At 38.7% G+C, this 70,563-nt stretch overlaps 2 protein-coding genes across 5 annotated transcripts; both read right to left on the reverse strand.

Moving 5' to 3' along the window:
* Window positions 1-7,311: 7,311 nt before the first annotated feature.
* kiaa0408 (KIAA0408 ortholog) lies at window positions 7,312-16,036 on the reverse strand. Its single transcript, XM_002940389.2, has 5 exons — window positions 15,818-16,036; window positions 14,620-14,937; window positions 14,455-14,534; window positions 9,337-10,519; window positions 7,312-7,449 (listed from the first exon to the last, which is right to left on the reverse strand). The coding sequence occupies exons 1-5, from the start codon at window positions 16,034-16,036 to the stop codon at window positions 7,312-7,314; spliced, it is 1,938 nt and encodes a 645-aa protein (XP_002940435.2).
* soga3 (SOGA family member 3) lies at window positions 14,911-60,196 on the reverse strand. Of its 4 annotated transcripts, XM_031902058.1 has the most exons (11): window positions 59,901-60,196; window positions 49,152-49,884; window positions 48,164-48,388; window positions 40,124-40,282; window positions 38,687-38,758; window positions 32,490-33,665; window positions 29,575-29,720; window positions 24,134-24,256; window positions 19,170-19,330; window positions 15,818-16,105; window positions 14,911-14,937 (listed from the first exon to the last, which is right to left on the reverse strand). In XM_031902058.1, exons 2-7 carry the CDS (start codon window positions 49,863-49,865, stop codon window positions 29,655-29,657), a joined length of 2,412 nt encoding a protein of 803 aa, XP_031757918.1. In that variant the 5' UTR covers window positions 49,866-49,884; window positions 59,901-60,196; the 3' UTR covers window positions 14,911-14,937; window positions 15,818-16,105; window positions 19,170-19,330; window positions 24,134-24,256; window positions 29,575-29,654. The 4 variants fall into 4 exon arrangements, with proteins under 4 accessions (XP_031757918.1, XP_012819055.1, XP_002940436.1 ...); XM_012963601.3 differs by lacking the exon at window positions 14,911-14,937 and having other exon boundaries at window positions 15,975-16,105; window positions 29,575-29,859; window positions 32,490-33,662; XM_002940390.5 differs by lacking the exon at window positions 14,911-14,937 and having other exon boundaries at window positions 15,975-16,105; window positions 29,575-29,859.
* Window positions 60,197-70,563: the final 10,367 nt, after the last annotated feature.

Below are 70,563 nucleotides of genomic sequence, written 5' to 3' on the forward strand. Positions count from 1 at the left end.
TGTGAGCAAGGATACACAGCATTTCTTAAGTGCCTGGAAGCACCTGGATTGTTCCAAAGGCACATGGTGTATGGCCAGAGTCACACATAGCAGATCATCAGCTTTTCTAAGCCTACATTTCTTAATGAGAATGTATATTTAATAAAATACATTTTATTAAATAGAATACTTTGTGATAAAACATTTACATACACATTTATTGCATATTTGAGATCCCATGTAATACTTAGACAAGCAATAAAAGTCTTCATTTACTATATACTTTGTCCCAGTTTCCTAATAACATGTTTGTATTCATGTAATGTTCAAAATAAACACCATAGAGAGGAGTAAACAGACTAATATAGAGAAGTAAAAATAGCAGAAACTACCGCGTAAAGTTACCAAGTTATTCTTTCCTTCTTGTGGATCCCAGAATGTGTTTTTGCTAAGTATAGAATTTCATAAGACACATTCTCATGGGGTTGCTGGAGCATGTCTCGCCTGTACATTTGACAGTCTAGACAAAAGAGGCCCTAAAGTTGTACAGAATCTACTAAGAATGATTTCCTAATGGGCTTGGAATGGGTAGAGTACGAGTCCGGCAGGTCCTAATTTTAACGTTATGTGCTATTAAAGTAAATACCTTACCATATTACTATGACTGCTGCCATATGTGACAACATCCTGTCTGTAGAGCCACAAGTAATATGTCCCACTTACATTTAATTCACTCATATGAAATCTGTGTTGGGTTTGTTTAGCCCTCATTTACAAAAGTATGTATATATTTTATTTATAGAGCACTTCTTGTGCAGCACTCAATATTTCTGAGGTAACATGTAATAGCCTCATATTTTACCATTAGTATTAATATTTTATAATACAGTATAATATACACATTTAATCAACCATGTGATACTGCTGCCCATCAGAGCTTACAATTGCTCTGCTTGCGAGGTTTCCTTTTACAATTGGTCTTTTATTCCAACAAGATGTTATAGAGAGACATTTCCAAATACTCTGGTTAAAATGCCACATTTTAAGTAAAAAATGTAGTTCATTTGGGATGTTGGCTTTAATAATGAAAGATAACACTGCACCTGTTGCACTGGAAGAGAGGTGAGAATAAGTAATTAAGGGCATTTAACACTTGATGTAAGCCCTCTAATGCCAGTTAAAGGATACATCTCATTGTAGGATTTGGTTGAGAGTCACTCCTAATCAGGTTCTAGCTCATATGTGATTTTATGAATATCTACCTCTTTCATTCCTACCAAGGCGGAGAAACCACTATTATTTATGAGGACTAAAGATTAAAAACTCCCTCTGCCAAGGGTAAAAGGGTGCACCAAAAATGGGTCTTAGCAAATTCCCTACATCCCACCCCCCATCCCTGTTTCAGGAATTAAATCTGGTGACACTAAATATTTATGTAGGTCAGAAAAAATTATTTGGCTTTCATATTTATCACCCATGTACCCAGCACCAGTGTCGGACTGGGGAGACAAGGGCCCACCAGAGAATCCGATATTAAGGGCCCTCCATCCGGAGCCCTAATATGTCTTCCTCTTTCTAAGAAAAACACTGATATTTAAGGGATTCATAGTTAAAATGTAACTGATTACCAATTTGCCTTCTAGATTTAAGTTCACTGAAGTTTATGGACAACATTTTACACACATAGACATCACAGCAGTCACTGTGGCAGTCTCCAGAAGGACACATTTAGGACTAATTGTATACAGGGTCGGACTGGAGGGTGAAGGGCCCACCAGGTGCCCCCAGCCAGGCACTTCCTAACCCCCCCCGAAGGGGCCCCCTAACCCCCCTCGCAGGGCCCCCCACCCGACGTCTTCCTCCGAGCACGTAAATTTGATGCGTATGGGGAGGATCGGTCAGGAGGGGGAGCACCGGCAAGGGTCGGGTCTGGGCCACCTGATTATATGTGGACAGCTGTGTTCTCGTGCGTGTTCTGTTTGTTGCATTAATGCTAGTACAAACTGTGTAAGTGCAATACAGTGGCAACAGACAGATTGCAAAGAACAGCACAGACAAAGTGCAGGCAGAACATTTCTACAGCTCAGACTATAGTGTTGCTTGAGAAATGTATTAGCTCTTGCTCTCCCATTTACACTGTGCAGTCTTTCTGAGAAACCACTCCTCTTGTTTATGTGTGGCAATGGTCATTTCCCTGTGTCCCCATCACTCCTCAACTAACTCTTTCCTATCTCTCTCACTAATAGGAATAAATAAAACACCTGGAATGGGTAGCAAAGAGTTTATGCCCTGTGATCCAGAAAGGGTAAAGGTGGTCAAAGTTCAGGGCCCACCAGGAAAAGTCCCAGCACCCCAGAAGGTCGCTTTGATACTACCCAGCACTAATGGTCTCTACAGTGGTAAAAAAATGATGTTGAGCATATAAGTGTCACCTTTCAAGCACACTTTTTCCATGAAGTGAGCCATAGTTATGACAGCCTTTTTTTAATGTGTTGTCTTTCTTTCATTTTTTTAAATAACGGGTGGGCAAACTTTTAGGCTCAGGGGCCACATTGACTTTTAAAATTTGGCAGACGGCCGGGCCAGCGCTTACATGCAGGTTTTTTTTATGCCAAGTCTCGCGTGATGAGACTTGCAGAGTCGGGACAAAGCAAGACACACCATTCCTCAGCGGGCCGGATTAAAAAGGCCAATGGGCCATAGTTAACCCACCCCTGGTTTAAATACATCTGTTTCCTTTTTTCCAGCCCATAAATATCTTTCATGTGAACTGTTCTCCTTAAATTTAGTGATAGTAGTGACCTGGTGGTGGGGAAACAAAGTACTGTTTCTATTTTTGCTGATGACACTAAATTGTGCAAAAAAAAAAATAAGTTCCATGCAGGATGCTGCCACTTTGCAGAGTGATTTGATAAAATTGGAAAACTGGGCAGCAAACTGGAAAATGAGGTTCAATGTTGATAAGTGCAAATGTACTTTGGTAGAAATAATATAAATGCGATTTATACATTAAATGGTAGTTTGTTGGGGGCATCCTTAATTGAGAAGGATCTGGGATTTTTTGTAGATGACAAGCTGTCTAAATCCAGGCAGTGTCATTCTGTGGCTACTAAAGCAAATAAAGTGCTGTCTTGTATAAAAAAGGGCATTGACTCAAGGGATGAAAACATAATTTTGCATCTTTATAGGTCCCTGGTAAGGCCTCACCTTGAGTATGCAGTGCAGTTTTGGGCTCCAGTCCTTAAGAAGGATATTAATGAGCTGGAGAGAGTGCAGAGACGTGCAACTAAACTGGTTAAGGGGATGGAAGATTTAAACTATGAGGTTAGACTGTCGAGGTTGGGGTTGTTTTCTCTGGAAAAGAGGCGCTTGCGGGGGGACATGATCACTCTGTACAAGTACATTAGAGGGGATTATAGGCAGATAGGGGATGTTCTTTTTTCCCATAAAAACGATCAACGCACCAGAGGCCACCCCTTTAGATTAGAGGAACGGAGCTTCCATTTGAAGCAGCGTAGGTGGTTTTTCACGGTGAGGGCAGTGAGGTTGTGGAATGTCCTTCCTAGTGATGTTGTGATGGCAGATTCTGTTAAAGGAAATGTAACACTAAATTTTTTTAAGTAAGAAAGCTATTCTACCCTGCCCCAATAACTGCCCTATCCTGCAAACCACTTAGTATTTTAAATGCTTTAATAGAAAATACCTGCTAAAACTTGGCTTCCTGTCAATTGAACTACGGCGATACGGCAAAGGAAGAAGCTGCATCCACTATGCGACGATCGATTGATCGAGCCTAGCCTGACTCCTTCCTATATTTATAGTATGAATGTACTTTGCACACCAGCTAAATTTTCATGTAAATCAGAGTAATACAATCATAAAGCATTGATTATTTGTGTTGCTATACTTTTATTACCACATTTTAGCTAAAATATGATCAATATCCAAAGTTGAATTAGGAACGTTTCATTGTGCCTCTATTTAGGACCTGTGTTTGCAGCTAGGATGCCCACAGCAGACAACAAAGCTTTGCATTTAACATTCAGCAGAATGCTTTATTGGTACAACCATATAAAAAAGATCAGAATCACACATGGAATTAAAGGCACCAAAGCTTGGGGTATAGACAATTTTACCACACCTTATTTAAATTAATAAATATAGAACTTAAAATTACATATGGCATCATTGGACATAATTACTATAGCCCAAAGTTAAAAATATATGTACAAAGCTCAGAAAAGAGCTATTGGAACTTGGCTTGGCATCAAATGACAATGTAACGGCTTTACAAATGAGTTCCAATACTTATTTATTTGTAACTTTATGAGTCTTACTTTTTTATAAGAGTCCATGGAAAGACCTGCAGGACAGCTGTGGAAAGTTACTGGATTCCATTTTATTGGCCATGTATCTGGCATCATGCCACATTTCTTTCACTTGCTGCACAGAGAGACACCCCAATATATAAGTATAGGTAATCTTTTCATTGGCTCCCACAGACCCAAAGCTACTTCAGATACTCTCATCTCTAGTTCTAGGGTTGCAGATGGAGATAACGTCACACATGGTCACACTTTATTGCACAAAAGGTCCCTTGATTTGTTTTATAAGCAAAAATATCATATAAATATGTTTCTGCCTATATTGCTGTTTTTTTTTCCTTGTGTTTAAGCAAATTTCCAAGCATAAATGTTGCAAATCCAACACTTTATCCATACACCTCAATAGGGGCATTGCACAGGTGGAATTGAAAATGCTAAGATAGTTCTGGATGCAACAGAAGCAATGCCTTAAGGAACTATGGTATGAGAAAGCTCAAGAGCCCTAAATTGTTTGACAAATCAGTCGGAGGTGCAGGGGTCTTGGCATAAACCACAGTAGATATCTTATATTGTACACAAAACACCAATAGTTTTCATGTGACTATCACCAGAGCTACTGAACAGGGTATCAGTAAGGTTTAGAGGTTAGAATGTTGCAATATTAAGGGGCAGATTTATCAAAATGTGAGATTAGAGTTTATTACACAAAAATTCACCCAATTTTTATGGGATTTTTAGAAGTGTATTTTATCTATCAAAGTTCGAGTTTATCGTTTGATGTACACTTCCAAAAAAAAAAAAAGAGAGAATGGGTGCATTTTTCTGTGGTGAAAATTCTGCCCCTAAGCATCGCTGGTGGGATGGCATACGGGGCGGCATGATTTGCCGGAAACTTCCGCGACTTTGGCAAATCGCGGCGCCACATATGCCATCCTACCAGTGATTTACATTCGGGGAGATTAGTCGCCCGCAACAAGGAAGATTTGTTGCGCGGCGAGTAATCTCCCCGTGTTTCACAGAAGCCCCAGTCTGCAGAACTTAATAACCCAAACGAAGTTGAACAAACATTTACTATTGATTCTTATTTTGTAATTGTTTCAGCCCTTGTTTTAGAAGATTAATTCTCCTTATAGGCAACCTTAATTGTAGTTGTATTTAAAAATTCTTTAAATCATATGAGCATACTGCAGAGTGAGCCTTATTCATAAGCATTCATTAAAGCAAGTGGGAGTTTTTGCTACTTTTTCTGCAAAGGCAAAGATAAACTAAATTATACTCAAGTGGTCAGATTTAATAAAGAATAATAAACACTTCCTTGACAATATCTGCCAAAAGCATGTGAACAAACATCTCTCAGATATGGGAGTGCCTTTGTTTTATGTCAAACAGATTTGATATCATTTTTAAAATTCGTAATTGGTTAGTAAAACAATTCAAACAAGCAAGCAACAACTTTGGTGCCAGCCATTCACTTCAAGTGATTTTTTTAAAGGGAAACACAAATGTATACAAATGTAAACTGTATATTTGGCTACCTAACAAGGTGTTGTCTGTAGTTTAGTTAATAAAAGAAGGAATATCATTCACATTATGTAACAGATGATAAACATACTTGTAGATGCATAGTGTAGGATTTCTGGCACCACAGCTATCATATCCCTCCCTTGGGGCTACTGATGTCATATTTTTGTGTATACAAGCTAATGCCAAAATGCAGGCTAAGTTTATAACTGCACGCTTAATATATCAGTTAACATGGGGTATTTGTTGGCAGAGAAAGACTGTGAAACATGCTAACAGGGTAATGATTGTACTGACATTAGTCCCCTTTCCTGTGTCTATTTAGAACCATACAGATGTATTTCTGAAACTGTTTCTGCTTCACTGTACAACACAAAGCCACACAGTGGTCTCTAGACTATTGCCACACTTTTTGTCAATAGAATAAATGATCCTTTAAAATGACATAAAATATTGTTGTGGAATGGCTTTGTGCAAGCAAAAATCCATATTTTAAACTTACAGAACAGGAAGAGTTTAAAGAAGACCAATGACACATTTATTGCATGTGCACTATGCTCTGTATAATAATAACCTATATATTGCTAAGGCCTCTTTTACTAACAGAGCAATGCCTCCTTTTCCATAACAGAATAAAAGAGTGCAAGTGAGATGCATGCCTTTATATAGCTACAGTGTATGACAGAATTGATTACATTAGGTTTGTTCATTAAAAAGCATATTTGTCTAATATATAGAAAATGTACCAAGTATCGAAGATATTTTTTTTTACAAATAATGAAAGCCAAGAGTAAATTAGAAGTGTTAAGTCCTGTAATTTACATATAATAAACAATACTCTGGCTATGTTAAAATACAACACACATTCTAAGTTGAAGCATGCAGTGGGAACATGTTACATGCATACATTACCTGTACAACTGCACAGCAGGGATCTTTTACAACACAGGACTATACTGATCTAGTTTTTAGTATTATGAAAAACAAAACAAATATATATATATATATATAAAGAAAATACACAATAAATTATGTAACATAAAGGGGGAAAAAAAAAGCACAGAAATATGTTTCTGCTGGTCGCCAAACACTGAAGATTGGTTTGATTGTCCGAGAAATTCAGATTAATGAAATGTTAGAATTGCATAACATGGCTGCTGTGCTGCTACAGGTGTTAGAAAGTTTCATAACCTGGTAATTATTCTACATCCTCAAGCTTATAAACCTTTCTTTTAGCCACAATACTCAATCAATGGCCTTCAGTATCATCAGTCAGCTTTTCTGAAGCCTAATGGATATACCATAATAGATGGTTCTTTATACTGCATAGCATTGTCCACAATATCTTGACTTTAAGATATAGACCATGTCTTCTATTTCAAAAGGGTGGGTTTCATCTTCATGCACTTTTAGCTCATGAGTTTCCAAAATATTCCTCACACATCCCTAGTCCCTTTATTTTAGCACAAGAAGATATCAGAAATTATTAAATTGCTGTTCTTCTTATAGAAGGGGGCATTGAGGGGGATCTTCCAGATGCCCATCTGGAAGGTGGTCTTCTATTAGCTGGTCTTGCAGGGCGTGAAAATCCTTTTCCATTTGAAGAAGTCCCCAACAATGACAACTAGAACATAAATAAAAGTTTACAAGATTACAGCTGGGCAGTGACAAGTACTGTTATATACAAACAGTTATTACACTAAATTAAAGGGTTCATATACAACTATTATAAAAGAAAAATATATCACTAATCAATCAATTTTTGCCCATACTACCTCCTACTGTAATGGGAGGTACATTTGTATAGAGCTCATTATAAGGAGGTACCCTATAATAAGCTCTATACAAATGTATTCTCCCTAGCTGTTGCCTATACCATAGGCTTATTTGATTAACTACATACCTCCCAAAAATGTTTAGAGGAACAAATGGGATTATCAGTTATGAATGGTTTGAATTTTACTATTCTGCACTGTTTCCCAAATAAACGAAGCCAACAGATATGTCCACCACATTCAACATGTTTAACAAGGGTGTAAACATGTTGAATATGTCAAATATGAGAAAAGCCAAAGCAGATATAACTGCAGAATGCATTTATCAAAGTTTTTATACCCAAAACATGTGTGTGAATACAAGCACTTTGCAGTTATGTCTGCTTTGGCTTTGCTCCTTTCATATTTGACAATATTTCACTAAGATATCTGACCAGACCTAAAAAAAATTCCATCTGCTGCTGCTGATCTTGTGAATGAAGCATCATTGGATCTAAAAGTGGGAGTGGCCTAACATACTCTATCTTGTCCAGATCCACTTGCTTGGGCCTTCAGAAAATCCAAGCTATTTGGCCATCAGTGTGAATGACACAGTGTTTTTTTGACACTTTAGTCCGCAGGTCAATTAATCAGATAGTCTTAAATTTAGCTTCCTTTATGCCTATGGAATTCAAAAACCCTCTAATGAAGTTTAAAGGTCAAAGCTCTCTAGCTCCAAGAACTGTGACTTAGCAGCTTTTCGCTGCAGGGGTCACATTCCAATGACTGTATTTAAGATGCCAAGTGTACGCATATGTGTTATGTCTATTTTTACATAAACAGATCTGTGATGCATGGACAATAACAACAGTAAGATCATCTAACAGCAAGGACAACTAGATTAGGATTAATTTTGAAAATGTAAGCCCTCGGGTTCATCAGGATACTGCAACATCAAAAAATACTTGTTTCTGGAATTATAAAGTTGCTCCCTAAATGTGACAATAATATCCACTTCAAAACTGTTGACTATTTCCATTACTTCCATTACATATTTGTACAATTCCATACTGTACATTTAAATGCCTTAAGGAAGTATGACTTGTAGTAATTTGAACCACACCTGACCCTAACCCTTCCGCTTCCAACCTGACCTGGAAACCCACCTCTGTTTATAAACCTGCACCCAACCCACCCCATTTCACACATCACAAAGGGGGTGGTGCAGGGCAGGCACCCGAGGCAGAGGCCGGACAAAGTAAGGTTGAGGATAGGAAAGACGGAAGAAAAGAGCTCAGCCTGAACAGGCCCGCATCCCACAAATTTTTAAACCCTCCCGTGGGTTTCAGTTGGCCCAGGCATCACTAATAACTTGCCCTAAGACGTCAGAAGTTGACAATTAAACCATATTCTTATTATTTACAGTGTAAGTTCACAGTTCCTTAAGAGTTTTGTATTTTTAAGAAACTGGAATATGGGCAACTAATGAATAAAAATATTTAATAGGGATGCACCAAATCCAGGATCCAGTTCGAGATTCTGCAAAGATTTGGCCTTTGCATATGCAAATTAGGAATTGGATTTCGGTATTTGATCGAATCTTTCACGAAAGATTCAGGGTTCACCAAACCAAAAATAATGGATTAGGTGCATCCCTAAAATTTAACTATCTATATTAAAGAACTGAAGAAGTCTGTACCTAAAGAACAAATGGTGTTGATAAACCAAACACCATCCCTTTAAAAGGTTACATTTACCTCGGGTAGCTTAATGCTTTCAGCATTTTCCCGAAGTTGCCGGTGAATGGACACATCATTACTAAAGCTTGTGGTTACTTGGTCAATCTGGAGCATTTCTAAGCAACGAGTCAATTTTTCAGAGTTAGCATCTGTCAGAAGGAAATCTGAATTTGTCCGTTTCCTTAAAGCATGTTTAGAAATATGATATGGAGCCTTGTTTTCATAGCTCTTCAAAAGCTTTTCCACAACACCATAGTTGGACCTAGAGTCTGCAGATCGTGGTCTCCCTGACAAATTGCTTGGTGTCCAGTTGTGCTCTTGTAGCATGTTTTGGTAGCTACTTCGGCTGTGAGATCCATGTGCTTGCAACTTTTGGACTGTAGAAGTTTCACTCTGTATTGCACTGTTTTCATAGAATTGCACAGTTATTTCAGCCTCATTATCTGGTTTAATATTGGTCCGAGCAGTGCTCAAACTGTGATCCAGCGAGTGAATGCAAGACTCCTGCTTTGCAGGCTGGTACATGTCATGTAATGACTCATGGAAAACTTTGCTTCCCTTTTCTGTCTTAAAAACAATTCTATTAAATTCATCAATCTTTGCTGCTAGCTTTCCATTCGTCATTGCCATTTCAGGTCTGAGTTCAGATGCATTAGGATAGTGCTCTGACATTATTTCATCAGAACAGAAGTTGTTAGAGCATGGCAACCTAGAAACTGAAGTGGTGGAATTCCATGCATCATTTTTAAAAACTAAACTGTCATAATCTGCAATGTTGCCCAGGAAAGGTTTTACTGGGTTTGATTTTTCAAGTGTTCCAATGTCATATAAACAACTTACATGGCACAGTCCATTGTCATTGTTTCTCACAGCATCAGTGTGGTTAGTCGCCACATGATAATGATCATTGTTTACATTCGAGCACGTAGAAGGACCAACCTTATATGTATCAAACGACAAGAAACTTGCAATGTTGCTTGAGAAATATGAAGGTGGAAATGATGGCTCCTGCGAAATCAAGATTGTGCTACCTATTTCTGACTGCTGACTGAGAGAATTACACATCACAGGGCTGTTGACATAATTCTCATTGGACCTTTCATTACTTTTTGACATTTTTGAAGAAGACAGGTTCTTATCTGTTTTGGCCACTTTAGCTTCTGCATCATAGTTCCCACAAGCAGCTGAACTGGCACCCATCCTATTGAAAGGAAAATGAAACAGAAGAAAATACATTTGATAGTGAATCTATAGTAATAGGATAAAGTCACTGTTCTTTAATACTCTTTTTAGTCTTTGTGTTGCTCATAAGCTAGGACCATGTTCACCTATTATCTCACCTATCTTTAGCTCACCTATTATCTAGTCTTAAAACAAAGGGGCTGATTTACTAACCCACGAATCCAACCCGAATTGGAAAAGTTCCGACTTGAAAACGAACATTTTGCGACTTTTTCGTATGTTTTGCGATTTTTTTGGATTCTGTACGAATTTTTCGGATCCAATACGATTTTTGCGTAAAAACGCGAGTTTTTCGTATCCATTACGAAAGTTGCGTAAAAAGTTGCGCATTTTGCGTAGCGTTAAAACTTACGCGAAAAGTTGCGCATTTTTCGCGTAAGTTTTAACGCTACGCAAAATGCGCAACTTTTTACGCAACTTTCGTAATGGATAGGAAAACTCGCGTTTTTACGCAAAAATCGTATTGGATCCGAAAAATTCGTAAAGAATCCGAAAAAATCGCAAAACATACGAAAAAATCGCAAAGTACCGATCATTACGAAAAAAACGCAATCGGACTCCATTCGACCCGTTCGTGGGTAAGTAAATCAGCCCCAAAGTCTTCTGATAAATTTATATAAAGATACTTCACAGTCTGACTTCAGTTGTCTTTATGCTTATTTTCTAAAAACACTGCATGCATATCAGTGAGTGTAACCAGAAACTATTTAAGGGAGCAGCATGGTGGCTTAGTGAGTACCAGTTCTGCCTTGTAGCACTGGCGTCCTGAGTTTGATACCGGCTTGGGGACTATCTGCAAGAAATGTGTATGTTTGTCTATGTTAGCATGGTTTCCTACCACATTTAAAAAAAAATACAGGCAGCTTAAAAAAACTTGACCCTAGTGTGTGCAAATATGACTTTAGATTGTAAGCTCCACGGGGGCTTAAAATTATATATAAGGCTAAACCTGCCTGATGCAATGGCTCCGAGTGCAGGCACAAGGAAAGTCTGATGCTAATGTAGGGGCTGATTCTCAGCCTGCATTAATCTGTAGGCCAAGAATCAGCCTGTTTAGATTTTAGTAATTATATAAAGGGGACCTGCCACTCAGACATAAAGAAGCTGTATACTGAGAGCCCCTTCCAAATTAAAAATAAAACCCAATATCTATTTTTCATATCCATAAAATCCATACCTGTTATAAGCTATAAAAATCTCAACTGTCATATATTGCCTGCCCTGCCTTTAGGCATAGCATTCACTTTCACTTTTATTTCTACACTTGCCAGATGTCACTGCTCTCCTCACATTCCCTCTTTCTACTTGCTGTGCATAATTTTTAGCCTGTGAATGGGGATGTGCCTAAGGTACCTCATTCTAGTGCATACATTACATATTGGGATCATACAAAGTTTGCGTTGATAACAGTTTTCACAAAATGTTGCCTGCCTGTATGCTCAAACTGTGCATGTTCCAAAATAATGAAAGAGACCAGATTTAAATAATATATGTATAATAAGAAATGTTTATTTTGCTCAACTAACACTATAAAAAAGATTTGAAAATATTTCTTAGGGTGGTTGGTCCCCTTTTAGAATAGGCTGCATTGGACTTTAGCTTGTTCTGCTTCCTGTTCAAAATACTTCTATTATTAATGCCGATATTATATGCATTCAGTAGGACAGGAGCTGTGTACGGTGATGCTGTTTGTCATCAGCTGATGGTAGAAAGCTAATTAGTGTGGTTCCCCTGTATGTAACTGGCATTTAATCCAAATACAAAGCCAGCATTTATAAATCTAGCCTACAGCACAGCCATGCTTTGTCTATGCTTGTTTGCAGCTGAAAGAAGCAAGAAAGGAAAATAAGAGAACAAAGTTGACCTTATTTACTCTGCGAAACATATTTATGGGTAGATATTGATCATTTTTTTAAAAGATGTTTTCGCTTGAATTTAGCTATGAGAGAAACATAACCATTAACATGTTTTTCTAAATACAGTACAAAGGCTCCTTTTCTAAATGCTGACCGCAAATCAGGCCAAGCAATCTCTTTCTTAATGTAAAAATTAAGGATAAGAAAATATTTGGCAGCATGTTCAGCCTCTAGGGAAAACTGAGACTGATGATTTATGTCATGTGATCATCTCTTGAACATCTTGGAATCCTGTCATTTAGGTGATAATAATGTTCTGTTTTGTATTGGCAATATCTGTATAAAAATAAAAACAGGATAACATCTGGCCATGAAGTTCTGTTGCCTACTCAGTATTACTTTATGCTATATAGGAACTTATGGGTTTATTTCTCAATTTTCGAGTTTGTGAACTGAACTCGTGTTTAAAAAAAAAAATTGAATGCTTGCTTAGTTATAAATAAACCAAGATTTCAGACTTTTGGTTCCAAGCCCATAATGCAGTCCATCTTTTACTCATGCCCGCCCTTAATAATAACATAAATAACATTTACTATATTGCCATAATAAGTAATCTTAATGTAATTCCAGGAGTATCAATGCAATTCAGCCATTTACCCTAAGTCATATATAAATATATTTCCCTCATCATTCTGTGCCTTTCTATCAAACCCCTAGAAGTAGCAGCCCCACTTTTAGGAATATATAATATATAATTATGCTCCCTTTACTTCTGTTACTTAAGAAAGATAATAATAGTAGGTTCATAATTAGTGGTTGTCAAGACTTGAAGCAAAAATACCTCTATAAACAATTCACCATTTTGCCTCCAAATATATCGAGACACATGACTGGAGCATGGCACAGAATGTGTTTTAGTGGATATTTTTATTAAGTAATGGGATATTAAGTAACTTGTCCAAGGTCACCGGAGCAAATGTTACTGCCCAGTGTATTATCCTATTTGGTACTTCTCATAAACCAGCTATGGTAAAGGAAATGTCATAGACAGTATTTAACACACACCAGCAGAACCTAAAAAAACAACAGATCTCTTGTGTTTCTCGGTTCCTGTATGAAGATTACAGACATTATATACTTTATTTTACCTTCCTGTAGTAAGAGGTGAAAAATATTTCTTTGGATTGGAAAGTTGCAGTAAGTAATATTACTCTTGGTGACTTACTGATAAGTACACACTAAAAGAGTCCATCAACAAGCTATATGGCAAGTTATTCTAGACACATAAAACCCATTATAGTATACAACCATTAGTAGCTCACTAAACCTTTGAGTATTTCATCTAAGGGCTGGTCTACCAGTTTGGACCTACTCTGGTCTCCTAAAGTCACCTTATATAGGATTCACATTTATTAGGACACTAAATTAAATGCAGCAACTGGTAGCTATCAGTCAGGAATCAAAAGTAAGTACAGTTATGGGATCCCTTATACAGAAACCCATTATCCAGAAAGCTCAGAATCATAGTAAGGCCATCTCCTATAGACTCAATTTGATTGAATTAATTCAATTTCCCTTTTCTCTGTAATAATACAACAGTACATTGTGCTTGATCCTACAATATAATTAATAGTTATAAGCGAAATTCACATTTTGGCATTGGCGGATTTTTTTGCGCTATGACTGCAGAAATTCGATGCACAAAAAATTGTTGTGGAAATAAAGTCATGGTCACGTCGCTGTTGTACCAAAAAAGTTGCGTTTGCGTAAAAAAAAATGTGCATGGTAGCCGAGTTTTGGAAATTTTTCGCCAACTATTTTTACTACACTTACGGTATGTAGATCCAAATTACAGAAAGATCCCTTATCCGGGAATCCACCAGGGCCTGAGCATTCTGGATAACAGGTTGGATACCTATACTTATTGGTTGATATGGTTTACTGAACTGAAGCAAACTGCCACTATGTTAGTAAATGCCTTCAGAAAAGGAACCCACTTAATGCATTTAGTACCAAAAAAATTGTACAGCTTGTTTACCTTTTACAGTTGGACTTCAGGCGAATTTCATCTTGAAATTTACACAGTTCCTCGCTGACTCTGGCAATCTCTCGCAGGGCCTGCAGTGAAAGAAGCATTTTCATTTAGCTTACTATGATGAAGTATGAAGATGTCTGTTATAGTGATGACCACTAAGTCACTTACATCATTTAGTGCATCATTCTCTGGTTTGGACATTTTTGTAGAAAGGTATTTTTCAGGTTCCAAAACATTTTGCTGTGGATGTGAGGATTCTGATGTGTGCAGTTTTTTCTCCTTTGGCTTTGGACTATTTTTAGGCACTACTATGTTACTTACATCCATCTTTTTATCTGTGCTTTGCAACATGTGTCTTGCCTTGTCACTGGAATTTCTAGGTTCAGAATTGTATACAGGCACTGAAAACTGCAGGGACTTAGCAGTAATACCATCATCATAACCATTCAGTTTATTTTCTCTCCTCAGTTTCACTTCTTGGTAAAGCTGCAAAGATAAAACATTCAGTGAATTTAATAGTTCATTTGTACTATGTGCAATATGCATAGAACAAAATCTTAATTTTAGATATGACCATTTGTCTTATACATACACAAGCATACATCTAAATTCCCTTCAATATCTGTGACTTGTGTAATGTAAAATTACATTGAATTCTCATTGTGGCAAGATTTTTGTTTATATTCAATTGTCTTAATGAGTCCACAATGCTGTTTTTATTCTTTCATTTCTTTAGCACTATATATTAAAATAATTGAACACCCGGCACTTCCTAGCTGGTACTGTAATTTGAATGCAACACTTATCGAAATGCTTTGTTGGCTTAGTTTCAGGGTCACAACAAAAATCTGGATAGTATGGAAAATGCCAGATGGGCTGCAATCAAGTGGTACTATTTACTGGGGCTGTTTGGCCTATATACTTGCCATGCCAGAGCCAAATGTGAATCTCAGTCAATGTGTGCTTTGATTGCTCTTTAAGTCTTTACACTTAAACATCAATAACATCTGAATAAAGCACAGACACAAATATTTTATGCAACAGTATATGAGCAAATCAGTATTGCCTGATGTGTCAATCAAATGCCCAAAATTGTTCTCCACTGCCCACAATACGGATTGATTCCAGTGTGCCTGCACTGGTTCTTGTCAGGTAGTTCTCTAATGAAAACGCAGTATATCAAAATTGTATGGGTAACTTTGCCTCTTTACTAAAGGCTTAGTCAAATACAATCAATAAACTGGATGACGATTTTAGAAATGTATCTTAAAACATAATCACTAGTTGGCTACTATCTTTAAAGGCCTTTTATAATTTATAAGGCACTTTGTTTATTGGCAATATACTCTACAGAAAGCAAAGGTACCTCCTCAATCTTCTTCTGCATAATTTTCCACTGACTTTCCCATTCTCTCCTTTCACTATCAAATCGTTCCAATAATTCCATCTTTTCTACTTTCCAGTGTCTTTCATTATTCTCTAATGGTCTCCTCAATTCCATAGCAGCAGTCTGAGTGTCTTTTAGCAAGTGCTTGAAGTCCTTTCTTTCCGAAGATAAGAGATTTATAAGTACATGTCCTTGCATTAGCCTGCAGCTTAAAACATCAGGGAACCACAAAAGCTCTGCAGTTCTTAAGCTTTAGAAAATGAAGTGCTGACAGGAAATAGAAATTACAGTTATATCATATATGCCAAGAAGTTAAGCTTGACTAAATAACTAACAATTTCAAAATCTACATAGCTTCTTATGAAGCTTCATTTCAACAATGTAATTGGATTTAGAATTATTTATATTATATAAAGATAAGACATATGCAACTCTAAAATGCCATTTACTGGAGAGTAAAGAAAAGTGTTAACTGACCATCGTATTTAATACAGTAGGCAAGATAATGACTGAATCACCACTGTATGAATAAACTCTAAATGGTTATGGAACTCCTTATTAACATCTAATATCCATCTAATGTTCCCTCATTTTAAACCTTTATTGTGGTCCCACCAATATATGATGCATAATGTATTTTGCAGATTTGACACCATTTTTTGTCTGGTCCCATGAAAAATGTAAAAAAGGGATTCTTCTGTACACCAAGAAAAATATCTGAAAATGCAGTTCTGGAAAAAAAAAAAAAAATATATATATATATATATATATTTTTTTTTTTTCTTCGTTGCTGTCTGCTAAAAATATTTTTTTGTCATCTGGCAGCATCACATGCATGAAAAATTATTTTGTGATTATTAATCCCTGTTACACTTTTTGCCTCTAATGTTTTGGCGTTAAGGAGTATTAATAAAGAAAGACCCAGTGTGTGGTTTCTAATTTGCACAGCCCACTTTACATGTGACAGGTCCTGGGAATAGAAGCAGACTTGCTACACTGCTCATTTTCTTCAATTCATCATGAGCTTTGTGCAGATGTCTCCTCTGACATTATTTCTCCAGATAACATTACACATAGCAAAGCCCAAATCATCCCAGCATGTCACATCCAGAAGCTGTCACCATATCTAGAGGCAAGGCTGGCTTCTTGCCTCCAAATATATCTTCCCACCAGATCGTGGGTGCCTGCCTTGATATCCTATTTAAGTACAAAGAGGAAGTAACCAGACGAAAGAACTAAATACCTGACACTTCTATGACAAAGCAGGACTTAATTATTATTTAAGCACAGTGCTAGGCTCTAAATCAGTGCAGAACTACATCAATTGTATGCTACTTGTATCAATGAATAGCACCACTGAACCTCTTGTTCCTTGTATTGTGAATAAGTCACAGAAGAAACTATGTATGCCCACATGACTTCTGCAAGCACCAGAACACTTCCAAATTCAGTCAGGCTAAATAAGTCAGCAGGAAAAATGACCATACTGTTAAGCAAATTGTAGTCCTTGTTTGTTAAGCAAGTCTCTTGTGCTTCAGGAGTCAAAAAGAAACCTCTTTTTTGTATGTCTATAAAGATTCTCATTCATTCAGGTCATGATTTACATGTTGGGGAATTCCCTACCAGTCATTTGAACTGAAGAAGCCACTCGGATGAGTGGTGAAACATTTTCAAGGAAGAAACTTAGAAAAGTCCAGTTGTTTTAGACTCAATTCTACTAGATACTATTTTTTGTATTTTCACTATTGCCCTGCAGTTTGCATTCTGAGGTGCAGCTCCTGGAATGGTGTATAGTTCATCCGTAGACATGACAGCACTTGAATGTCCTTTGGAATGACCCCCTAACTTGCATGTCATTCAGACAGGCAGGTTAGGGACTGACAGGGGCCTGTACTTACCAACGGTCTATTGCAAGCATTAGGACAGGGCTGCCTCGCACCCAACAGTGCTTTGTGCTGCACCTTGGGCTGGATTTATAATCCAGCCCAAAATGTATAGCACTGCCAGTGCCACTGTTGCAAGTGCTCTGTGGCCTTTAGTACCCTTGCACTTGTGTACAGGATCTGTTATCCAGAAAGTTCCAATTTGCAGGAAGTCCATCTCCCATAAATTCCTTTATTAGCAAATAATTCTAATTTTTAAAAATTATTTCCTTTTCTCTGTAATAAAACAGTACCTTGTACACAATCTTTACTAGAATATAATTATTATTGGAGGCAAAACAATCCTATTGGCTTTATTTAATGATTAAATTATATTTTAGTGGAATTAAGGTATGGAGATCCAGATTAAAGAAAGATCCTTTATCTGGAAAACCTCAGGTCCCAAGTATTCTGGAAAACAGGTCCCATGCCTGTATTAGGTCTACAAAGAGCTATATGATTCAGTGAATATTTCATGAGCACCAGTCAAAGGGAACCAGTCACTGGCCAGACAACATTCTCCTTTCCTTTGCCTTGATGCTCTCAGCAGCAAGAGCTATGTGCACAAAACATTATGTTACCACTCATGTAAACACTAAAATGCCTATGCGATAATATCTTGGAAGAAGAAAATCTCAAAAATAAACATATTAAAACATCTAATATAGCACAATATACTTGCAAAGAAGGGTTTTAATTACTGTTATCTAGAACAATCGAAATGGAGCCCAATCATGTTTGAAAGCATAAACTTAACCAATATACAGTACTGCTCTATTCATGGGAAATTATATAAACAGACCATTCATATAAGTCATACATGTAAATGATGTATGACTTACCCTTCATTTGACCACACACAAACCATTTTATATGCTATAAGTTTACTTAGCATACAGGCCAGCTAGATGATTTCTGAGCAAGTTGGCTACATGTGTTATCCTGATCAGACTGATTGTTCTGCAAAAGAGGTAAGTTCCCTGTGTAGAAATGCATTCCCATCTGTGCTGAGAGCCAATGATCAAATCTTTTTTTTTATTTAACAGTTCTTGCATCAGCGTTAGCTTGGCCAAGAACGTATTCAAGGGGCCCACACATTGAACTATGCTCATCCAGTTAAAGAGAAGACCAGAAAACGTGGTAAATACTGTAAATGCACATACATGGGTTATATTTTATATTTATACAGCAAACTTTTCCACTTGGTAGATATTGATGAATACATTTGTTGACCACTATGCTATAAAGACAGTTCTGCCCATCATGTGTCTATTAAGAATTGGATGGGGATGAGGTTCAGTTCATTGATTACCTTAAGTTTATTACATTACATGCATAAAATATGTATTCCAGAATATTGGCTTTAATGACCAGCACTGTTTTATACGTGAACAGATTATTTGCTATACCTGGGAGATTGCATCTATCCTCTTCTTTCAGCTTCTCACCCAGGTCTATGATGTACAAAATAAACCAGCAAGCCAGCCTGTTTTTCCTTCTTTTAGCTGCTTTTTTCAATCACTTCCCAAAGAACCAAAAGTTAAAGCAAAATTCCTCTGATTTCACCTGCCTGTAATAAGCAAGGCACTGCTGTTAAGAAATATCATCATACAGACAAAAAGAACAACATTCCTAAGGAAAAAAAATAATCTTTTAGTACATAAAGATTTGCCAAGTGCCTGGCATTTATATGGAAAATATACGCCAAAGCAGTATCAGAACAATGTGCCATTTGGAATTCTTTTTTTCCAAATAAAAGAAAAAATCATTTCATGTCCTCAAGTGTTTTAAATTAACAATGCACAGAGTGATAAATGCTTGTTGTCCTTCTCAAAAGTTTGCTGTGGCAACAAGGTCAGATTAGGACCTTGTGGGGTAAACCTAGTCTGCAGCTTCAAGGGGGAGAGTGTAATGGATCTAGTACTCCATGTTTAGATGGGGCCCCTTGGCCAGAAAATACACTTGATAAAAGTAAAAATGATTGCACTGTATAATAAATGTTTGTGCAGTAATGTCCATCTATTAGTCTTGCTAATCCCAGCACCCCAGCTAAAATACAGCTCCTACTATCCCATCAAGAGCCAAAAGGAGGCAGCTTGAGGTCCACATTAAAAAATCATGATTTAGAATATAATTTGTGCTTGTTAAAACTTAGCAACAAGAATATTTTACCCCTTCAGTGCTGGCCACTACTGATTATATGGCAGCAGCATAAAAGTATCATAATACTAACACAATGGAATGTATTTTCCGTGGTCTCTTTTTGATCTATTATTCCATCTGTTTAAGAATGAATACAAATAAACTGTAACACAATGATAAACGTCTTTTTAAAATTTGCCTTAGAATTAGCTTTCTTTTAAACTTTGAAAAAAGCTTTGCACTCTAACTTCTGGCAATAACAAATACAATTCTCTAGATCTCACAGGGGTAGATACTGTTCCAGAACTACAGGGTGGAGCTCAACACTCACATCTGCCAATGATTCATTTGGTCATTTTTGGGAAGTAGCTTCTACTTTCAATGCCAAATGGGAATAGCTGTTCTAGGACCATTTGTCCGCCTGCTGTAAAATGAAACAGCATTAATATTTCTTATTTTGTGCTTAGTTATTTAAAGGCCATAATAGATGATAATAAAGTGATGGTTTATGTTTATTTACTCGCATACCTATTTTATATGGACATAATAGGAAGATCTCTAGTAAGCTGTGCATGATGGCACACCAGAATTTTTAATGATGATCAGGTTCCTCTTCAAAAGCCCTTAACACTGTTGAAATGCTGCCCATTGTTACCTACAGCAGCAGTCACAGAAGTATTTTCCAACTGGGGAACTTGCATTAAATGCTGTAGTTACTGCTTATAGTTAGAAAAGCTGGTCACAAAAATTGCAGTTGCCTCCATGGGGCAGGCACCATCAAAGCAGTAGGTTGCAGGTGGAACATGTCACACTAAACTTTTATAAGACATCAGCAGTGATATCACAAAGTATTATCAGCCAATGCACTCAGGGGTTCTCCAAGAGCTGTCCCAGTGTAGCTTGTTTCTAAACAGCCAAGCTGCATTAGGGTGACAAAAGGCAACTTAGTTACCCAGAACAGAACTTTAACATGAGCAACCATTAAGCATCTTTAACCATTAAGAAAATGACCAGTCTTTTTAATTTCTATTTATTTTCCCTTGGATAATGATATATGAAGGAATTGCATATAATATGTGCAGAATGTTTCTGCTCAGTACATCATCAATACATGCTTAAGAGATGCAATACTATTTACTTTAGAATAATACAGGGTGCTTACAAAAATTAATGCTGCAGAGTACTCCTATGGGGGTTTTAAAGGTGAGGAGGAACAGACATCCTACTAGACGTTACAGTGCCAAGTAGTTAACAGCTACCAATGCTGTTACTCATGCTTTACAAGGAAAATCTTATTAAGCAAAACAGAGATATACTGTATGTTTTTTTAGCAGTCAAGTAAAGTGAAAACAATAGACGGTTGGATATAGTTTGTTAAAAGTAGTCATTTTCCTTACTTTTAACCAAATCTTTAATTCTGTACATTCCTATACAGATACAATGCCAGTGTTAATCCCAGACAAAAAGTATGTGTTTTGCTATTAAAGGCTCATTAGTATAGTCTATGCTCTATGGTACAGGAGCACAGAGTACAGGTACAGGAGCGTGACTATGTGCTAGACATCCATCCTTTTTTTTTGCATCTGATGCATGGAGGTGGCTGTCACTGGGGACATATTGTACATTAATACTGCATGCTAGCCAGATTCCCAATGCAAATGTTGTGGATAGTACTTTTAGACTGTAAGCTCTTTACCTCTTGTATTGGTTGGGGTTTTATGTATGTAATCTGTATGCTTAATGTATACATGGAATATGCAGGCATTTCATAAACATGTGTTAATAATAATAATAATGCTTGTGCCAGATTAAGCAATCAAATGTGAACCTATGCCAGATGAAGCAAGACAAAGGAGGTAGCTTTGCCAGATAAGCACAATTGAAACAAGAAACAGCACAGTATTTCTCCTAAACATAAATCTGCCTAATATAGGCTTTTAATGTAAAATACACCCCAATGCAACATCCATCCACCAAGTATTCATTAGTTGTGGAGAAAATAGGATGGGCTGCTAGTACATCTGACCAAGGCCCTTACAAATTGTGTTTCACAATGAAATATGTAACACTTTCAAGTCACATACTGAAATTACAGAAATATATATATATATATATATATATAGATAGATATAGATAAGCCATCAGTCTTGCAATAAACATGCTTCAAAGGTCACCCAGAAAGATCTGTCTTCTGATTGTTAATCTGGTCAGCTAATTAAAGATCTCTTCTGTAGATCTGCTTCAGCCAGTTGAGAAAATTGATGCATGCTAATTTGTTATCAATCAATACTTGGAAATTTCTGATAGCTAATGTTCTATATATATTGGATATATATATATATATATATATATATATATCAGTCCTGATGGTGTCTGCACTCCAAGGCTTTAGTATTCTATGGGGTGCACAGCCAAAATTCGAGTATTTAACATGAAATAATCTGTGGCCGGCACACCCGTAAAATTCAAAAAAATCTTTTTATTGAAGACTCATTGTTCAGAACCAACGTTTCGGTCCTCATTAGGACCTTTATCAATATATTTATATATATACCCTTTTCCTTTTTATCCAAAGTTTACCAACATACCAAGCATATATCTTGTAGGAACAAAGACATTTAGTACTTGATTACCTTCTAAGGTCATTTAGAGGGTGAATGCCTTTTCTTCAGAAGTAGAGATGCATGAATTGATTCTTTTTGCATCATTGCCAGCCAAAATAAAAATCTACAATATTTTTGTACTACCTTAGAGAATTACCTTCTTTGTGATAGCAACTGAATGAAGTCATGAAATAAATTGTGACTCCTATACCTATTAAGAAGGTCAACAAGAAGTCCTTAATTTGTGTATTTTTTTAAACAAGGAAAAAAAGTATGACTATTGCATCATTAATGCAATTTTACAAAGCCTATGTTGTATTAGGCATTGCTACCATATCCCTTACAATCTAAGCACATATAAAGCACAGCTGAAGGGCACTTCTAAAGCATTATACCAAAACATCTTGTAGAATATGCCTGCTTAAGAATAAAACCACTGCAGTATGTGAGAGAGATGAGGTGGCACCAACAAAAAAAAATAGAGTGCATATAAACATATAGATGATATACAAACATGCATATTTTTATAGCACTATGATTTTAAAAAAATAATTTCCATGGATTGATACATGCAAAATCCAGTGCATTTACTTCTCTTTCTTCTTTCTGGAAAGAAAGTCTTGCTATTTGGTGTCTCAGGTGTCCCCTTTAGGTACCATACATAAAGCTATTTCCTGTTTTCCCAGGTTGTCTATTCCAACTGCTTCAGAGGCTAATGGCTTTGGCTTCTTGCCCTGTTGTTTGCCTTACTGTTGCTGCCAGGGGCATTTCCAACTCTTGTACCTGCAGCTGTATCCATGGCAGTTATAGAGCCTTGGCCTCTGCCCAGCTGCATTCTGCATAGCTTGATCAGACACAGCAGATGGAAAATGCACATGCTCCCTCCCTCTTGTTGCTTTTAAACCAGCTCTAAATGTAAACATCACTGGTGCCAGGCATCATGTCCTTTTGAATCATGGATCACTGTCATCAATACTCTTCTAAGACATCTGCTTTTCCTTGCGTCCTTCATAAGGTCACCAGGACATTTCCTTTAGTTTTCACAACAGAACATTTTAGTTGCTTTGGTGACAAATGTTTTTGCAAGGTACAATATATGCCTTCGATCTTATGTTACTTCTGTTGGCTGTTATGCAACTGAGACTTATCAAGAAAACTTCAGGAGCCCTTATTTATTTTCTTATTTTACTTTTTATGTTGTATCTTGTGCTTTAACAGACGATGAGGTATGTTCCATATATTACAAAATTTGTAATTTACAACATAATATTACTGATACACTCTGTTTCTTTACTATATTGTAAAGAGGCAGAAAATTAAAGCATCGTAAGTAAGAGTAAGAGTAATCCATCCAATCTTTAAAGTAATTGTACATGTTGCACTGGTATAGTCACATAGTGGCATATTACTTGCAAAAACACTTGTCATTGTAGCCTTGTTAATAAATCACTGTCTTACACAGTCCAAGAACAGCTGAAGTTCTTACAGAGATCACAGCCTGTGTCTTGCAAGGCACAAGATTACATCTCAGCTACAAAGCCTTTCAAATATACAATGTTTAATTTCAGTATTGTTCTTGCATTCCAGGCAGTATATTTATAACATCTGTAAGATCTGTAAGTACATACCTTTTGGGAATTGGTGACATTGTCAGCGATACGTATTGCACTTCTAATTTTCTCTGTAGCACATCAGGCAGCAGGGGAGAAGAGAAGCGACCTAGCAATGCAGACTGTGTGAAGCTATTCCAGCTAGAGAGGAAAAAAAAAAAAACCAAGGCAGGAGCTTAAGCAGATATGTCCAGGGAAAGCCGTTTGAAAAATGTGCAACATTCAAATGTTTAAAACTAGTCCAGATTAACGTGACAGAGGCAGATGAGTCCCCAGTGACGTAAGCCTAGGAGTGGATGGTTTTAAAATGTTCAACTTCCAGCCCCCATTCCAGTAACTTTAGATGTGCTGGTATTCTGTGTAAACAATTTCAGGTCCAAGACAATTTTAGCCTTTATAGTGTAGCTTAGTATTTCATGAAACTAAAAGTGAACCAATGTGAATTCACATTGTGCTTGCATCACATGTTAATTTTAGTTCCAAGTTATGTAAGACAAACTTTGTTTATTCTTGGTATGAAATAAACCAGCAAAAACAACAGGTTGCTAACGTATCCCTTATATTGAGTAAGAGTAATCCATGCTAGATGACATTTAAACACATTGCCTGACCTAGATGATAAAGTGGCTTTGTTTAATGCAGTTGATTGTCCCACAATAAATATATAATTAGAAAGTGCCATAATATTAATCTGCCACTACTGCCAGCTGCCAGTAATACTGTACATTTTGGGAATTTTATGTAAGAGTTAAACAGCCTCTGTACTCTGGTTTCTGCAGGTCAGAAATTGCTCTGGGCCCACATTGCTTCTGCCCACATTGCTTTAATCAGATGATCAGCAAGCAAGGCTCCCTGCCAACATTTAGCATTTCTCTTCTTAAAGGGAGACAGTAGCTTAAACACTACTTATTGCTCTAGCATAGACCTGGACACTATTTTCATATCTCTCATTCTTCTGTGCCCCCACCCTATCATTCAGGGATACAATTGGTCATAAATGGTTGTTGGAAACCAGTCAAACTTGCAAACTCACAGGGGGAGAAATGATGATATACAACACAAATATTGTAATGAGTTTGACAATTTAACACTATTTTATTTCTGGTGTAGTGGGATTTTTACCTAGAATGACTAAATTAGTACAAGGTTACATGCAAGAGCTTACAGTGTGGCACCACATCAGGAATGATGCACATGTCAACAGTTAACAGATTTTTTTTTAATCTACCTTGAAAGGGTTGTTCACAAGTTCCCTTTTTCAAAACTTATCATTTCCAAATAGTATACCACAAAAAAGGTTTACATTTTTCTTTGTTATTTTGTAATACATAGGTTTTAAAACTTAAAGGAGAAGGAAAGGTAAAAACTAAATAAACTTTATCAGAAGGTCTATGTAAATAAAGCCATATGCTTCATACGCTTCACAGAAAAGCTGCATGGAGTCCTCTATCAAAAGAAACACAGGATTTCTTATCTCCTTTTTTGTAAACATGTTCTCCAGTATAAGTGTATATTTAGTATATTTTATCAGTCTAGGGGGCACTAATGTGGATAATCTATTGGCAGTAAAATGCCAAAATGACTTTCCGTCTCCTTTAATTAGTTTAATTTTCCTCCCTCTATATAAACTCTATAAGCTACAGTATATTGCTGACTTTTCAAACTGTTCAAATGATTGTAGTTGATACCTTTCTCAGCAGCATCAGAGAAATACCAGCAACTAATGTGTAATTTGTAACAGCCCTGTGGCAGACTTAAAGCTCAGAGAGCATACACAGTACCGACTGAGAAATGTATCAACTAATGTATCAAATAACAATTTAGAAAACAGGTTACCAGTCTACTGCAGAGAAGGGGAAACTGAAACAAATTATTTTTCAAAAAATATTTTCTAGAAAAAGCAAAAAGTCATTAGTAGCAGTTTACTATTTTGAAGTTTTGCAATGGTAAAGTTTCTCTTTAAAGTTTCAAAGCTATATCTGCCTCACCTACTACACAGGAAACCCTATAATTACCATAACAGAAAAAATAAAGGGTGCATGCAGCAGTGCTATACATGCTGAGCACCCTAAACAAATCAGCCACAGTGTGTTACACAAAGAAGCATTTTTTTCTTGGTATGCCAGACTTCATGCCTACAGGAGCAGCTGTATTGAAAGGATACTGTATTCTTGGCAGACACCTCTCTAAAGCTGATGGGAAAAAAATGAAGCAGCTGTTGTTATACACACTTCATGAGCCTCAAATACTCAAACACTGTTTGTGGGAGATATGGCTAGGCACAAAAATATGTACAATGGCATGCATAAAAACTGTACACAAAACATCTGCACCTAGTCCAAATTCTTACATTGCACTAATTCAGTAGAAAATCAGGTAACTGGGTTAAAGCACCTTAAGCTGTAAGTATTTAAAGTATAAAGGTACAGAACTCAATATTTATACAGAATACATTACAGTGTCAATGATAAAGTTTAAGCAGTTAAGCATTAATATTACAAAGAGAGGCAGATTTATACATTTTCTTGATCACATTAAAAATAAGCAGAATTGTGTAAAAAAGACAAAACTCAATTATAACATGGAAAAAATGCTGATTACAAACAAAATTTGTATTGTTCCATTTATTTTCTGTGTGACTGTAAAATCTTCAGTCTTAAAAAACGAAAAAACTCGAACACCTACTTGCTTGAATGCTGAAAATACACTGCTTGTTGCCTTTCTCAAGTCAATAGCAGAGTTTTTTGTTTAAATTATTGAAAAATATTGATAATACATCCTTATAAACAGTGTTTAGTTATACTATCAGCTATAATTCCTTATAATAATAAGTCCTTAATTATGTCATTTGGATCACTGAGCCTTGCTTATAATAAAAATAATATACCCACTGTTGGAAAAAATGTTATCAGATATATATTATTATGAGGCTTCATTCCTTTATTTGTTTTTATAACACTTTGGAAGCTGCTAAAATACTTACATTGTGCAATAAAGGATATATTATTCCACATAACTTAATGAAAACATATCCTAAAAATCTCTGAGATGACTGGGACCATCCTATAATTATTCTCATGCCCCTTTACACTTTAACTACGTTTGCCTTTACTAGGAGGATTACAGAAGCACACAATACTAGAGTTGGAAAACAGTCCAGAATCAGACATTTAGGAATAATGTTCTTTTCACCGATTGCATGTAGCAGAAGAGACAGACTTGACACATCTTCCTGGCACTGAGAACACCAGAGATGATTGTAGGATGGCATTTTGCCAACCTTAATTTCTACAACCTCAAGCATAATATTCTCCTTACATAACAGCATTGCCACCCACAGACTTCAATTCACAGCTACAGCAGACCATAAATGGTATAAAGAATCTCCAACAGACTATGGTTTTTGTGTTTTGTGTGTCGGGGGGGGGGGGGAATGAAACTTTCTGTACCCCCTATCTTGGCAAGGATTTCAGTGCTAACTCTGTTATTAAATGATTCTTCCTTTTGGGAGCCAGGATCTATTCAGATAAAGCTGACAGTCTCTGGATGGGTGCGGCTGCAAGCCAACTGTCCAGTCATGGGGAATCTAGGGACATGCCTTGGCATCATATGCAGTTCTTATAACCAATGCCTTTTCTTAGTTCAAATGTTTCTCCTTCTGTAAACCCTTGCATTTTAATCCCAGCAACTGACTTAACTACTGGCTTTCATGAAGGGTACAAATGGTTTGTATAATTCTTATCTTTCTTTGTTTATGCATATGAAGCTGGCTTTCATTTGAGTCTCATAGGTAGCAAGGTTCATCATTCACAAAGTAAATTAATATTTACCACATTTATGCATTATTTCTGAGCTAATAATCCACTTTACCTGACAGTGGGATGATTAGCTGTTATAACCACATGTTTACAGGCTAGGTCATGACCTAGAAATCCATAAAACAGAACTGGTGAAGTGGGTGTGCATTTGTCTCCAGGGCATTCAGTTTGAAAACCAAGACAAAAAAATGCTTATATGAAATGTATCTTCTAAAATAAATTGCACTTACTGTATGTAGAAGATTACATATGCTTTATAACATCTGGGATCCATACAACCTAATTATTTCCTGTGCAGGTGGAAATATTTAACTAGTTCTTTCAGTATGGATTCACTGGGGGCATGATAAATTAGTTTAAAAATGTATAGTACATTTGAACAAACCTCAGATTTATTAGGCTTTTTAAAATATATCACATGACTATGGATCTGTAAGTCGCAAGCAGATTTCTCCCTTTGTTTGTCATCAAACTAATTTGTACCTATTTTTTACCTATTAAAAAACCTCAGATTACATACAGGGGGTCATTTACTTTCCACAGTGCATTCGTGGGAGTAGTGGCAGGTGTCTTCAATCCAAAATGGAGCACAGACATCTTCAGCAATGTAGAAAGAGCAGAAGGCAGTGTGCAAGGTGCAAAAAAACTGCCCGCGATGAAGAAGAGGTTCATGAGTGGTGCTATTGTGGTTGGTTCCAGTACGACACTGTATTTTTGTGAGATTTCCTTCCTGCAAGCTATCAGTCAGTGGTGTTAGCTTTGACTTATGACTAATGCTATATTCTTGTCAAAGACCCTTATACTAATACACTAAGGGACTAGTATTGTGCTTATACGAACCTTAAGAACCTACAGATGTACATTTTTAAGAGCCTGTCATCAGAGACCAAACTTACCTATGGGGCAACGACAAATATGTTTACTCTGTGAAGTCAGCAACTTAAAATATTACACAAACTATGAGTGACCTCTAGCATTTAAGTGCCACAGTGTATCTTAGCATTAAGTGGCGCAAGGTGTTGTACTAGATGACACAGTGTATTCTACCAGCATTACACAACATTTCCCCCCCTGCTTTAAATATTGTTATAAATATTAATAACATAATATATTTTTTTTATTATTTTCTACAGCATTAAATGACACACCATTTTCATCATTATGGTGCTCCATCCTCCACCTTTGCAAACCTGAATTAGTTGCCCCACATTGATTTCGGGGGCTAAAATTACCTTGGTTTGGAAGAAAACATGGTAATTGGTAATAAAAACATTCCTGATACATAATAATTTAACAAAAGACACAACGTTTGTCAAGGCCTAGTAACCCATACCAACCAATCAGGTGTTTGTTTTCCATTTTATTAAGCTCAGTACAAATGTTATTTTAAGGATCCTGTTCATTCTCACTGAACAAAATGTTTAAATCAAGTATATTATGCATATTCAATTTACAGAACGCTGTCCACGTGTTTTGCTGTTTTTTTACCTTGCCAGAAAATTACTATTTTTATTCTAAGGACATTGGAGGGGGGTCATTTATAAATTGACATGGTTCAGGCTTTGTCAGCAAGTTTCTTTCTACTGAAATAAAGCATATTATTATGCTGTGATGAAGAAACATTAAAAACAACCAACTTACTTGTTAAAGCTGCAAGATGAATCTTTCAACTTGAATAAATTAGTCTTCAGTGTTTTTCTGTAGCAACCGTCAGGCAGAAACTATATTTCTCTTACTTCTTTTTTATAAGGTGAGTGGATAAAATAAACAAAACTGGAAAAAAATAACTACACAAAACATAAAATGGTGTAATGGTTACAGGACAAAAAATAGGGTGAAAAGGAAAACAAGCTTAAATATAGTGGTGTAGGAAAGGGAAGAAAATAATACAAGGATGAGGATAAGTAAAATGATAGGCTGGAACATCTGGGAAGGTAAATACAGAGACAGAAAGAAAAATTCACTCATAGTGCTGTCAAGTAAAGAACTGTGCACACTTATCAAGGAAGTAACATAGAACTGAAGCTGAACTGTTAAACACTGACTTTAGGGGAGATCACAAGCAGATGTACCATACATCCAAGTGACCTCTCAGTATGTGGCAGGGTTATGACTCCTTGAATAATAAATACATTGTTTGAAGTTTCTTTGCTGATTGCACCATGGACTAGACATTTCCAAATTGAAATTGCACACGCAGATACATTTGTTTTAAATTTCCCAGAATTAACTCATCATTTATTTAACATTGTTCAACTTTGGCTGGATTTTTCTAACTCATAGATTGTAAGCATAAATCCCTTTAAAAAGGGGAATACAGACATTTTTATGAAAAAAAGATTCTGTAGATTCCTGCTCGCGGATAAAAATATGGGGACTGTCCTTTCTGTTGGGAAAGGTGAATAATCAAAGCAATATTGCAGCTGCAATAACATTTAAATGAAACACCTGCCTAAAATCACAGACCCCCAAGGGCTGTGCAACTAGATGCTCATATCCAACTCTTATGCTGCCCCTTACATGGCAGGCACAACTTCTACCCACCCAAGCTATATACTACCTGGAGCAAATCTTTAAAGAACTGCAGCAGGCCTACATATACTTGAATGAATATCGCATTTTGGCTAAAAAGATAGTGATTTGCCCTTGTGAATTGTCATGAGCCAATACTTCTCCTTAAATACAAAATTATACTGAATACCTAAATTCATTATTCTACGCACAACAATCAAGTATGAACAGAAACACAGACTCTACCTGTTATGTGGCATGGTAATACAAAGGTTTGGGAGTTGATATTAATGATGTTCAGTTGCAGTTATATGTGTGCAATATGAAAAACTCACAAAGTAAAGACTTGGGAGGGACCTAATGAAATTTTGCTGTTAAGCCCCGTCTGTTCTACTTTGCTAATGTATGCCAGTCAGCTTTATATTGTGTAACTTTATGAAACACAGAGAAGGCCAAATTGCCTTCACATAAGGACCCCTTTAGTTGGATTACTTATATGTAGCTCATGTTCATCTGGTTTTGTGTTGAAACCCTACACGACAATATATTTCTCTTTTGACCAGTGCTGACCAGTGCTGATTTCTGAGTCTGACTATCCACTGCCTTTGGGGGGCACCCACTAACCAATGGCCACACAGTTTAGAAGGAAACTAGAGATAAAGGTCAGAAAAGGTCAGCTGTTTGCCATGTAAAATAATCACACACTGAGGTGCCAATCATGATTACAAACCTGAATTAACATACATGCTTAACAATAAGTATATTTGTATAAGAAGGTCTTCCTTGCCATATGTTGTGTTTTTGCTTAAGGCAGTAACATTTACCACATGCTATAAGGTTAGCATTATGGGGCTGCCTGTCTGGGGGGAGAAATATGCATATTTAGGGTGAGATTTTGGGGTAAAACCTTGTTTACAGTCCTTGATTATCACTGGAACCATATTTGTATACATCTTAAACCTAGTTATAAACTAATGGGTAGGGGTTGACAGAATGTTGAGCCACAATAGAGAGGTGATTTCCTAAATGTGTGGTCATTACAACACTTAGGGGCACATTTACTAACCCACGAACGGGCCGAATGCGTCCGATTGCGTTTTTTTCGTAATGATCGGTAATTTTGCGATTTTTTTTCGTATCTTTTGTGATTTTTTCGTATCTTTTGCGATTTTTTCGTATCTTTTGCGATTTTTTCAGGCGTCTTTACGATTTTTGCGTAAAAACGCGAGTTTTTCGTAGCCATTACGAAAGTTGCGCAATGTCGCGATTTTTTCGTAGCGTTAAAACTTGCGCCTTTTAAGTGTTAACGCTACGAAAAAATCGCGACTTTGCGCAACTTTCGTAATGGCTACGAAAAACTCGCGTTTTTACGCAAAAATCGTAAAGACGCCGAAAAAAATCGCAAAAAATACGAAAAAATCGCAAAATTACCGAAAAAGTCACAAAATGTTCGTTTCCAATCGGAATTTTTCCAATTCGGATTCGAAATCGTGTCTTAGTAAATCAGCCCCTTAGAATGTATTTGTACAGAACATTTAATCCCTTTTCTTCTGGTTAATAACTAGTCACCTTGTATTTGTCTAACATCCCATAGCTATAATTCATAAAGCATATTTTTATCTCTCAAAATGCCAAATCAAAGTGCAGCCCATGCAAATATTTTGTTTTCTTTTTTTAAATGTAAATGTAGCCAAAATTATAAAACCCAAATTCAATGGCAAATGATGTTACAACTCATCTCCAAAATTCTATGTAAAACAACATATTTTACAAAATATGCATATATATCATACCAGTTTTACATAATGGTGATGCGTGGGTTGACAAAGAGACAACCTGTGTGACCCTGACCAACCTGGACCTGACTTCACTTATACACCTGTCCATCATTGACATCACCATAAGGAATGGGGTGATGAGCCACCTGTCTGCAAACCACTATAAAATTGTTGCATCATCCTAAACCTGCCCAACACGTGGGTTCCGGGCCAGCCCATTCAACAGTGTCACATAAATAAATACAAACCTCTTTTGTATGCACATACCTGGCTTACTGAAAGAGGATCATCTGCACCTCTGTCTTCTGAGGACTTTGGAACCTCTAATCTGTCAATGAATGTCTGAAGTTCTTTTCTGAAAGCCTTCATCTGTGCATTGATTCTATAAAGAAGCTCATGTTCCCGGATTCTGCTTCCATCATCTTCCTCATCCATCAGTCCAAAGAGATCACCATTGGCAACATAAATTCTAGCTTCTGTGATAATGGTACTTGTGTCTGAAATAAGACGGTCAATTGTCTTCCCAAGTCGCTCAGCTTCAGCACGAATATCTTTCATTTGTTGTCTTTCAGCAAAGTTCTTCTGCCACACACTTGTTGAAGGATAAAAAGATCTGGTGGGAGTAAGGCAGCGAATATTGCGGACTTCTTCAGAATCACTTTCTCCCCCTATAGGTCCTTCCCGTTTTCTGTGAGGGGGACGGGAATCGTCATCACTTTCTTTCTTGCCTGCATCACTCTCAGCATCACTGTCTCTGGGACTACCTCTAATACCTAGGTGAGAGGCCAGGTCATAGCGCTGCATGTTAGACATGAGCACTCTGTTTTCATACTGGAGTTGCATGACTTTCCCACTTAATTCATTTATCTGCAATCGAGCGGTTTTCAGCTCCTCTTGCAAAGCTTCAGTCTTGACACTATCATTATGTCTAGAGCTTTCATGTGTTCCAGATTTAAATTTATATTTGTTCATTTCTGCAGTGATACGCTTGTTTTGTTCTTCCAGGTCAGCAAGGTTCCTCCTTAACAGCTCTGCTTCATCTTCAACCAACTGCAAATGTTGCCTTAGTTCTGACACTGATTCACTCTGCTCCCTCATAAGAGGGTTTGAAGCTCCTGAGTAGTCATCTCCCCTCAAGTCATCAAGTTCCGCCTTCAGACCTCTATTTTCTACCTCCAATTCTACTATCTTCCTACCAAGTATGTTAGCTTCTTCTTCGACCAAACGAAGTCGGAGCTTGAGCTCTGCCTCTCTTGTTGTTGGAGGTCCACTTGCTTCCCCTTTTGGTAAAGGACTATCAAGATCCCCATAAAATGAACGGTACTTTTGCAGTTCATGCTCAAGTCGGTCCTTATCTTTATCAATCTTTGCCATTTTCTTCCTCATCAACATTGCTTCTTCTTTCACAAACTGTAGTTGACACTTTAAATCTTCACTGTCCTCCTCGTTTAAAAAAGAAATAAATTAAGCAAAGGAATGTTAATATACATATAAATGCATTTAATTAAATATTCTACTGTCAAAACAAAGTAATAAATTAGCTTCAGTTCTCTACTTTAACATTATACTGCAAGAAATTTAACTTTTTTTATAATGTATTTGGGAACTAGACATGAGTTAATAATATGTAAATCACTGCATAGCATATTTTTGTAAACAGTGTACTATGAAACAGAAACTATGTCGTCAAAGAGATTTTGTGTCTATGTTAACTTATTTTTCTTTGAAAATGAATAAATAAATAAAGCCCCTATGCCTGTACTATGCAAAAGTCCCTTGGACCTGCTGCTCAGTCATCAATCAGTTTTGTTATCAGGTAGGATTGTTATTGAGGCAGGAGTAACCTGTGGTCCATACCATAATACCTGACAACTATTTACAATTACAGTAAAAAATAAAGGGAAAAAGAGAGATAGTGAACTTTGTCCTGGTCATAGGTTCTTATGCACACAGGCTAGTGCTGGGCGGTATACCGGTAAAAACCGATCACCGGTTTTTTTTTTGAAACCGATATGAATTTTCTACATACCGGTGTGCTGAATACTTCCGGGTGCGCACGTGACGTCAGCGCGCACGTGACGTCAGCGCGCACACTCTACAAAAGCGCCATCGCTAGGACGCATTCAGAGTCGGATAGCAATGTGAGCTGTCGGGGGGTGCCTGGCCAGTAATTATATTTTATGTGAAGGGGATGGGGTTGTGTTTGGGGGGGGTGGGGTGGGGGGTTATATTTATGTGAAGGGGATGGGGGGGTGTTTGGGGGGGGTGGGGTGGGGGGTTATATTTATGTGAAGGGGATGGGGGGGTGTTTGGGGTGGGGGTGGGTGGGTTATACTTATGTGAAGGGGATGGGGTTGTGTTTGGGGGGGGTGGGGTGGGGGGTTATATTTATGTGAAGGGGATGGGGGGTGTTTGGGGTGGGGGGGGTGTGCGGATGGGGGGGTGTTTGGGGTGGGGGGGGGGTGTGCGGATGGGGGGGTGTTTGGGGTGGGGGGGGGTGTGCGGATGGGGGGGTGCGTGCGGATGGGGGGGTGTTTGGGGTGGGGGGGTGCGTGCGGATGGGGGGTGTTTGGGGTGGGGGGGTGCGTGCGGATGGGGGGGTGCGTGCGGATGGGGGGGTGTTTGGGGTGGGGGGGTTGCGTGCGGATGGGGGGGTTGCGTGCGGATGGGGGGGTGCGTGCGGATGGGGGGGTGGGGGGGCTGCGTGCGGATGGGGGGGTGCGTGCGGATGGGGGGGTGGGGGGGCTGCGTGCGGATGGGGGGGTGTTTGGGGTGGCGGGGGGGGTGCGGGTGGCGGGTGTTTGGGGTGGTCACCTAATCATGCATGGGGAAAAAAAAATACCGTCAAATACCGTGATACCGATATAATTTTGAAAAATACCGTGATATAAATTTTTGGTCATACCGCCCAGCACTAACACAGGCTAACAGAGGGAGATAGCAAGAGAGTTGTCATGTGGTAGGATACATTAATGGCAAAGGTTTAGCTAGTATTGTAATTTGTCTCTACATGAATTACAAAGGCTTTTTATGATAATGTATACAACTAAGCGTTTAGCCAGGGATCCCACACTTTTTCAAATTTATCAGTGTAGCCCCTTTTTGCAGAAATGAGTTTAAAAAGCAGTAACACTTGATTAACCTGGTTTTTGAGTTTACAAGCTTTCCAGTGCATAACAATGCATCTCGTAACTATAGTGAGGAGTATGGCAAACAGGGTTCTTGCAGCCCTACTAAGATCCAGTTATAACCTAGTTTAGAAGCATCAGCAGTAAATTAGGTTTTATGTGACTATTGTAACGTTTGTGGGATATTCAGAAATGACTAACCAAAATATGTGTATTCTGGGGAAAGACCATATTATGCTTATGTAGTGGGCTGGTGTGTGAGTATTGCTCTGAGATTTTGCGTAAGTGATAGGGGGTGAGATATGTTTTGTGTAAAAATCTGAATTGAATAAAGTTGTCTCTGGCCTCGACCAGGTGTTAAAATTGTGAATCTAATATGTCAGTCTACAAATCTGCCGTAATGCCTGGGAGGTCCTGGGACCATTTTCGAATCAATAGGGCATACAATTTTGAGAGAGGTTTACTGAGCAGCGGGTTGCATGCTTCACCCTCTAGGTGCCTGGGTGCTGTATCTATTACATGTCCCTGCTCTTGCGAGGTTTCTGCATGTCTCAATTTAAAGAATCTAAATAACATATCATTAGGCAATTGGAACCTCTCTTTTAAAGTCAGATACTGACTGATACTGGGTGTCTGGGATGTTTTGCAGGTGGGGAATATGGAAGTTGTAGCTTAGCTGCACTGACCCTTGGAGAAGAGGAACCCCAATGCAGATGAATTATTAAGGCTTTCAGTTTAAGGATCTTTCAAGATCTGACATAGGGTTATTAGAAAAACTGACAGTTTCTCAGTTTGGGGGTCTAGATTGAGGCCTAGTTTATGTGGTGTTTCCCTGATTAAGTAGGCTAGGGACCTTCATTGCTATAGCAAACAGCATGGCGGATTATGGGCACCCCACTTAGTGCTGCAGGGTACAGAAAAAAATCTGGCGTAATTGTCACATAATCTGGGATCTTTTCTGGGTTTTAGTATGGAATTATTAACTATTTGTCTTTTTGTCTTTCCCAGGCATTACATCATCACAAGGAGCTAGAATTGAGTTGCATTTTTTGTACCATCCAATTAGAAGACCATCTAAACCTGGGGTCTTCCATGATGGGCAGGAGTTTATGACATCCACCACTTCTTGGATTGAAACAGGGGAGTCCTGACTTACTGAAGCTTCAAGTTGTGCATAAGGATTTTTTGGACATAGTCCTGAACAGCTTCTATATAAAAAAAACCTATAGAAAGCTTCATTAATTTGCCCTGGAAGTATTAGGATGTGTCCTATCCCATCCTGGATTGCACACTAGGTATTTAAACTACAAATTTTCTTTTAGGATGAGCAAAAAATTCAAAACTTGCTTGCCTTTTGCCAGTGATTTTCACTGCACTTTAGGCAAATACCTTTCATCACGGCTCCCACTTGCCAGAACCCCCCATGAGAGCCTGCCCGCTGCAACCCTTCTCCCAGTGGTGCCAACCTTCAAAACAGCCACGATAGGCCAGCCAGAGTGGTGGTAGAGTGACCAGAATAGTTATTTACTTGTACCCCTAGCAGCTGTGCCCTATGACACAGAGTAAGCCGGTATCCATATTAAATATGGATGTCAGAGTTCTTGCTAGATCCCACCTATGCCCCCTGGCCATTACCTGCATTTGACTGCTTTGCTTGCCCAATTCAAAACAGCCAAGACAGAGAAGCTGGAGCAGTGCAGTACTTGCCAGTAGCAGGTATCCATAATAAATACTGATGTCAGAGTTCTAAAGCCTGAAGGGCTAATGCCACAATCCGCTTGCTGAGAATACGCTTCATATGCTTAAAAATTATCCTACCTATGCCTGTACCTGAATGAATTGAATACTCAGGTGCAGACACATGTCGGTGATATCTGCCTAAAATGCAAAGTCTTGCGTTTTTTGGTGGATAACGGCTACATGTGCCTGCACCTGAAAGTATTAAATTCTTTCGGGTGCAGGCACAGGTAGGAGCATTTTTAAGCGTTTGGGCGTATACTGTGGACCATAACAGTTTTACTCTTATGGAGTATTTTTTAGGTTAAATTCAATAGAATATTTTTTTCCACAGCCAAAGGATTTAAGACAATGCCTTCATTGTCTTATTTATTACTTTTGCCTAAATTCCAGGGATTGTTTTCAAGATGCATACAGCAATAGTATTTTCAATTGTCACAGATAGTTATAATAACTATACTTTAAGGTAAATGGTAACATGCCAGAAAAAATTACATTTTGCATCACTGATAGAAAACATAAGTGCAAATGCTGAAGTTTAATGCTGCAAAGTTTTGACATTTAGGTAAAGATAACCATCCAACACCTTTTAAATGTCACCTCACAACAAAAAGGAACTTAATACAGGTATGGGATCTGTTATCCGGAAATCCGTTATCCAGAAAGCTCCGAATAATGGAAAGCCCATTCTCCCATAGACTCCATTTTAATCAAATGGTTCAGAATTTTAAAACTGATTTGCTTTTTCTTTGTAGTAATATAACAGTACCTTGTAATTCATCCCAACTAAGATATAATTAATCCTTTTTGAATGCAAAACCATCCTATTAAGTTTAATTCATGTTTTATTAATTTTTTAGAAGACTTGAGGTATGGAGATCCAAATTACGGAAAGACCCCTTATCCGGAATAGCCTTGGTCTCAAGCATTCTGGATAATGGGTCCTATACCTGTACTCTAGACACAACTCAAGAGACAGTTTTTTGTGTTTTTCCATTTTGAAATTTTAAGTACTTTTTTATTATCCCATTTTCATATTTTCAGTAATTCAGAATCCAGTTGCTAACAGTTTGGCAATCAGAACCCTGGTAAGTGCGGGTACAGGTGATTGTCACTGATTGCAATAAACAGCTAATGCCACACAAAGCGCATGGCGCATATTTTCGGCAAGCCAGAAAACGCTTGCCGAGAATACGCTCCATACGCTTGAAACTCCCCCAGTAAATATTTCTCTTTTACATCCTTTCCCTTGATCAATAGCATGTATGTGTGCCTTGGCTTGTTTGTGTGCACTGTGAATACTATGATCACAAGAGGTGGCCCTTAATTCTTAAAATGGCAATTTTCTATTTAGGAGTACCCAATAGCACATACTACTAAAAAACAATATTTTTATGAAAATTATTTATTTAGATGAAGCGGAGTTTTAAATATGAGCTTGTTTATGCAATACATTTTTACAGAGACCTACATTGTTTGGGGTTTAGTTTTCCTTTAACTGCAGTTACCAACCAATTTTATTATTAGTACAGACATTCAAGGAGAATACTAGATATAAAAAAGGATACATGTAAGGGAAGAAAAACATTTTTTACATACCTCTGTGGGAGTCTGTAGAGTTTTTTTTTCTGACTTTTGAGCATCTTTGCTTCCTCTTCTTTTTAGTGATAACTAGGAAAAAAAAAACCAAAAACCATAATAATAATAATCCACACCCTGTTGTTCTTTTAGATATGTTGTTCTTAGTCAACCCTTACTTGCAAGGAGCTGCTGTGTGCAGCAGTGTATTACTGACAGCTACACTCCAGAGAGAAAATACTTGAGCTCATGTATGAGCAGAATTGTTTCCACATTAGAATTAGGTTCAATAAGAAATAACTGACCAAGATCAAGGTCTCAGCAAAACACCTGACAGGGCCAGTAACAGCTTTTAAAGACCACAGACTACAGACCACAGACTACAGACTACTGTCTGCTCTAAAAGTGGTGAACCAGTGGCATCATAAAGGTAAAAAGTGGAACTCTAGAAACCTCAGTCCAAACAATGGCAAATAAGGGCAACACTACAAATGAAGGTCCAAAGGTAGCTGACCTTTGTATAAGCATAAGTAAAGGTCTTTGGACCTTTCTTTGCAGTGTGGACCTTACTTGCCTTTTTTTGGTCTGAGTTACTGTACTTAATAGTGAAGCTGGACCCATGACCACAATGAGCACCTGCACATTGTGCATTTTAATAAAACTCTCAGATGTCATTGGAATGAAAAGATCAGGTAAAACGTTTGATTCTCGGGCAGATTTATCAAACTTAAGGTGGCCATAAGCCTTCTGTCATTAAGCAAGGTTGCAGAATGAGCACATCTTTGCCCAATATTTCCAAATGCAGGTCACTGTGAGAATATTGCATCAATGCACCAATGAGATTCTCATTCTGATGAGATTTTTAAACCTGTTCAATAGATATTAGGATGTTTTTCAGCCATTTATCTACTGGATAGGCTCTGACAGTGTCCATACATGGGCAGATAAGCTGCCAACTTGTCTGAAGGGGGCTAAATCAGCTGCTACAATTGGCCTGTGTTTGACAAGCTTTAACCTGTCCATGATCAGGTTCCATTCAGTTTTCCCGCTCTTAAATACTCTGGCTTGCTGGAGAATGACTTCTGGGAAAAAACACAAATGTAAAAAGCTTGCAGGTTTTAGACGGTGAGCTTTTTATTCCTGTCTTAAACAAGTGGGGAAAAAAGCCTCACTCACTTTTTTCAGATGTCATTCTCCAGCAAGCTAAGCAGGTTTTTCTGCAATCTAAAGACCTGATCACAGAAGGGTTAGTTTGATAAATCTGAAAACACAGTGAATTCAGGAAAAATTAAATTGACACAACAGACACAACCAGTGAGCTACATTCCAAGACATTAGGAATGTCATAATCATAAAAGATGATCTTTATACCTAAGCATAAAATACAGAAGAGCTCACACAATGGAATAAAGTCTGCATGAGAGCAGATCTTGGAAAAAAATACTTCCTTCTACATACCTCTTTGAGCTTCTCCAGCTCATTCTGCAAAACTTGCTTGGCCATGTCAACCTCAATGAGCTGTTGCCGCAGCTTTTCATTTTCCTCCTCTGTTTTTGTACGTTTTTCTTCAACATTTTCCAGTTCATGATGTAGCCTTACTGATACATCTTTGGCTACCTGAAAAGAATCACAGGACAGTATTTGAAATGTTTGATATGCTCTAATTATAAACATTTAAAAATTATGTTGTTTGAATTTTAGTCTCTCCTCCACTGTCAGGATTCCGGTGATTCAGAAAGTGATGAACTGTTTTGCAGCTGGATTTCAGTATATAAAAATTATATTTATTTATACTTTTGAAGGAACAGATTACAGTGATAGGTATATTAGATGTTTCGGTGTTTGTTTCGGAAGCCAGAGTTCCCCTTTAAAAAGCACTTGTGGGAAAAACCACTTGGGTTTTAGCCTAAAGATTTCCTGTGACATGTTCCCCTCCAATGTGCAGCCTGAAACTTCTATCTAGTACAAAAGTTCCCAAAATATAAGGCTACCCACTATTTGGGTCCAAAGCAATAGAAATGGCAACAAAGCCTCATATTTGAATTGTTCTGTTTACATTTACAGCCCATTTTCTGCTACTGAATATTTGTGTTTTCTTTTGAATTTTTTTTAGTAAAAAAAGCAACCTTTTCTGGGAGCAGAAATCACGGTAACCACTACTGAATTGGTGGAGATAAGCCCTATGTCAGTATCAGCCCACTGACATTTTAAAATTATACTAAAATGATTGTCTGATTGGGAATGCACCAAGAAAGTTTACATTTCATTCCCCTGTAAATAGACAAAAAACATGGAGGCTACAACACAGAGAATGTATTCCATATGGGGGTGGCCTGTTTTGAACCCGACACACTAAGGGGCACATTTACTTACTCACGAACGGGCCGAATGCGTCCGATTGCGTTTTTTTCGTAATGATCGGTATTTGGCGATTTTTCGGAAAATTGTCGCGACTTTTTCGTAGCCATTCCGAATGTTGCGCAAAATGTTTCGGTTTTTTTGTAGTGTTACTACTTGCGCGAAAAGTCGCGACTTTTTCGCAGCTTTCGTGCCGAGTACGAAAGATTCGGATTCATTCAAGCTTCAGTATGGTGACTTTTCTTGGGCCAGGTTGGAGCTGCAGGGTGCCATTGAGTCCTATGGGAGGCTTCCAAAATCATGCTAAGTCTGAAAGTTTCGCCCGCCGCTTACGAGCGCTCAATACGGAAAAGTCGCGACAAGATACGAGCGAATCGTAATTCGCCCAAATCGAATTGGTAACGAAAAAGTTGCGACAATTTCCGAAAAGTCATAAAGGCGACGAAAAAATCGCAAAAAATGTTCGTTTTCCAATCGGAATTTTTCGGATTCGTGGGTTAGTAAATGTGCCCCTAAGGGTTTTGCCCTTACTTTTTTCCTATTGGTCCACTTCATTGGTTGCTTGTGCACTCTAACAAGTTGCATAAATTAAAATGTCATTGGTTAATTTCTTTCTCAACATATCACAATCCTAACTTGCTGTTATGTTAGATTTGCAGCACTCTGTCACAGACATAGGAAGCAATGTCAGACTGACAGGAGACACAGCCAATGGGAATTAAGTGTGCTGCCAGTACAGGTTCGGGATCCCTTATCCGGAAACCCGTTATCCAAAAAGTTCCGGAAAAGCCATCTCCCATAGACTTCATTATAAGCAAATCATTTTAATTTTATTAAATGATTTCCTTTTTCTCTGTAATTATAAAACAGAACCTTGTACTTGATCCCAACTAAGATATAATTAATCCTTATTGGAGACAAAACAAGCCTATTGGTTTTATTCAATATTGAAATGATTTTTAGCAGATTTAAGTTATGGAGATCCAAATTATGGAAAGATGCCTTATCCGGAAAACCCCAGGTCCTGAGCATTCTGGATAACAGGTACCATACCTGTACTATGTGTGACATCATATAAGGAAGTAAAAAAGCAACTATAGTGTTTATAGGGGGTCACTGAACCCCCCTCCACAGAACAGGGTCTGTGCAGAAGTGAAGGATCAGCAGAGGGATAATTCTAAGGTGAACATCTCTTCAGCTGCACATTTTTGTTAACTATGTATATGGCAAAGATTGTTCTATTAATGTGAACCTATTTGTGAATGTTGTACAAAGGTGAACAACCCTTTTAAGATTATTGGATTGTGTATAATTATTGACTTATGTAGAAGATAGAGAGTAGAAGATAAGTATTTACCTGACAGAAAATGGTTAAAGAAGAAATTCATGTATACAAAAGTGTTTATGGCTATTTTTGCTTTTGCCACTGAACTGTTGTACGTGAGGGGTGAAGCTCTGCTCCAAAGCTCCATAAAGCTTCTTTCTTTCTGACGATGAATCACAATTTTTGCATTACCGCTGTATACCTGCACTAGCACAGCACCTGCAAATCAGTGAAGATTCAACAGTGCTTGTCAGGGGCAGCCAAAGATAAGGTAATCAAAAATAAGTAAAAACTTTGTGGGTTTAAAACAGTGATCCCCAACCAGTGGCTCCTGAGCAACATTTTGCTCAAAATCCCTTGGATGTTACTCTCAGTGCCCCCAAAACAGGTAGTTATTTTTGAATTCCTCACTTGGTGGCAAGTTTTGGGTGAATAAAAATCAAATAAAGCCTCCTGTAAGCTGACAGTGTGCATAGAGGCTACCTAATATCCAATCTTTGCCCTTATTTGGCACCTCCATGAACTTTTATGATGCTTGTGTTGCTCTCCAAGTCTTTTTGCATTTGACTGTGGCTTACAGGTTGGGGATCCCTGGTTTAAAATATGACCTACAAACTCACCCAGAGGGTCCCAGAAATGTGTGTCTTGTGGGGTCAAATTTATGGAGAATTACACTGTATGTTTTTGGAGGCCCTAAGATGAATTTGCTGTGGTACCTTGTAACATGTAATTAGGCCAGTGGCCAGTGTGTTAAAAATAACATTCTTTAGCTTACCAAGGAAGCTTAAAGTGGACCTCTCACCCTAAGAAATAACTTTAAGTTATTTGCCATCAGGTTAGATAAGCATAATGAACTTCACTTACACTATATAAATGATTTATAGTTTGTTTCCTTCAGTCTTGGAATTACACAACTACAGCAAGCAGGCAGGCGCCATTTTGTTAGTAAGGAAAAGTTTGCATCATGCCAAAATCTTGTTTATGTGCCAGAATGGGGGGACCTGATGCACTGGCTGCACAATAAGACATTGAGGAGGGAGGGGTAAGTGAGGAGGTCAGTGACCTCAATGATATATTGCCTGCCCCGCCTCTATGCCTAAGGCAATATATGATCAAAAGCTGGGATTTTTTAAATGCTTTTATAATGGGTATGCATGTGTCAATAAGAAAAGGAATTTGGATTTCATGTTTAATTTGGACAGGACTAATTATACAGCTTTTTATGTCTAGGTGACAGGTCCACTTAAAACAGATTTATTTTTTCAAATGTACAGGTAGGTGAAGCTAAAAAGTGCACCCCAAAAGCAGAAAACAACACAATCAAAGTAAAATAATAAAGTAAAAGATTGAGAGGATAATATCATCGGCTTTTACAATAGAATATTGAATGTACTGTGTTAAAACAAGAAAAGGACTTGTGGCCATCACAGCCTATAATATTTGACTGTTCTGTGAAACAGATCAGTAGAGCAGGAGAGGCCCCTGATGGCTATATGGCATTTTACATGCAAAACATAATCCACACAGCATCATAGTAAGAATAGTAATTTTTAAAATTATGTAAGTTATGACTTTTAACCCTTTAGTGTAAATGATATGTCCTCAGTAAAGGTTCCAGATATAAACATTTAGTTTTTAGAAACTTTGAAGTGTGGTCAGCAGATCACTCTACACTAAACTGGTTTCATATTAATTCTAAAGTGTGAACATTTAAATAAACCTCTTTATAGGTTACACACAACTATTTACATCCTTTATATAAAGTAGATGGAGCTGTTCTTAAAATCATTTATTCTGAAGATATTCAGTAACTAGACGGTGTTTAAATTCATGCAATAATCTGACTAGAACACTGCATAATGATTTTAAAGCCATTAAAAAGCACTAGTAATGGATCAATGCAAAAGCCTTGTGTTTAATGCCTGCGCAATGCAAAGATGCAACACTTTGTACTGTGCCTCAGATAAGCACATTAGTAAAGCTCCTGTCAAAAGTTCATCTGTAATCTTTGCATGGACAAGATGGTGACTTACTGCATTTAATCTGCAGAGAGCTCTCCAGGCCCTACCCTAGAAGCTTTGCTAGAATAGAGGCACTATAAAAGGAACTATTTATGGTCCCACTACCTGAAACTAAACTGAAATTTATATAAATGGATATTTAGTCCCTAGAGAAGGGCATATTACTAAAAGGTGAAAATAGACTTTGCCAGATATTCACTAAGGGAAGATATCTATGAACTAAGGTTCATATTTATGAAAAGGAGATATTTTAACCTGTTGATAAATATGCCCCTAAAAATGTTATAGACTTTAATCAAGTTGTTCCCTATATGACCCAATATCAGAACTGGATTAGTCTCTCTAGAATAGTTATCCCCAACCAGTGGCTCATGAGCAACATGTTGCTCTCCAATGCAAGTTTTGGTTGCATAAAAACCAGACGTACTGCCAAACAGAGCCTCTTGTAGTCTGCCAGTCCACATAGGGGCTACCAAATAGCCAATAACAGTCCTTATTTGGCACCCTCAGTTTTTATGTTTGTGTTGCTCCCCAAGTCTTTTTACACTTGAATGTGGCTCATGGGTAAAAAAGGTTGGGGACCCCTGCTCTAGACAGATTCCCTTTACCTACAATATCAGAGAGAGAGATCAATATTCCAATAACCCAGAAGGAAGTATTGCTAGTCTCTGCAGTTTTAGAAACAAATGACTCTGTAATAAACCAAGAAAGGGAATAAATACAATTAGACATAAGCAGGTGCAACAGTGTGGGTCAAAGTTCCACTGCTTAGCATGCTACTTACTACGCATTTGATTCACAATGCAAAGTGTGCTCTTGTACAAGTTGTGTCTTTTCCATAAACAAGGCATTAATCACAGTGCACTGGATACATCTTGCATTCGCAGCAGATCAAAAGGAACACCTTGTGAAAGATGTGCAGGTCCTTTCCAAAAATATTCAAATGTTTGTTCCCAAAACCAAAAGCCATAGAGCAGCAGGCTCTAAAGTTCAAGGAGCAAGTTGCATTGTAAGCAAAAACATGGCATAATAAAATCTGTCCCTGTTCACTAAGCAGCCCTTTCTTTAGTCGCTGCTATTAATGGGGGGAATTCACAAAAATGGTTATACTGAGAGAAAATAAAAGTGGAGATAAATTTGTCTCATTTTCACCTTATTCACAAACAACTATCTGCACTTTTCCAGTGTAAAGATTTAAGGGTCTAAATACCAAAAAATGGAGAAATTACTATTTTGCATAATATATGGATATATATCACAAAAATGTTTTATTTATTATGTGGAAATATAACTGATTTAGAAATCTGCATGTTTCATGAATGTGCCAATACCAAATATGCATAGTTTTATGGAGATTTCTGACTATTATAATTTCAGAGCACCACCACAAAAATCAGCATAATGTACCTCAGATTCCAAAGCCAAAAATCCTCTAACAGTAGATTCACCCTTGGAAACCATATGATGTCAGGCATCTATGTAGTTCTGGGCATGCTATGGCAGCACAGATAAGTTACAGCAAATGTCAGTAAAATGATTAGAGAGGGGGCACTGCTACTAAAACTAAAAATTTGTTTGGGAGGCTTTACTTTTTCTTTAAATAAACATTTATACAATATATTCACTTAAAACATTATTATTGCCTCATACATTAAGGTAAAACTAGCATGTAAGTGTGAGGCAAGAACTTTTTATACACAAGATTGTATAAATTACACTTTTTTGTTTAATTAATGTTTTACTTGTTTATAAAAATGTTAAAGAGATACTGACGCCAGAAATTAAACCTTTTTCACATCTATCATAACACTGTCTGTGCATGCTGTTTATAATTTTGCTGTAAAAGTATTTGCCTGAAGCTTTTACATTCCCTATTAGATCCCCCATTTCCCTCTATGAGGGGGCGGCCATATTTGAGCAGCAGGAGTCCGTTAGCATTAGAAGCTCTAACTGTCAGGCTGAAAAGGGACAGTCAGGTTGGCAAAACAGTCAGGTTTAGGAACTTCAAGTAACAATTACTGACAAAAGCAAAACTGTCAGTGAAAAATGATCAACATGACCTATGGATAACTTTTAATGTACATTAATATTTTGAAGAGTAGTTTTTTAGTGTCAGTATCACTTTAACAAGGGTTTTTACACCTATTGTTCTAGGGTTAGCCAGAAAGTTGTCCCCTGACAAATGGCTGCTAATGCCCATGAATATGCTTAAGATCCCCCAGTGGTGCCCCTACACGAGGCGTTAATGAAGACTGGGTGAACCAAAGTAAAACAGAAAAGTTTAGAACAGATCTGAGTTACACTGAGCTTTACTCCATTGTTAAAATGCCAGGAAAAATATTGTTAAAATGTCATTTAAATGTCATTTAAAATACAAATTCACAAAAGTGTCTTTCTTGAGGGGTGCAGCCAGCAAGCAGACTGAACAGATTATGACTTCAGACTGGCTCTTCTTAGTACAGGTATAGGACCCGTTATCTAGAATGCTCGGGACCAAGGGTATTCCGGATAAGGGGTCTTTCTGTAATTTGGATCTCCATACCTTAAGTCTGCTAAAAAATCAATAAAACATTAATCCCAATATGATTGTTTTGCATCCAATAAGTTCCTGTTCAGGCATGTGTCTCAACTCATTACTTGCTATTGGTACCTGCACTGTTGCCATATAACACCAAGGATACAAATAAACCCATATTAACAATAAAACATGAAATGCAAGCATTCCATAATATGAGCCAGGAGATTACATCAAGTTAACAACAATCTGAGGATTTAATATTCTATGACTTCACAATACTATATAAGCAAGTGTACTTAAATGTTCCTATTTTCCCTTTAAAGGAGAAGGAAAGGCATTTTGGCATTTTACTGTCAATAGATTAGCCACAATAGTGCAAGCTAGAATGCTATATTTATTCTGCAGAAAGCTTTACCATACCTGAATAAAAAGCCCTAGAAAAGCCATTTGTATAAGATAGCAGCTGCCATTTTAGCTTGGTCTCTGTAGCTTCCTGCTGCAGCTCTAGAGCTGATGGAAGTGGGAGTAAATACTTATGCATTCTTATGGGAGGTTGAGGAGGAGGAGAAAGGAGAAAGAAAAGAACTGCACAGACTCTGGCCCCGGGAACGAAGGATTTTTCTGAGAGAGAAAGTCTGATACCAAAGTACATGTGTACACATAAAAACACAACATCCTGTGTTTCTTTTGATAGAGGTGCTGCTTTTTTGTGAGTGCTTATGGCTGTACTTACATAGAACTTTCTGATAAAGCTTACTTGGTTTTTACCTTTCCTTCTCCTTTAACACCAGTAGTTATGCTTTGTAGCTGATATTATAGCTGTCTAAAAGAAAATATAGAGCATTACAGTACTTACAGATACTATTCTAAACCCATTTATATCACAGCAGATGTTTAGGTCATTCATTAGCAGAGTTTTACATTTACATGACTTTAACGGTGACAATATGGTTGGCTAAACACTATTGATTTAGTTGAATCTGACTCAAAAAATGCTGTGATATTTTCTTCATCCCAAACAGAAAATGGGTTTTATAAGAATTAAAATAATACTGACACGTACCTTGTTCATGTAGTAACCTTCATTTACTATTAAAAGTTCCTCCAATTTGCCTTAAATACTTCATTATACATAAGTATATACACATGCATAAGAAATGATTGATATAGACAAGAACACTACATTAAATTAACTTTAAACGTTAATCCTAAAATGTTATGGTTTCTTATCCTCTTCCACAAAATGTTGCCTTCCTGCTTCCATCTTATAAGTTTACCTTTAGATCCTGCTCCAAGCTGCGTAAAAGCTCCCCATCAATCTCCCCAGTCTGTGCATAGCGGACTCTCTTGCGTTCTGCCTTCCGGAGGCGGTACTGCAGGATTCTGCAGTTTTTGTTGGCCCTTTCCAAGTCGTGGCGCATTTCCTGCAGCTGACAAGCATCTTCTTCAAAAAAGCTGTCTCTCATCTCATCCATCTCTGTCCTCATCTCTTCTATTTCATTCTTCACACACCACAATAGAGAAACAGAAGATAATAGTGAAAAAAACAAGAGGTTGTGCTGCGAGTGTCTGCACTCTTAACGCAGACATGTCCTTGTGTATGACTTCCTTTGGTACCTTGGAATCATCAACTGTTATTGCAACAATGCCTTAATGACATGCAAGAGCTTACCTCACCTCCAAAAAATAATTATTTTCTTCAAAATTAAGGTTTGCCTATATTTTACTATGTGCATTTCTAGGTTAACTGCTTCTTCTTGGGATTTCCAAATTCAGCCATTGTTTAACTACAAATCCCATTATCCCCCAACAGAGTTAATAAATAGATACTGTAAGTCATAATTCAGCAAAAGCTGGATGACTGCAATCTGGATCTCCCTGTGCTAAACATTCCTATTAAACTGCAACAACCTTCAAAAGATACTGGAATGCTGGACTGGTGCAGTGCAACAACAGCTGGAAAGCAACTAATCTGACATCCTTATGTGGATGTATAAATGTATATACTATATCAAAAGATTGTTCTGGTATGTTTATTTTTATGATTCTTATAAGTAGGGCATATAGTATATGTATTATTTTTATAACAAAGTACAACAGAGAGAATTAAATGTAATAATACAATGAAACAATGTGTGCCTTGGAGACAAAAACACAGCAAGCTCGATGTCTTTGTTCACAACACAGCGAATGGCCTAGCCAGCAGACAAATTACATCACTAAATGCTGTACAGACAATGGGATGCTAAGGGTGATTTCCCTCACCTTCAGGCTTTCATTCTCATCTCTTAGCTTCTCCATTTCATCCTGCATAGCCCGCATGCTCATGGCACATCCAAGGGCTGCATTCTCCTCTTCCTGTCCCTGGCTGGCCTCAGATCCATTGCCTTTAGCTTGGGTATTAGAGCCTGCTGCAGCCAGTCCCTTCTTCAAATGAAACTGCATCAATTCAGACTGCAGACATCCCTCCTTCCAATACGCCCCTCCGCTGCTTTGCCTCTTGGGGCTTTTACCTACTGCAGCAGTGGAGGGGGGTTGGGAAACCAGCACCCCCTCTCCACCTTTTGGGGAAGATTTCCCCTTAACCTTAGAGGCCTTAGGGGATCCCTCCCCTACCTGATCAGGGGAGGCCACTCTGGCATTTTCCATCTTTGCAGGGGTGGGTTCAGGAAGCTCTCTGCACTCCAGCTCTACCCCTGCCCCCGACTCCACACTTAATGAAGTGATTTCAGCACCACAGGGCTGAACAGTTCCCTGTCTTTCTGCCTTGAGGCTGCTCTGCCCAGGGGAGCGCTTGGCTTTCTGCACTTGCTTGTTGGTGACACTTCCTTTGGTACCACTCAGGGATCTGCCTCCTATGTCTCTGGGTCTGGCTGGTGATGATGCTCGCTGCTGGTTTTTGCTGCTGCCCTCCGGATGCAAGCGAGCCTCAGTTGCTGTAGGTGCAGATGCAGCAGCGCCACCGAATGGCTGGCTCATTTTGAGATCTGGTCCTGAGCTGAGAAAAGAGAGAGAGAAAGAGATAATCAGCATGAGAGAAGCCAATCACAAAGGTCACTCCACACCCAAAAGTCTGAAACAGAGGGAGTACCCCCCCGCCAAAAAAAAAAACAACGCTTCTAAAATGGTTGCCGGGGCAATTCCTGTTTGGGGAGAAATAAAGAGGATTGATAGAAATGAATGTCCGTTTAAACTCGAATTTTTCAAGTTTTTCAAATGTAAACTCAAAATTTTCATTCGAACGATTCAAGCATGACATTGTATAAATACAGCAATGATTGAGTTTAATTCAAATTTATACCATGTCAAGTTTATACAAATTTCAAGGCCAGAAAAAAAAGAATTTTAGTAAATGTGCCCCTTGGTCTTTCTATTTTGTTTCCAGCCTGCAACTAAAATACTCCTTGGTTATTGGGATCACTGGCAACCAAAATATTGAGTGATTACGAGGATTCTGTTTTATAGTTATTTTTTATTTGTATTTGCTTATCTTTAATGCCCTCTACTGTTCATTATTTATTATGCCTATAGTCCCTATGGTAGTGCATGTCCAGATGCAGACTGAAGTGAAATCTAATTGCTAATAGACAAGGACAATTTAACATCTATGTTACACCCAGCATGAAATACCTTGTAACATGTATTGTTTTCTAAATCCTTAATTCATCCGTATGATGTATACTTAAGGTGATCTTGCTTTGTTAACTATCATAAAGCTTAAGTTAGCATCTATAGAAAATATTAGTAGATATATACCTATGTAATTATTCTGAATAAAAATAAGCCTAGAAAGAGTTACATTTAGGGCTAAGACACACACTCTGCTAATTGACTCAGCTAAAACACAAGTAGAGACAATTATCAGTATTGTCTATTTTGTAGCCATAACAAGAAGCTGGCTTTAAGTAGCTTTGTGTCATTGCCCTTACAATGGCACAATACCACCTTGGTATGGTATCATCTGTGATAAAAATAATTCAACAACTTTAGGGTGATCAGCATAGGTTCAGGAGCAACAATAAGATCCCGACCTAACACCAGATTTGGGGTGCCAGGCTTATTACTTAGTCTCCTTTTGTTGGATGCAGATCATCAATTTACACAAAGGAAAACAAAATTTAAAGGCAAAAGGGCAAAGTGTGAAAAAATAAACTGCAAAGTAAAAAGCGCACAAATAGCAGCAAATAGGCTTAGCATACAGACAAGATGAGTATACACCCTTCAACTGACTGTGAATCATCTAGAGCAGCGTTTTTCAACCACTGTTCCGCGGCACACTAGTGTGCCGCGAGATGTTGCCTGGTGTGCCGTAGGCAGGGCACCAATGTACTAGGGGGGCACTGCTCTTGGCACCAATGTACTAGGGGGGCACTGCTGCTGGGCACAGAGTTAAATTTTTTAACATTTTCTAATGGTGGTGTGCCTCGTGATTTTTTTCATGAAACAAGTGTGCCTTTGCCCAAAAAAGGTTGAAAAACACTGATCTAGAGCAACATTGTGTGGGGCCCTGTCATTACTGAATGTACTAAAGTAGGTGCAACCAGCAAACCGATACATGTTAAAAGCATGTTTGCCATTTAATAGCACAATTAACTGCCCACTTGTGCCTAGTGCTGTATCATGCGCTTATAAATTAGCCTTAATTTATCATTTGTAAAATGTTTAGAGACACAGTGGGATTAAATTCAATGTGGTTTTTTTTGCAGATATACTAAAAACACTGGGACGTATTTACAAACACTGAGTAAATTTACAGCTAGGCAGTAACCCATGCCAAGTTTGCTTTTATTATTTTGCTTGCCGCTGGCAAATTGTTACCATGGGTTTCATTCCCGGCTGTTCCTCAGTAAATGAGCCCCACTGTGATTAGGGATTTCAAATTTCAGTGGCTTTTATGAGATCTAAGTTTTCCACTACACTAGAAACAATATTACTTTTAACAGTGAGTGGTACACATAGAAAAGGAAAACGTTTTGGCTCCTCCCATCAGTTACAATTGCTCTAACCACCATATGCAATAAAGGGCATAGAGTTTGCACAGCAACCCAAAGCAACAAATAGGATAATAGCTTTTAATGTGAGTTACTTTTTTAAAGCGGACCTGTCACCTTAAAAAATAATTTCAAATTGTTTTCTATTGTGTTTGTCAAGCAAAATAAACTTTACTTACACTATTTAAATTATTTTAATCTTATTTTCTTCAGCCTTGGAATTCACAATTGCAGCAAGCAGGCAGGGGCCATTTTGTGGACACTGTTATCAAAGCAGGCATTGCATCCTGCCAAAATCTTGTTTCTGTGCCAGTATGGGGGGGGGGCTGATGCCCATGTCCATGCACTGGTTACACAATTACATGGTGCGAAAGGAGGGGGAATGTGAGGAGTGCAGCAACATCTAAGAAGTTCTGAATTGAAAGTGAAAGTAACAGTCTGCCCCACCTCTATGCCTAAGGCATAGAGGCGGGGCAGGCAGTATATGATTGACAGCTGGGATTTTAAAATGCTTTTATAATGGGTATGGATGTGGTAATAAAAAAAATGATTTTGGGTTTCATATTTAATTTGAAAAGGGCTTTTATTATACAGCTTTTTATGTCTGGGTGACAGGTCCACTTTAATGTGATTTGCTTTTTCATGTGACTGTTAAAGGATCCCACTAATTCAACATTACATTACATTTAAAGGGGACCTGTCACCCAGACATAAAAAACTGTATAATTAAAGTTCCTTTCAAAGTTAAAACTAAACTGCCCTTCTCTCATTTCCCCTCCCTCCTCATTGTCTATAATTTTGTAGCCTGGGCATGGGCACGAGGTCCCCCCATTCTGGCACATAAACAAGAATTTGGAATAATGCAAAGCTTGTCTTAATAACAGTGTCCACAAAATGACATCTGCCTGCTTGCTGTGATCGTAAATTATGAGACTGAAAGAAACAACATTTCTAAAATTTTATAGTAGAAAGTAAAGTTTATTTTGCCTGACTAGTTAAATAGAAAAGAATGTGGAATTATTTCTGAGGATGACAGATCCCGTTTAAATATATGGGATAATCAAGGCACTGACTAGGCCTAAAGTAAATTATCCTGCGTTTAATTATCAGTAGTTTATTAAAGGGCATTAAAGGAGAACTAAACCTCAAAAATGAATATGGCTAGAAATGCATTATTTTATATACCAAACTTATTGCAGCAGACTAAATATTTAGCACCTCTGTAGTAATAATAATGCAGTCCTTCAAAGTTGCCAACATCTTGGATTTTGTTAGAAGTGTCAGTGACACTCACATGCTCAGTGTGCTTTGCACCGCTGTTAAGAAGCTAGGTGTAGCTCATGCTACAAGACTGATTATTAAATTCTTATGCTAATTGCACTGATGTCAGAGCTGCTATGTAGTAAAAATTATTATTATTATTTACCAGTGCAGGGCAGCAGTATATTTTATTCTTATTACTTTTATACACTTTCATTTTTTGGTGTTACTGTTCCTTTAAAGGAGACCAGCCCAGGGGAAACAACTTAGTAAATGAATCCACGCTTACTTATTGGCCTCCCAGTGAATTTGTCTTTGATTTTCCTTTAAAAGTACAAAGAGGTGCAACTGATTTCTACTTCCATTTGACGGTATACTTTTAAAACATTAAGTACACTCTTGTACTATTTAGTGGTCATGCCTGATTGCTAGGAAGGACCTGTGTGTTCTTGTAATATGGGTATTCATCTGCTTGGGCCACAGCCAAAAGGACAGGTACCATATGTCTGGCCATGCATTAAAGGAAAACTATACCCCCAACAATATCTATAAAAATGTATCTCATAAACCAGCTCATATGTAAAACCCTGCTTCATCTAAATAAACCATTTTCATAAAAAAATACTTTCTTAATAATATGTGCCATTGGGTACTCCTAAATAGAAAATTGCCATTTTAAGAATTAAGGGCCGCCCCCTGGGATCAAAGGATTCACAGTGCACACAAACAAGCCAAGGCACACATTTATGCCCCATTAGCCAATGAATGGACAGAGTTCTGCCTTTTGCTCCCACACTACTTCCTGATACAGTTAGAGCTGCATCACTTCCTGTCAGGTGATCTCTGAGGGAACACAGAGCCCATCACTAAATGGTGGATTAAGGGAAAGGATATAAAAGGACAACATTTACTGATATATATATTCCAGTTTGGTAAGATTCTTTAATGGGTCACTTAACATAATATAAACTATCTGTTGGTTAAGTATTCATTCTGGGGGTATAGTTTTCCTTCAAAATACACTTTCTGTTCTTTCTACTGCATGCCTCAGTCACAGCCTGAATGATCAGAACTGCAAAATTCAGAGCTGATGCTCCTGTCCTAAAAGTTTCATGACTAATAATAATAATACATAGTTTCATAATATAAAAGCCTTATATTTTACAATGGGGATATGTTATTCCATAGAGAGAAAGGGAGAGAGAGCGAGCAAGAGAGAGAGAGATGAGCCATGCATAACCTGTAAAATATATTAATATATTCTTATAAAAGGTGCTTAGTGATGCTATCAGTTATAATCGGTGCTTGATGTAATTTAACATAACATAAATCATGAAACTTGTGTATTATAAAAAATTATGTAGCCCCTACTGTAAATTATGAGGATATTAGATTTCCCCTTGAATTTCCATGACCTGTCAAAAAGCACTTGGCCTTGTGCCTTTATAGGGTCATGGAACTCCTCGATGACTTCTAATACGGGGTATATTATTGACTATATTATATATATGCACATATACACAAACACAGGTGAAATAGATTGTTTTATTACCCAGGCTGATGTTCCTGTTAGGAGAGAATCACGCAACCTGTGGAAAAAACACTTTCATCTCCTTACATCAGCACTTAATAAGGGATACCTGGGACCACCAATAGAAATGGCGGCCCAGTGCTCAGACAGTTATTTTGCACAAGCTGGTAAAAAAAACTTGTTCGGCGCCCCCCCCAGTGAAATAGACTTTACACGTCCTTTCATTCCAATAAGCTTTGCATATTAAGTTACCTTTGACAATACAAAAAAGCAAAGCTTAATAATATGGAAGTGGTATTTAAGAGCAATGCTCCACTTTGGATGTACAGACAATGACAGGATGAGACTGCATATAATCAAATGCATCCAGTACAGATAAATGCTGCAGTAAATATACAGGTTAACAGAATATACTGCCAAGCCCTGGCACAATGCTACAGCACACAGAATCATTACTCCTAGTGATTACACACACCAAACACTATAAAAAGTCATCCCAACCCAATCTGACCATAGCAACAAATTCTGGTACATGCATGAAAGGCAAACAATAGGATAAAAAAAATATGTCCAATTACAACAAGGCATTGCACCTTACTGCAGAGATGCCATGCTGCTGATCTCAGCCCCTGCATATCTGTCTTCTCTGTAAGGGGAAAGGCCCATCAGGCTGTACTTTCTGTAACTGTGTTACTTACTTTCTATGGCATCTAATACAGGCTAAAGAATAAAGATGCGCAATAGCACCGAAAAGTAACATTTGCTGAGCATTCTAGAACTAAAGGGCCCAACTTTCCAACACAAGGAACTCACTGAGAAAGTACCAAATGTCACTATTGTCCAACTTTCCCTAAATGTGAAAAAAACATATAAGTAATTTATTAAAAGTGCAGAGCAGAGTGAAAAAGTGTGTGAAATTCACTTTTTTTGCACACAGCTTCAACCTCCCCCCCACCCATATAATGTGCTGAGTTTGGCAGTGCTGCTTCATAAGAAGCAGATAAGGGGTACCATAGGTGTCCCCACACCTATCCCCTAATCTCTGAATTATTCATATGCACAAAAAGCTTCATTCTATTGGGCTTTGTGTCTGTTGGTGCTGCACTTTGCACCCAGTGCCCGATTTCCAATTTATCACTAGAAGCAAAGCACAACCAGACCTCAGTGCTTTTAGAATAAGCACTTTTGTTTCTTAATCTCTCACACTTACGGGTACAGGTATGGGATCCGTTATCCGGAAACCCATTATCCAGGAAGCTCCAAATTATGGAAAGCCTGTCTCCCATAGACTCCATTATAATCAAATAATTCAAAATGTTTAAATTGAGTTCTTTTTTTTCTGTAATAATAAAATGGTACATTGTATTTGATCCCAACAAAGATATAATTAATCCTTAATGGATGCAAAAAATCCTATTGGATTTATTAATTAAATTAATTAAAGTTTTACTGATTTTTAGTAGATTTACGGTATGGAGATCCAAAATACGGAAAGACCCCTTATCCTATACCTGTATCTGTAAATTACCCCTCGCGTTTGCAGGCCTGACTGTGAGAAAATTAAACGTAAACTATTGCAAAAAGCAAAATAAAACATTCCCTAGGGAACAAGCTGGTAAATATCCTAGGGCAACCCCTCTTTAGGGGGTACGTCTAAGACCAAGACCACTATCCCTTAAAGGACAATGAAAGTTTAATATAAATTAAAAGTAAGTCTAAAGGCAATCTTTTTAAGTACTTACTGCATATCTAAATTCCCTGATCCCTGCTTGCTTCTCTGAGATATGGTGCTGGCAGCCTACAGCAGTGTGAAGACTACAGTGACATCACTGAAATCTCTCTTCCCTTCCTGTAGGCTGCCAGCGGCAGCCTTCCTATTCTCTGAGCATGTGTGTAACTTGATCCTGTCTCCTGTTCTGAGCTACACATGCCCACCAGCCAATCAGAAGCGGATCTGGCAGAGGCGAGGGGGGGGAGGGAATGAAACACATGTGCAGTATGAAGCAAGGAGGGAAAGGAAGGGAGAATACCTTTTTAGAGATGGCTGCCTATGTGAAGTGAGTGTGACTGAGTAAATATTTGATTAGGTGAGCCAAAAGTGTGGCGTTTTTACTAAACAATAGGAGGACTATTGGGCAGTATGCTTTTTAAATTTTGACTTGCATTCTCCTTTAATCAAAACGAAAAAAAAAAATAGCGTAGGGTAAAGATGCTCTGCAAGCTTAACTGCAAGTACAGGTATGGGATTCATTATCCGGAAACCCATTATCCAGAAAGCTCCTAATTACAGAAAGGCTATCTCTCATATATTCCATTATAAGCAAATAATTCTAATTTTTAAAATTATTTTTTTTTTCTCTGTAATAAAAAAACAGTAGCTTGTATAGCTACTAAGATATAAGATACTTACTGGAGGTATAATAATCCTATTGGGTTTATTTAATACATTCATGCAATTTTTAAGTAGCCTAAAGGAATGGAGATCCAAATTACGGAAAGATCTGTTATCCGGAAAACCACAGGTCCCAAGCATTTTGGATAATAGGTCCAATACCTGTACTACCTTACTAACATCACAAGCTATTTGCTGGGAGATGTTCTGTGACCACTGGAGCTAGTAGTAGGAGTCACAGCACAATCCAAAGTTGAAAATCCAAAGTTGGAATGTTCATGGTTTGGATCTCCAACAACACTGCCCTTTTTCAAGACCACCGGAGAACATAGGGCTTATGTACATGTAATGTACAGTCACAGTGGCCACTTTTTTTTTAGTGGGAAAATAAAAATATACCTTTAAGGGTAAATTTGAGCATTTCTGTAGTGCAGTGGAAGGGGAACAAATCATTTTAAACTGCCACAGTTTAAAGTGAATGAGAATTACCACAAAGCACCTGGTGCAGTGCACATTTTTTTATTGGGGGCTATTCTTATTCAAAGTGAATAAGTGTGTGATTGTGAGCATTTTGTCCACCTCCTGTGAAGCTACAAAACACTTGCACTCACCTAATGCCATTACCCTTGCAGGCACACCAGTCCTAGGAGAACAAGCCAATAGTGAACAATACAAAGAAAATATTTGTTTCCAGGGTCACAGAACAGTTACCCTATTTTTAGGGGCACCAGTGCAGGCAGCTACAACATCGCTTGTTGGCAAGTGCACAGAATATTTTTAGATAGGAGCAACTGAAAGCAATATGACAACTCCAACTCAAACATAACTGCATAATATTCTTAAAAATAGATAATTTAAACAATAATCTGTACAGTGTATATCTTTTACATGATTTGATATTCACAACCTTAGTACTGTGGTATTTTAGGCTCCCGATACACTAATAGTTATATTACAAACAGTAGGAGTTCATAAAGAAGCCTTTTTGCTGCTGAAGGATTCTGGGGACTTGCTTTCCAACATCTGGAAGATGGCATGTAGTCAGAAACCATTTCTGCATTTAGATTTTGTGGGGAAAAAAATAGGAAATGAAGTTAACAATTGGCAAATGGTGATGTTTATTTTAAAGGGGACATATTGGATAAATGGGAAAACCCCTAATTTTGTAGGCAATTATGAATAATATATGGTGCTGGTTTCACTTTGTGCTAAAAAATAATCCTATCTGTAAAAATGGCCCCTTTATTGGAGCTCTCTATAGATCCTATCACTTCTCTGGCTGAGTTTGAAATGAAGAGTGGGCGTGTCCTAACGGTCCCTGCCAAAAGCACAGTAGGAGGGGGAGAGCCAATCACAGCCCTGCACAAGCAAAGACAGGCTTCAGTTCCCTATCAGGTCAGCCTAGCTGCTGATTGGTTCCTATCTTACAGTGCAGTGTATGGAGGGCCGCCGGCTCCCCTGCACATCCAGAGAATTCAGCCAGCAGGAAGTGGAACAGATGGGCGGGACTAGTGGGGTTTTGGTGGAATTTCTCAATAAATCAATCTGAAATACAACTTTTTAAAGCACATTCCTTCTATATATAATTCACTGGTACATTCTCAATTTTTATAGGATATGTCTCCTTTAAGGAAAAAGAATGTTTGCATCACACTTCATGTTAGTAATCTTAGGGCCACACTGGAGTAACATACAGTGAGGAGGTCTAAAAATGGCACTGATCATTTAGATACATGCAGCCTACCATTCCCACAAGCCTGTCTTGCCTACAGATAGCAGTGACCAATACTGACTTTCCAACTACAGCAAAAACACCCAACCTGTAGCCCAGCCCTCTGGTTTAACTACACCCAGCATCTGCACCCCAGAACAATTGAGTATCTCTAAACCTGGGCTATGTGCTGCCAGAATGCAATGGCATAAGAGAAATGACTGGTTCCAAAGAGAACAGATTTAGGACCAGGAAAGTACTGGCCTGTGCAGTCCCATCAGATTCCAAGAAGTTATTGAAGCTGAGAGGTTAAAGCATTGCTGTCAGTCTAAATGTTGCACTTAATTTTCAAGCTGACTGTCCAATAAATGTACTAATGATTATTATCCTTGTTAGCTACGTAATGCAGACGTTTTACATTTCCGAGAGCCCCCGCATAACTCCTCCTGGGCTGTGTGTGTCACTAGAGTTGCACTTCAGCTGATGCTGATTTCTACAATAAGTGATACAAAACACACCCAGCAGCTTCCCTGTCAGTACCTCCATCCAACTGATCCTTCTCTGTGGATGGGGGTGAGAGTTAAAAGCCCCAGGTATAGATTTAAGAGGCCGAGCCCTGATTGTTCTGCAGCACCTGCACATCCTCTGGTGCATCCTCATCATCCCCGCACCCTCTGGATCTACCCAGAATTCCCTCTGCCCATAACTAGTATTCCATCTCTCTTCATTCTCAGCCACCCTGCACCACTGCCTTCCAGCTAAGTTGGGACTCCAACCCAAGGCTGACGATGCCTGGCCAATATTTTATAAAACAATTAATCAAAACCCATTGTTGGGGAGAGCAGGCCTGTTCAGCTGCCCATGACTGGTCCTACCTGCAGCCCTTCAGCTGAACAGTCATGGTGGGAACGATGTGCCTGTATGATGCCATTGCTTTTCTTGCTTAGGACTTCTATGTGTGACAATACAATGTGGCACCACCTGCACATGTACTGCAGCACAACTCACAGAGCCCCCGCCTGCAATAAAGCACTACATCTCCCGGCATCCCGTGTGAGGGGCCGATGGGAGATGGAGAGCAGAAGATAAGCATACATGAATGAATGGAAAGGGCCAGCAGTCTACTCACCATCGCTCCGTTTGATCTCCACATTTATCCCTATGTGGATTTTGCCAAAGCTGCCTGTCTCGCCTTCTTCTCCCCCTCCCTGTGGGTGCTCCCAGCCGCCAGCTCTAGTACCGCTCGTAATAGCCCCTTCTCTAGGCAGCTGGGGGGGCAAGCTCACAGCCACTTATTGTTTAAATAAATGGGGCAGCTGGCAAGGCGATGCCGGGGAAACAGGAGGAGAAGGAGGCGGGGGAACGGAATCGAAGAAGGGACCTCTGCCGGTGACACTGACAGCGCCACACACAAAGGGATGAACAGAACGTCACTTAAAGGGGCGGGCCCGGAGGAAACATTGCCAGTGACGCTGCAGACCCACAGGCTGGACAGAAAGAGCAGGCGCAGTAAGGTGGGCGCGCCGTCCTTGCTCGGGTGGGGTAAAGTGAAGTCAAATTCGCTCTGGCGCAGAGGATGGAGAGGTGGGGTGGAAAGAGTTAAAAGGGTCCACATTGAGAAAAGTGCATGATCCAGATACAGAGGAAAGTGTTCAGTGGCTGGGTGCTAGTCCATGCGCTATCCTTAGTGCAGTGGAAAGTTCTGCTACGACTGAGGCGTGGCCGGTGCATGGTTTTATCGCTGACCCCCAGATGACTATTAGCCGCTGGGCTGCGGATCTAGGGAGAGGGGGTGGCAAAACCAGCATGGGAAAAATATGGGGTGCTGGGAAGGCCTGTAAAGGGATGCTGTGGAGAGCTGTAAAAGGGCAGACAAGTAAAAGACAAACTGGAAATGAAGAAGAGGGGGTGATGGAATAAAAGCAAATAAATAGTAGATAGCGATTAAGGGAAAATGATCCAGAGAGGGGATACTGGGTGAAGACAAAGCTAAACGGAAGCTCAGGAGGGAATGAAGGAGACAGTGTCGGACTGGCCCACCAGGATACCAGGAAAACTCCCAGTGGGCCCAGGGGTCAGTGGGCCCTCCTGCTCCTGATCATTTGGCCTACTTCATGGTCATTCCCTATTTCTGAATGGGAACAAAGAGGATAAATGTGGATATATGCTAGCATGTAAATAAAAGAGACTTGGAGAACAAAGTGGTTGAGTAAAGAAAGGATTAAAAATGGTTGGAGAGTGGGCCCATGGTCTAAGGTTTTCTGGTGGGCCCCTGGGGTCCCAGTCTGACACTGGAAGGAGACGTGAAATTATATTGGGGGGCGCAGGAGTTACAGAGTCATTCTTCTGTGCTGTCCTGGTCCTTCATAAACCACCAAATGCACAATTTCCCTCCCTATCCCAACAAACAGAAACATCCCGTGGTGCCTATATCCAATTTTACTATGGGGGGAGGGGGCTACAAGAATGGGAGCGGGGTGAGCCTGGGTTGAAGTTGTACAGTGGGAAGCTGTTGTAGAACCTTGTGGCTTTCCCTTGATTTTTCATTTCCAAAATGCATCACCTTATGTCTGACCACGTTTTGTTTTTTAAAACAAAGACCACCCATAAAGGGATGTGTGTGTGTGTGTGGGGGGGGGGTGCTATAACCATGTTGAAGTTTGTTTCTTTTTTACAGAATATCCTTGCTAAAATACAAGGGAACACTCCTTGGCTAATTTGAGTTGTGCAAAAAATAGAGTTAGAAGTGCGCACTTGGGATTTTTAGTCTTTATGCTTGTAAAATTACAAAGCACCCACCCCATATGGCGGTCCTAACTATTTATCTCTGCTCTAGGAAGAGCTCTGCTAGACCAACACCCACTATTAAAGAAGACATAATGGATAAACCCTACGTTTGTAGGCAATTATGAATAGTATAAGGTGCTTTTTTCACTTTGGGCTAAAATTGAATACTATTTGCAAAAATGGCCCCTTTATTGGAGCTCCCTATAGATCAGGGATCCCCAACCTTTTCTACCTGTGAGCCACACTCAAATGTAAAAAGAGTTGGGGAGCAACACAAGCATGAAAAATGTTCCTGGGCTGTTATTGGCTATTTGGTAGCTCCTATGTGGACTGCCAGCCTAAATGAGGCTCTGTTTGCCAGTACAACTGGTTTTTATACAACCAACACTTGCCTCCAATCCAGGAATTCAAAAATAAGCACCTGCTTTGAGGCCATGGGGAGCAACATCCAAGGGATTGGGGAGCAATATGTTGCTCACAAACCACTGGTTGGGGATCACTGCTATAGATCCTCTCAGGTCTCTGTCAGTGTTTCAAAGAAAGGGTGGGGGTGTCCTAAAGTTTTCTGCAAGAAGCACAGTAGGAGGGGGATAGCCAATCACAGCCCTGCAGTCACACAAGTAAAGACAGGCTTCAGTTCCTTATCAGGTCAGTCTAGTTGCTGATTGGTTCCTATCTTACAGTGCAGTCTGCTGAATGCCACCGACCCTCCAGAGAAATTAGCCAGTGGGAAGTGGGACACAGATGGGCTGGACTAGTAGGGTTTTGGGGGAATTTCTCAATAAATCAGTCCGAAATAAGGTTTTTAAGCTCAGTCCTTCTATGCTTAGAGGAGTATAATTCACTGGTATATTCTTAATTTATAAATGAAATGTCTCCTTTAAAGGCATAAGACCACTGGTAAGAGAAAGGGGTGCTGGGGTGCTGCAGCCACATGGAGGTTGGTTTTTCTTCCTATAGAATGACACTGCAAAAATATAAAGTGGGGTCCAGGGGCACTCTGGAAATCCATAGTCTCCCCTACCATATCTGAGGTGATAGCCAGAGTAAATAGCAATAGGTGCTTTGAAGACAGAATAGCATTTCTGCAAAATAAATCCCCCAAGTATCTAAAGATGTGGTGCATTTGGGTGTTCAGAGGCCTCACTTTTAAACTTCTAAACAATGTGCAAGACTGCTTTCTTACCTTTGCCTCCTCTCACTTGCAAATTATTCTAAAGCATCATAAACTCTCCCAACAATCAAGGCTAACAGTTCTTAAGTTCCTATATCCCTCTATCTAATCCCTATCTTTCTCTTTTTTCCACCATTTCCCCTTCTCTTCTCATTATCTATCCTCCTCTTACTCCCCTATACCCTCCTTTTTCCTACTTCAATTCCATCAATATTTATCTTTAGCACCCCCTAATCAGCCTTCCTTCTGGAACTCAGATGAGCAATTTAATTGTATTATGTCTGTTGATTCATTTTTGCATCGGGCCAATATCCTGCTTGATATAGTACCGGAAGATAGCTGTATTTGCTAATTCTCCACCCTTTTTTGTATCTTCATTTTCTGTTGATAAAAATTATTAGTTACAAAAAAAATATAGACAAAGGGGCACATTTATCAAAGTACGGTTGTTTCCAAATGCAAAAAAATTGTATTTTTTGTAAGTTTTGTGCGACTTTTTTGTACTTTGCGACAATTTGCATGACAAAATTGCATTTGTCGCGCCGAGTACGAAAAAGGTTTGGATTCATTAAAGCTTCGTTATCGTGACATTCCTTGGCCAGGTTGGAGCTGCAGAGTGCCATTGAGTCCTATGGGAGGCTTTGAAAAACATGCACAGAAGGATCAAAGTCAGAAAGGTTTTCCTGCCGTTTCCGATCGTTCAGATGCAAAAATTTTGGGACTTTCGGATCGCCAATACGATATTATCGTAACAATTATGATTTTTTTGTAAGCATATTCGTGAAATTTCCAATCATCACAAATTATCGTATCTAATCCGAATTTTACCCTTTTCGGGATTCAAACTCTTACTTTGATGAATCTGCCCAATAGAGTTGAACTTGATGGATGTGTGCATTTTTTTAACCTAAGTTACTATATTAATATGTAGAAACCTAAAATAAAGATTAACATCAGACGTGGAAGGCTAAAAGGCAAGTCATTATAACTAGCAATTGGTAAAGGCAGGCAAAAGTAAGTGAGGAAGCCAAGAGATCATAGTAGGCAATACCAAAACCAGACAGGAAAGGGACAATAACTCACACTCAGCACTTGAAATGGATTTTCACGTGCAGCTGTGGGCAATGGAAAAATAGGTTACCGTATATACTCGAGTGTAAGCCGAGTTTTTCAGTACCAAAAATGTGCTTAAAAAAGCACCCTTGGCATATACTCGAGTATATTGATTTGAAAGTAAGAGTCTGGCAATCACATATCACCCCCACAACCCCCCCCCCCATGGACGGACGCACTCACGCGCACGCTCGGATGCAGGGACAGCCGCGATGCTGTAAGCGTCTGCCAATCCCTTCGCACAGCCGCAATGCTGTAAGCGTCTGCCAATCCCCTCGCACAGCGGCGATGCTGTAAGCGTCTGCCAATTCCCTCCCCCCCCCCCCGTGCGCGCGCACGCGTGGTCGGATGCGTGGACGTTGCGCTGCTGTGCCTCTGTAACACGAATGCATGGACGGGCGCGATGCTGCAGTTTTACAAGTAAGACTCTGGCAATGGCCTCGCACCACCACCCTCCCCCCCCGTGCACGGACAGGCGGGCGGATGCATGTACGGACGCGATGCTGTGCATCACCCCCTCCTGTTACTTCCTCTGTAATCAACCTTTTTTTGTGGTTAATCTATTGTAGCATAATCACCCCACAGGGCAAACAAACAAGTAACTAATTTTGGGGTCACTGCAGCTCTAGGGGAATCAGTTCATCTGTGTGTGTCGTTGATGAATACTTGCAGAACAAATAGTTCATGATAACATTTATTGGGTTACGGGTATGGGATCTATTATCCATTAAACTTGGGACCTGGGGTTTTCCAAATAAGGAATTTTTACATAATTTGAATAAAAAAAACTCAATAAGATGTCCCTACTTACAGTGTCAAGCACTTCTATGATTGGACCTCTTAATGAGGAGCACTGTTTCCACTGATAAACTGGGTACAAGTGCTGTCATGGAAAACAGTTCTCTAATGACCTTTATGTTTCTCCACATAACTAAAGGGGGATATTATTCCTATAATGCGTATTCTTACGCATTCATATATCTGGCCTGCAGTATTCTAGCAGCACAGCTTCTCTCCCAGCATGCCTCAAGTGCTTCTTTCATGAACCACAGGATCAGGATTATTTGCAAAGGAATATGCTAAGGAATACAGAATATTATTTTTTAAGAACCTGATATATTTTCAGATAGTAAAAAGACAGACCTTTGGCAGGAAATTAATTGCCTTAGTGTATCAGCAGCTCTATAGTACTGTCTATCATTCTGTTATTCACTATACAGTTTACCCAACATTCATTCATTTTGGTAGTTGACTGTATTTTGTATTTTTGTTTTGTATTTTTTAGTTTGTATTTCAGTGTGTGAAACATATTAATTCTGCACTCTGTGTGCAGTCTGTGAGTTCAGCTAACCTAGGACCCTGTGTCATGTGGCTGTCAGGGACTAAAATCTCACCAATTTGGCACACAATGCAAATGGATAAACTTGCCACAGATCAACTTTCTTATGTAATGTGTCATATACAATTTTTCTAAGTTCATTAACTAGGACTTGCCTTATACTCGAGTATATGGATTTGAAGATGTAAGTGTCTGGCATCCATTGCGTGCGAAATCCTAGGCTTATACTCGAGTCAATATGTTTTTCCAGTTTTCTTAGGTAAAATTAGGTACCTCGGCTTATATTCGGATCGGCTTATACTCGAGTATATACGGTAAGTAACATTAATTACAAAACTGCACCCACACAGCATCCTAGTAAACATACGGTCTACATTCATAATTGGGGGCGACTAGATAAACTCAAAGTGAATTACATTTATATAGTCAATTTGATAAATGTTTGGACAGTGTCAACATTTTCATAATTTCAGCTCTGTACACCTATGAGTTTTGCTGCATTTTGTTAAATCTGAGCAAATTGTATAGACCCTAACACTTCAGCATTAATCTTTCTGCTTCTGTCAGTAGTTATAATATCAATAAATACTAGTGGCCCAGATACATTGGCAATGTGGAGATTTGCTCAAGCTGGCATTGGCAGAGAGAGAAGGGAGACAGGGACCCCAAATTGCATTTTAACCCTTTCACTGCCAGCCGTTTTGGTCAAAGCGGAACTTCTACTGCGAGACAGTTTTTGAACTTTTTGCACTGTTTCACTTTAGGGGCCTTTCCTCAGGGGGACTTTTAGTTTACCCAGGAAAACAATATATTGTTTTTTCAGGACAACCACAAACATACCACAAACAAAAATTATTTTATGCACAAAAATACAACTGATTTGGAAAGTGCCATGTCTCCTGAACGCACCAATACTAAAATATATATAGTTTTATGAAGATTTCTCACTTGTATAGGTCAAAAACTCCCAGCAGTACACTACCAAATTTCCGAAGCACTGCTTCAGAAAGCTGCATACTTTAGATTTCAAGGCCAAAACTTCGACTAACAGAAGCTTTATCCCAGAAAATTGTACATTTCTGGAAAGAACAGATTCTGGGGAATCTAGAGTAGGCACAATTGTCTGTCTACTCCAAACTATCAAGTCGCAATGCTTTCCTAAAGTTTTTGGTTTTTATCAAAATGTGTGAAATTTTTAAAAAAATTGCTTCAAAGCTTCCAGTCTATAGTATCTTATCTCCTATAGGTCATAAAGTAACCAAATAAAACACCCTAAATACGAACGCCAGGGGTCCACTGAACAGTTTGATGCCCAATATGTATAGGTTTACCTAAGTATGTGGCATGTAGGGGCCCCAATGTGAACATACCCCCATATGATCTATCATTTCTGTCATTTCAGCTCCTGCAAAATCAACACATTTACATCATTATATGTGGAATAAAGCTTGTATAAAGTATGCTCACCCCAGAAAGCCATATATTTTTGGAAAGTACACATTCTCCCGGATCTAAAATGGGTACACATTTCTTTTTACTCCAAAGTACCAAGCCGTAAAGCTTTCCTGTTTGCAGATTTTTATGACATTTCAGAAAATTGCCTAAAAATGTTGCAATTTGCCGCATTTATCTCACACAATTTCTTGCATACAGAGGCAAATCACCACAAATAGAAACACCTAAGGTGTACTGAACAGTTTGATGCCCAATATGCATAGATATACCAAAGTCTGCGGTATGTACTGACCCCAAAATGAAAATAGCGCATAAGGATTTCTCGCCTGCCAACTCAGCTTTTGCATACAGAGCCCCCTGACAGCGTATTATGTGCCATAACACCCCCTTACTATACAGAAGAACCCAGAAAACCATATAGTTTTGGAAAGTACACATTCTGACAAATCCAACATCGGTAAAGAGTCCTTTCTACACCAAAGTACCAATCTGCAAAGCTTTCCTAAAGTTAATTGTTTTTATGACATTTCAGAAAATCGCCTAAAAATTTAGCAATTTGCTGCATTTATCTCGCACAATTTCTTGCGTACAAAGGCAAGTCATCCCAAATAGGGTATATGGATCTCTCGCCTGCCAACTTAGCTTTTGCACACAGAGCCCCCTGACAGCATATTATGTGCCCAAACACCCCTTAACTATACAGAGGCCCACAGAAAACCATATATTATTGTTAAGGACACATTCTGATGAATTCAAAATAGGTAAAGTTATTTTTGTACACCAGGAACACTAATACAGGGATAAAAATGCAATAAAACCACAAAAATTGTGGAAATTAGTGAAACGACAAAATAAGTCACACAACAGTGTAATTAGTGGTCAGAATATCTGATCCAAACTAAAAAACAAAGTGGTAAAAAATTTTTTTTTTTTTTTAAATGTTTGTGTGTACATATGTAAAAGTTGTGTGACAGTTGTGTAAGTGTGTATATAAGTGTATATAAGTGTGCAAAATGAAAAAAAAACAATAAAAAAACTGCTACATTTTCTGCTGTAAGTGTGTGTATGTGCAAAAAAAACCCACCTTACCTGTCCTGAAGCAGGGATCGCAGTCCTGGTTCTCCTGCTGCAGTCCTCATCCGTGGGCCTGCACTTGGGGGGAAGCAGGAAGCGAAAACAAAGGGGGGTCGGCCCGGTGATGATCGCGGCACAGGGCCGACATGACAGCCCCCCTGGCTCGTTGCCACTTCTTCAGAGAGTATCTTTATCTGCCAAACAAGGTACAGCGCACGTTGTTGGCAGATAAAGCCTTTTACTGCAACGACGTACGTCGTTGGCAGTAAAAGGGTTAAAGCTGTTTTAACACTTTCCTTTTGCATTTGCAATTCAGATTCAAAATAACAGTGTAACAAAATATGGTCACTACAGTCTCTGGGTAAATAGGTGAATGGACCCTCACTTCTTGGCATCTGTATGGATTTTCTCCAACTACATTTAAGGTTTGCAAGTCAGTACACAGACTATCACAGCACTTGCTTCCTCAAAGGTTGCCACTTTCACAGGCCCATTATGCTCTTTCATGCTCTAGTAACTTTTCACACTGGTTATTGGCAGACCTACAATTTTTAGAGCAGACAGGTATGTTTGGAAACCACACTGTTACAGCAGCTATACATGTTCACATCCTAACACTCCATACTTTAAAAATTATGTGGTCTGTTACAGATCATGATCTCATATGCCATTTATTTGTATCCCATCATATAGAAGAACCCACACTAAAGCATACATTACATTAAAGGAGAAGGAAAGGCTAATAAAGAGTTAATCTCAAGATGCAGGCATACCTTCAGTTATCTCAATAGTGCCCTTAAAGAGATACTGACACTGGAAATTAACCCTTTTTTACATCTATCATAACATTGTCCTTACATGTTATTTACATTTTTTTTTTTTTAAGTATTTTACTAATGTTTGTACCTATCTGACCACCCATGTTCACCTGTACGAGGGGGCTGCCATATTTGTGCAGCAGTAGTCCATTCACATTAGAACCTATAACTGACAGACTCAGAAGGGACAATCAGGTTGGCAAAACAGTCAGGTTTAGGAACTTCAAGCAACAATTACTTACAAAAGCAGCCCTATCAGCAAAAAACAGTCAACGTGACCTATAGGTAACTTTTAATGTACATTCATATTTCAAAGTATTCATTCAGTATCACTTTAAGTCTCCCCATATTTCACCTGTTGATCAGAAGCCAAACAGGAAGAAAAAATGCTGAGCTCTGTAAAGAAATTTCCCATAATGCCTCACTCCTGCACCAAGTTTAGATATGTACCTATAGGATAACGATCTCCACCTCACAGTGCTGTGCCGAGGGCCGGAATTTCTCTAGCATACATGGTGGAGGGCCGATAATGGAAGCCAGTTTTTTAAACCACACCCACATCAAACCGCACTATCACAATGGTGGTAGTGCAGTAAAAACCCAAATGTTTGGTCCTCAGTGCGGGAAGATCAACCGTCATTTATATGTGAAAGAATTATATTATGTCATATTAAGATATACCCTTAAATCCATATGCCTCCTCCTCCCCTGTGGATAGCACAGCAACCCCCAGGACATAATTACACACCTTAGAGACCATTTAATGGCTATTTCCAACTGCTAACAAACTCCCAGAACAAACCCCTGCCAGGATCACCTCCCACAGGCAGCATAGGGCAGGCAGAGTATGGCACATAAAGGTAGCACTCTGCTTCCCTGTGTGTGCCATACTCTGCCTGCCCTATGCTGCCAGTGTGTGCCATACTCTTCCTGCCTTATGCTGCCAGTGTGTGCCATACTCTGCCTGCCCTAACCTGCCTGTATGTGCCATACTCTGCCTGTCCTACGCTGCCTGTGTGTGTCATACTCTGCCTGCCCTACCCTGCCTGTGTGTGCCATACTCTACCTGCCCTATGCTGCATGTGTGTGCTATGCTCCACCTGCCCTATGCTGCCTGTGTGTGCCATACTCTACCTGCCCTATACTGCCTGTGTGTGCCAAACTCTACCTGCCCTACCCTGCCTGTGGGTGCCATATTTTGCCTGCCCTACCCTGCCTGTGGCTGCCATACCCTACCTGCCCTATGCTGCCTGTGTGTGCCATACTCTGCCTGCCCTACCCTGCCTGTGTGTGCCATACTCTACCTGCCCTATGCTGCCTGTGTGCGCCATGCTCTGCCTGCCCTACCCTGCCTGTGTGCCATACGCTGCCTGCCCTACCCTGCCTGTGTGTGCCATACCCTCCCTGCCCTATGCTACATGTGTGCCATACTCTGCCTGCCCTACCTGTTTGTGCCATACCCTACTTGCCAGCCCTATGCTGCCTGTGTGTGCCATAAGTTGTGAGCCCTATGCTGCCTGTGTGTGCCATACAAACAGGCAGCATAGGCCAGGCAGTACATACAATGTCTGAGGTTTGAACAGGTGAACAATGTGGGTGATTACAGCCTGAGCCTGAGGTGTGAACACTGCAGGGGGTGAACAATGCAGGGATCAAAAGGTGTGAACAACACAGCGGATTACAATTTTAAACATTTAACATTTAAACATTTTTAAGCTAACATTAACATAACATTTAACATTTTTAAGCTAATTTCCCCCAAAAATTAAGTGTACAGGCAGACACCATGTCACAATAGTTAGAGGCAATTTTTTACTCTCTAAAATACTAGAATCTTAGAAACATCCCTTAGTCACTGATTTTCTGTTTACACCATAGAGAAGGTGGGGTTTTCCCAGTGTTTGTAGCAGCTTACAGTAAGGTAGGTTTTATTTAAACAAAAGATCAAACTTGATAAATGTTATTTTTAAACATCAGCTACTGTGCATGTAGCCATGTAACCCAACCAACTGTGATAAAAAGGACAGGGATT

The sequence above is a fragment of the Xenopus tropicalis genome, chromosome 5 (assembly GCF_000004195.4).
Source record: "Xenopus tropicalis strain Nigerian chromosome 5, UCB_Xtro_10.0, whole genome shotgun sequence".
Taxonomy (NCBI): domain Eukaryota; kingdom Metazoa; phylum Chordata; class Amphibia; order Anura; family Pipidae; genus Xenopus; species Xenopus tropicalis.

Bases quoted from the DNA above. Each gene is read 5' to 3' on its own strand.
- kiaa0408 (XM_002940389.2), bottom strand. From the start codon at position 16,036: ATGCAAGGACATGTACTTATAAATCTCTTATCTTCGGAAAGAAAGGAC. The intron at 14,938-15,817 runs GTACCTTTGCTT...TTATCTTTGCAG, and splicing joins TGCAGAAGAAGATTGAGGAG to CTTTACCAAGAAGTGAAACT. The intron at 7,450-9,336 runs GTAAATGTAACC...TTTATGTTCTAG, and splicing joins AAAGCATTAAGCTACCCGAG to TTGTCATTGTTGGGGACTTC.
- soga3 (XM_002940390.5), bottom strand. From the start codon at position 49,865: ATGAGCCAGCCATTCGGTGGCGCTGCTGCATCTGCACCTACAGCAACT. The intron at 40,283-48,163 runs GTAAACTTATAA...GATTCTTTTCAG, and splicing joins GCTTGGAGCAGGATCTAAAG to GTAGCCAAAGATGTATCAGT. The intron at 29,860-32,489 runs GTATGTGCATAC...TTACCTTCCCAG, and splicing joins ATCCTCTTTCAGTAAGCCAG to ATGTTCCAGCCTATCATTTT.